The 72,089-nt window shown below is 37.1% G+C and overlaps 4 protein-coding genes and 1 non-coding gene across 5 annotated transcripts in view; 1 reads left to right on the plus strand and 4 right to left on the minus strand.

The window, feature by feature from the left end:
- The first annotated feature begins 13,275 nt into the window (after positions 1–13,275).
- On the plus strand, positions 13,276–14,115 carry LOC109558425 (olfactory receptor 6C2-like). Its single transcript, XM_070788717.1, has one exon. It carries the CDS (start codon positions 13,276–13,278, stop codon positions 14,113–14,115), a length of 840 nt encoding a protein of 279 aa, XP_070644818.1.
- A 6,401-nt stretch (positions 14,116–20,516) lies between these two features.
- On the minus strand, positions 20,517–20,623 carry LOC139183386 (U6 spliceosomal RNA). The gene has a single exon (XR_011566974.1). It is a non-coding gene; the product is annotated as a U6 spliceosomal RNA (small nuclear RNA).
- Positions 20,624–37,913: 17,290 nt separating this feature from the next.
- Positions 37,914–38,849, minus strand: LOC109558740 (olfactory receptor 6C2-like). The gene has a single exon (XM_019960071.2). The coding sequence runs from the start codon at positions 38,847–38,849 to the stop codon at positions 37,914–37,916; it is 936 nt and encodes a 311-aa protein (XP_019815630.1).
- Positions 38,850–57,488: 18,639 nt separating this feature from the next.
- On the minus strand, positions 57,489–58,666 carry LOC109558741 (olfactory receptor 6C2-like). Its single transcript, XM_019960072.2, has 2 exons — positions 57,747–58,666; positions 57,489–57,498 (listed from the first exon to the last, which is right to left on the minus strand). Exons 1-2 carry the CDS (start codon positions 58,664–58,666, stop codon positions 57,489–57,491), a joined length of 930 nt encoding a protein of 309 aa, XP_019815631.2.
- Positions 58,667–71,440: 12,774 nt separating this feature from the next.
- LOC109558426 (olfactory receptor 6C2-like) overlaps positions 71,441–72,089 on the minus strand; it is a 948-nt gene continuing 299 nt past the window's right edge. The window contains exon 1 of the mRNA XM_019959849.2: positions 71,441–72,089. This exon is cut by the window's right edge and continues 299 nt beyond it. Coding sequence (XP_019815408.1) covers positions 71,441–72,089 — 649 coding nt within the window.

Below are 72,089 nucleotides of genomic sequence, written 5' to 3' on the forward strand. Positions count from 1 at the left end.
TTTTTTCCTACATCCTTTTGAAGGCAATGGGCTGCTTTTCTGGGTGCCTGATGTCCTCTGCCAGCATTCAGAAGTTGTTTTGTGGAATTTACTCAGAGTTTAAATGTTCTTTTGATGTTGTGGGTGAGAAAGTGCTCTCCCCGTCCTATTCCTCTGCCATCTTAGGGCCGCCTCTGTCAACTACTTCTGATATGGTGTCTGAAGATACCACTCTACTGAAATGACACTTGGCAATTTTAGCTGTTGTTTCTGTAAGTTTCAATGAAATGCGGCCCATTTTACTTGCACTTTTTATTGTATCTGGCACTGTCAATCACTCCCTCTTCTTATGTTGTTCTATACACATTGTACATATCTACACTTCTGGTTTTTGTTCTGCCTTTCTTGTTTCTCCTTCATTAGAACCTCTTCTCCTATTCATCTGTGATAACACTGATATTTCTCACTTCACCTGTACATCATCTTCTCTGCTTATTTTGCATTTTCTTGGAAATTGATGAAACCATGATGTCAATTTATCATTTAAAATTTGATAATTACCCAAAATTGCATATTTGATATGATCTCTTTCAAATTTAAACATTTTCACCTGATAATTTCACACTCCCTGAAAGCACACACATTCACAATGGAATGCCTCCTCAACTGCATCTCTGTTCACTCCTTGCTTTACTTCCTGTTTGCTGTACTAAAACAAAAATCCAACATGGATTGCCCTATATTAGTAACTGGGATCAAGCTAGAGTTTTCTCAGAAAAACACTAACTTGAAACTCTTTGACTCTGCAGGTATTTTCACTTAATTATGCTGTTTCCCTGACTCAAACACAGGAAGTTCTGTTTGTTTGGCAGCTTTCAGTTATGGAGAGTGGCTCTAGAAACACACCATAGTGAGAGTCAGGTATTGTTGTCATCTTAGGTAGACTACCTGTTTGGAAAGTGGTTTTATCTAACCATTTATGATTTTCCCCTCCTCATGACTCCATCTGTTTGTTCCTTCTGACCTATATCTGGCATTTAGTGACTTGTTCCTCTGTTTTCTGTTCAGGTTCTTTCAAGAAATCTCCTAACTTCTCAAACCACAGTAAGACCTAGGTGTTTTGACACATGCTATGCTTACACTTTATTCAAAAGCTCATTGAATGTAATAACCACAGAACAGAAAGGGTCTGAGAAAGAGAATTAATTCTAGATAATATTTACCCTAGACCTAGGTACTCACACTATTTTGGATAGTCATGACATTCAAATCTTTCTAGACAAAGTGAGAATTTCTGACAGTATTAGACTGATATTTGTTTTTATGTGCCAAACAGGAAGCAAGTGAATAAACACAAGTCCTAGGTGAATTAGGTTTTAAAGTCACTTATGAATGTTTTGTGTATTCTTTTGGCAAAGATCCTGAAACAAACAGCAGTAGGGACAGTTTCATCAGAGAAGTGAAGAATCTACAATGACATTTAAGAAGAACTTTCACATAAAATAAAAATAAAATGATAAAGCTCAAGCCTATCTTTCCTTCATCTTGTTCAATAACATCTATAGTTGTTAAGTGCTGCTTTCAGAATACAATTATCCCTTGATCCTTCTAACTTAATTTTACCATTGTTGCTGTTGTTTAGTCAATAAGTCATGTACAACACTTTTGGGGCTTCATGTACTGTAGCCAATCAGGCTCTTCTGTCCATGGGATTACCCAGGCAAGAATATTGGAATGGGTTGCCATTTACTTCTCCAGGGAATCTTCCCAACCCAGGGACTGAACCCTGCATTGGCCGGTGGATTATTTACCACTGAGCCACCAGAGATGCCCTAATTTTATTTTAAGTAATTGTTACTTATTACAAACCAGATACAAGCTTATTTTATTTGTGGTTACTCTCAGCAAATATTTTTTGGTTTTGTTTATGCTTTTTCATTTTCCTTTTTATAATTTTGATAAAATACATATAACATAAAATTTACCAATTCAACTCAATTAAGGGTACATTTCAGCAACATTAAGAACATTTCCATTGTTCTGTATTACATTGATATATTGTGACTTCCATTCTGTCTGCCCTCGGATAGATAAGGATAAGAGGCTTGTGTAATCGAAATGGACTAAAGACCTAGATGGAAGGCCAGGCACTATAAAACTCTTAGAGGTAATCAGAGGCAGAACACTCTTTGGCATAAATCACAAAAGATCATTTTTGACCCATCTCCTCAAATAATAAAAATTACAATAAAACAAAAATAAATAAATGGAATCTGATGGAACTTAAAATCCTTTGGATAATAATGAAAATCATAAATAGAACGAATGCACAACAGTCAGAACTGGAGAAAATATTTGCAAACAAAGCAACTGAACAGGGATTGATCTCCAAAATATAGAAACAGTGCATGCAGCACCTTACGAATACAAACAAATATCCCATGCAAAAATGGCCAAAAGAGCTAAACAGACATTTCTCCAATGAAGAGATACAGAAGGCCAACAAACATATGAAGAATATGCTCATCATTGTGAAGTATTATAGAAATGCAAATCAAAATTACAGTGAGGTATCACCTCACACCAGTCAGAAAGTGAAAGTGAAAGTCGCTCAGTTGTGTCTGACTCTTTGTGACCCCCATGGACTGTATAGGCCATGGAATTCTCCAGGCCAGAATACTGGAGTGGGTAGCCTTTCCCTTTTCTAGGGGATCTTCCCAAGCCAGGGATCGAACCCAGGTCTCCTGCATTGCAGGTGGATTCTTTACCAGCTGAGCCACAAGGGAAGCCCAAGAATACTGGAGTGGGTAGCCTATCCCTCCTCCAGTGGATCTTCCCAACCCAGTAATCGAACCAGGGTCTCCTGCATTGCAGGCAGATTCTTTACCAACTGAGCTATCACATGAGTTATAATGCTCATAGTAAAAAATTCTACAAACCTTATATGCTGGAGAGAGTGTGGAGGAAACAGAATGCTCCTACACTATTGGTAGGAATGTAAATTGATACAGTCACTATGGAGAACAATATGGAGGGTTCCTCAAAAAACTAAAAATAAAAACTAACTTATGATCCAGCAATTCCACTCCTGTGCATGTACTTGGAGAAAACCATAACTAAAGAAGATATGCGCACCTGAATGTTCATTGCAGCACTATTTACAATAGCCAGGGCATGGAAGTAACCCAAATGTCCATCCAGAGAGGAATGGAAAAAGAAGATATGATATATATACACAATGGAACATTACTCAGCCCCAAAAAAGAATGAAACAGTGCCATTGCAAAGACATAGATGGACCTAGACACTGTCGTACAAAGTGAAGTATGACAGAAAGAGAAAAAGAAATGTTAATGTCACTTGTATGTGGAATCTAGAAAAATGTTACAGATGAAATTATTCACAAAGCAGAAATAGAGACATAGATGTAGAACACAAATGTATAGATATCATGGGAGGAAGGGGTGGTGGGAAGAATTAAGATATTGGGATCAACATATATACACATTATGAATAAAATATATAACAAATGAGTACCTAGTGTATAGCACAGGAAACTCTATTCAATAACAGGAGTAGGGTGTTAAAAAGATAAATAACTTATTCTTAAATCTGAACTAATGCTGATAATAAAAAGAAGGCATCAGCATTCAACATAAGACACGATCAATAGTATCCTTCAAATTAGTCCAAAACAAGAAAAAGACAAAAATCAGGCTAAGTTACAGTCTTGTTTGAAACTATGCTCTAGAAATCAGTTATTTGTGGACATTAAAAGAAAAACACAACATTGAATATGTGTGTTAACATATTAAGGGTAATACACAGCAATAAAAATGTACTTAATACTCCTTTAAACAAGCTGAGATAGGAAATTTTATTTTATATGCATTTAGTCAAAGTTATAAAAAATAATATGAGGAAAACAAATTTGTATTGAGTGTAATCACACATAATACAAACACAGGTAAATTATTTTCAGAAGATGTCAAAAGAATGAGCAATTTTGAAAGAAAACTATGAAAATGAAAATATTTAACTGTATTAATAAGCAAAAATAAATAGTAAAATATATCATCTTATTTAAAAGTATAGCATATAAATATAGACATGAAAAATGTCATGATCAGAAACATATGAATTTTTTCTGAAATGTAACATGAGATTCTATTTCAGGAAAATCCACAAACAAGTTGAAGACCAGTAAAAAGCTGGGGAAAATAGTTACAATCCACACAACAGACAATATGTCAATATACACAGAAGTAATAGCAATAATGCTGACTTTTAGGGAATATAGAAAACTGAAAGTTATTTGCACAAAATGATTTTTGCATCACAGTTGATAATTTATTTAGAAATAAATGAGATACATTTATTAAAAATTGTAGAATTATATAACAATATCAACTTGAGGTAGTCATTTTTGTAATAGCAAAATTTTTTTTTTAGAAATAACAAAGATTCAATTGTTAGAACTGATTTCAAATTATGATGGAATGCCCCAAGAGAAATATTACGTAGTTTCCCAAATGATGATGTAAATTCATAATTATTAAGGTAACAAGTAGTTTATTTAAAACTTTTTATTAAGTAGTTTGAAAAGCAACTTGTAAATAAAGTTTACATTTTGAAATAACCAATTAATAAAAATATATGTATATAGGAGATATCTGGAATGTTGTAATGTGAGATATTAAGATTGGTTTTCATATTGAAGTTTAACTTTTTTATTTTATTAATTTATTATATATTAAATATCAATTTTAGATAATAATTAGTGAAAACTTTATAATTTTTAATAAATAGTAATATATAACTATATATTATAAAAAATAAGCAGAGTTAGATATACGTGTTAAAATGTTAAGGATAATACATAATGGTAAAGTGAAAAGAGAAAGTGTTAGTTGTTCAGTCTTGTCTGACTCTTTGCAACCCCATGGACTTAGCCCATCAGCTCCTCTGTCCACTGAATTCTTCAGGCAAGGATACTGGAGTGGGTTTTCCATTCCCTTCTGCAATGATAGGAATGTACTTAATACTACTGAATTGTACCTTTTAGGTACAATTTTAGGTAGTTGAGATGGTAAATTTTATGTTATATGTAATTTACAAAATTAAGAAAAATAACATTAGAAAGTATAAAGAAAACCAAGAGAAATATACTGAGAATAGCAAGAAATAAAACAAAATCCATATCTAGTTTATAATAAATAACAATTAGGGTAATTTTAAGTTAAAAGGAGCAAGGGGGAGGTGTATTCTGTGAGCAGCTATTAGCAGCTGTAGATGTTATTATTGGACAAGAGGAAGAAAAGGTAAGCTTGCACTTTATCATTTTATTTTTATTTTATGTAAGAGTTCTGTGTTGAATGTCACTGTGAAATCTTCAGTTCTCTGAGGACACTGGCCCCAGGTTGCACATTTCAAAATTTTCCCCAGAAGATCACACTAGAGATTCATAATTAACTTTAAACCTAATTCACCTAGGACTCATGTGTGTTTACTTGGTTTCCTGTTTGGCACATAAAACAAATATGAATCTTGTTATGGTCAGAAATTCTAAGTTTGCCAGGAAGTTTGAATATCATATCTATCCAAACTGGAGAGTTTCTGATATTCCTCCCAACCCTGGAGTAGCAAATACCTTTCAAAGAAACACAAATGCTGTGGCAGGAAAGCCTTAGCAACATGTTAGAAATGATAGGATTGAATAAATTAGAGTCATCTCACTGCCTATGAGGTAAGTGTGGGTCCATGAGTAAGAGTGACCAGATGTCCAGGTACAAGTTTATAAAAAATGTTTTTCTTTATCCCAGGATGTCCAGGGATAAATAGCCAACTGACCACAACATTTCTGGTCTTTGAGAGACAGAAAATTATTATCTCTTATAAACAGTTTGATCAGATCAGATCAGATTAGATCAGTCTCTCAGTCGTGTCCGACTCTGCAACCCCATGAATCGCAGCACGCCAGGCCTCCCTGTCCATCACCAAATCCCAGAGTTCACTCAGACTCACGTCCATCGAGTCAGTGATGCCATCCAGCCATCTCAACCTCTGTCGTCCCCTTCTCCTCCTGCCCCCAATCCCTCCCAGCATCAGAGTCTTTTCCAATGAGTCAACTCTTCGCATGAGGTGGCCAAAGTACTGGAGTTTCAGCTTCAGCATCATTCCTTCCACAGAAATCCCAGGGCTGATCTCCTTCAGAATGGACTGGTTGGATCTCCTTGCACTCCAAGGGACTCTCAAGAGTCTTCTCCAACACCACAGTTCAAAAGCATCAATTCTTCGGTGCTCAGCCTTCTTCACAGTCCAACTCTCACATGCATACATGACCACAGGACAAACCATAGCCTTGACTAGAGGAACACTTGTTGGCAAAGTAATGTCTCTGCTTTTGAATATGCTATCTAGGTTGGTCATAGCTTTCCTTCCAAGGAGTAAGCGTCTTTTAATTTCATGGCTGCAGTCACCATCTGTAGTGATTTTGGAGCCCAGAAAAATAAAGTCGGACACTATTTCCATTGTTTCCCCATCTATTTCCCATGAAGTGGTGGGACCGGATGCCATGATCTTCGTTTTCTGAATGTTGAGCTTTAAGCCAACTTTTTCACTCTCCACTTTCACTTTCATCAAGAGGCTTTTGAGTTCCTCTTCACTTTCTGCCATAAGGGTGGTGTCGTCTGCGTATCTGAGGTTGTTGATATTTCTCCTGGCAATCTTGATTCTAGCTTGTGTTTCTTCCAGTCCAGCATTTCTCATGATGTACTCTGCATATAAGTTAAATAAACAGGGTGACAATATACAGCCTTGACGAACTCCTTTTCCTATTTGGAACCAGTCTGTTGTTCCATGTCCAGTTCTAACTGTTGATTCCTGACCTGCATACAAATTTCTCAAGAGGCAGATCAGGTGGTCTGGTACTCCCATCTCTTTCAGAATTTTCCACAGTTTATTCCGATCCACACAGTCAAAGGCTTTGGCATAGTTAATAAAGCAGAAATAGATGTTTTTCTGGAACTCTCTTGCTTTTTCTATGATCCAGCGGATGTTGGCCATTTGATCTCTGGTTCCTCTGCCTTTTCTAAAACTGGCTTGAACATCAGGAAGTTCACGGTTCACATATTGCTGAAGCCTGGCTTGGAGAATTTTGAGCATTACTTTACTAGCATGTGATATGAGTGCAATTGTGCAGTAGTTTGAGCATTCTTTGGCATTGCCTTTCTTTGGGATTGGAATGAAAACTGACCTTTTCCTGTCCTGTGGCCACTGCTGAATTTCCAAATTTGCTGGCATATTGAGTGTAGCACTTTCACAGCATCATCTTTCAGGATTTGGAATAGCTCAACTGGAATTCCATCTCCTCCACTAGCTTTGTTCATAGTGATGCTTTCTAAGGCCCACTTGACTTCACATTCCAGGATGTCTGGCTCTAGGTCAGTGATCACACCATCGTGATTATCTGGGTTGTGAAGATCTTTTTGTACAGTTCTTCTGTGTATTCTTGCCATCTCTTCTTAATATCTTCTGCTTCTGTTACGTCCATACCATTTCTGTCTTTTATCGAGCTCATCTTTGCATGAAATGTTCCTTTGGTATCTCTGATTTTCTTGAAGAGATCCCTAGTCTTTCCCATTGTTGGTGTTGTTTTCCTCTATTTCTTTGCATTGATCGCTGAAGAAGGCTTTCTTATCTCTTCTTGCAATTCTTTGGAACTCTGCATTCAGATGTTTATATCTTTCCTTTTCTCCTTTGCTTTTCATTTCTCTTCTTTTTGCAGCTATTTGTAAGGCCTCTCCAGATAGTCATTTTGCTTTTTTGCATTTCTTTTCTATGGGAATGGTCTTGATCCCTGTCCCCTGTACAATGTCATGAACCTCATTCCATAGTTCATCAGGCACTCTATCTATCAGATCTAGGCCCTTAAATCTGTTTCTTACTTCCACTGTATAATCATAAGGGATTTGATTTAGGTCATACCTGAATGGTCTAGTGGTTTTCCCTACTTTCTTCAATTTAAGTCTGAATTTGGCAATAAGGAGTTCATGGTCTGAGCCACAGTCAGCTCCTGGTCTTGTTTTTGCTGACTGTATAGAGCTTCTCCATCTTTGGCTGCAAAGAATATAATCAATCTGATTTCGGTGTTGACCATCTGATGATGTCCATGTATAGAGTCTTCTTTTGTGTCTCAGCAATTAGAGAGATTAAATAGTTAATAGGGGATCCCCTGGTGGCTCAGCTGGCAAAGAATCTACCAGTAATGCAAAAGACCTGGGTTCAATCCCAGGGTTTAGAAGACCCCCTGGGGAAGGGAATGGCAACCCACTCCAGTATTCTTGACTGGAGAATTCCACGGACAGAGGAGCCTGGTTCGTTGGGTCTCAAAGAGTCGGACACACCTGAGTGACTAACACACACACACCACACAAATAAATAATTAATTAAATTTTGATTAAAAGAAACCTGATTTCATAATTTTGAATTGATCGAGGATACTGATGAGACTGGGGTTTGAACTAACAAATATCAGGCAACTTAAAAATAGGTGCAATGAAGGATTTCTAGAAGCAGTCTTGAATTGGACATTATTTGCTGATATGATTAAGATCTTTGCACTCTTTAAAACATTCTGTTCTCCAAAAGGCAAGACAAGTAGAGGCATCCATCAAACAATAGTGATAATTTATTTTTCAAGATATTTATGAGCAAGGACAGAGCCTGAAATTTCCAGAGTTGTGAAAGTCACCAAATAAATGTCTCAAGACTGAAGAAAAAAGAGATAGGTGGGTTGTACCTGCAATCCTTTTTTTGTAATCTGAGTCTGTTATTCTCTTTAATTATCCTGATGATTTAATCTGTTGTTTATATTTGTTTAGTTTATTGTTATATATGTGATGCTCACATATTTGGAAGAGACCCCGGCTCATCCTAAAATATGTTTTTAGACAGTCTGCCCTCCCCCTCTTTAATGGAATCTATAAACTCTGGGAGGTTTACTAGGGGAAATGGGCACATAAGTAGCTCTCACTTTTGCAGGAAAGGAATATATTAAAGCAATCAAGTGATGCTGTCACAATCCAGGTAATTGGAACTTCTAGCAGAAATTATGTTTTTTTTTTTTTTTTAATTAAAAAAAATTTTACATGTGTTCCCCATCATGAACCCTCCTCCCTCCTCCCTCCCCATACCATCCCTCTGGGTCGTCCCAGTGTACCAGCCCCAAGCATCCAGCATCGTGCATTGAACCTGGACTGGCATCTCATGCATTTCATACATGACATTTCACATGTTTCAATGCCATTCTCCCAAATCTTCGCACCCTCTCCCTCTCCCACAGAGTCCATAAGCCTGTTCTATACATCAGTGTCTCTTTTGCTGTCTCGTATACAGGGTTATCGTTACCATCTTTCTAAATTCCATATATATGCGTTAGTATACTGTATTGGTGTTTGTATCTTTAAAAAATTTACTGATGGCCTTGGTCAAAATTTGGGGAGCAAAATCATTTCAGTAGATGTTAGTGTATTGAGTTGGTGTTGGCTGAGGAACAACCACAGAGCAGTTGTTGGTCCAAATCCACAACTGTATTCCTGAATCTCTGGTATTGTTATTTTAGTGTCAGGTGTTTTGAAGAAGCATGAATTGAAGGCATAAAAGGAAAGCTATTTCTTTGCCAAACAGTGTTTGCCTTTTGGCCTTGATGCAAGTGTTTTTTATGTGCTGAGTGGAGAGGTTATAGTGCTATTTAAGAGCCACCTAATGGACTTCCCTGGTGGTCCACTGGTTATGAGTTCTGGTGATGAAGGGACACATGTTCCATCCCTGGTCTGGGGAGATCCCACATGCCACCAGTCAACTAAGCCCATTCACCAAACTTCAGAGTCCATGATCTAGAGCCCACACTCTGCAATGAGAAGCCACCATGAAGAAAATCCCAAAATTGCAACTAGAGTATAGCTCTCATTCACTGCATATAGAAGTATACACAAAACAAGGAAGACAAATCACAGTCAAAAAAGAAAATAAAAATAATAAAGTATATAAACAGATAACAAAATAAATAAAATAAAACTCACCTAGAACATTTCATCAACAAATGTAAAAACCAACAAGAATCCTTGGAATTAGAGTCAGAGATATGTAAAAGGTTAGAAGTGTCAGAGTAGTTATTAAATTGATTCCATATATTATACAATATAAACTGATCTATGTCTAAGGGTAAATATTATCTTGAATTAATTCTATATCTCAGAATCTGTCTGTTCTGTGGTTATTACATAAAATGAGATTTTTGAATAGGATGTGATATAAGGTGTGACAAAACCCCTAGGTCTTAAACTGGCTTGAGAGTTTAGGAGACTGCTTAGAGGAGTCTAAACAGAACAAAGAGGAACAAGTCACTAAATGCCAGTTATAGATTGGGAGCAGCAAACAAGTAGAATCATGAAGAGTGGGAGGGAATAAATGGTTAGGGAAAGCTACTTTCTGAACAGTAGCCCACCTAAGATGACTACAATACCTGACTCTCAGGATGGTGTGCTTCTAGAGCCACTCTCCATTACTCCAAGACCAGCAAATTTCCCCAAGACCAGATAGAGCTTCCTCTGTATGAATCAGGGAAAAAACATAATTAAATGAAAATACTTGCAGTGTCGATAGACTTTCAAGATAGGGTTATACTAAGAAAATTCTAGCTTGATCTCAGTTGTTAATATAGGTCAGTCAACACTAAATTTTGGTTTTAGTACAGCAAACATGGATTAATAACCTCAGGTATGCATGTGACCACAATTATGGCAGAAGGTGAAAAAGAACTAAATAGCTGCTTTGAAAGTAAAAGAGGAGAGTGGAAAAAACTGATTTAAAACTCAACATTCAAAAAACTAAGATGAGGGCATCTGGTTCCATCACTTCATGGCAAATAGATGGGGAAACAGTGGAAACAGTGAGAGATTTTATTTTGGGGGGCTTCAAGATCACTGCAGGTGGTGACTGCAGCCATGAAATTAAAAGATGCTTGCTCCTTGGAAGAAAAGCTATGACCAACCTAGACAGCATATCAAAAGCAGAGACAATACTTTGCCAACAAAAGTCCATCTAGTCAAAGCTATGGTTTTTCCAGTAGTCATGTATGGATGTGAGAGTTGGACTATAAAGAAAGCTGGGCACTAAAGAATTGATGTGTTTGATCTGTCGTGTTGGAGAAGACTCTTGAGAGTCCCTTGCATGGAGATCAAACCAGTCAATCATAAAGGAAATCAGTCCTGAATATTCACTGAAGTACTGATGCTGAAGGTGAAACTACAATATTTTGGCCACCTGATGCAAAGAATTGACTCATTGGAAAAGACCCTGATGCTGGGCAATATTGAAAGCAGGAGGAGAAGGGGATGACAGAGGATGAGATGGTTGGATGGCATCACCGACTTGATGGACTTGAGTTTGAGCAAGCTCCAGAAGTTGGTGATAGGGAAGCCTGGCGTGCTGCAGTCTATGGGGTTGCAAAGAGTCAGGCATGACTGAGCAACTGAACTGAACTGAACACCAAACATGGAATAAGGCAGAGAGTGAACAGAGGTGCAGTGGAGATGGCATTCCATTTTAAACATGTGTGCTTTGAATGAGTGTGAAATTGCCAGGTGATGATGTTTAGCATTGAAAGTGTGTGTTAAAGTGTGTTAGTTGCTCAGTCGTGCCCAATTCTTTGTGACCCCATGGACTGCAGCCCACTAGGCTCCTCTGTCCGTGAGATTTTCCAGGCAAGGATACTGGAGTGGGTTGCCATTTCCTTCTCCAGGGGATCTTCCCAACCCAGGGATCGGTCCTGGGTCTCCTGCACTGCAGGCAGATTCTTTATCCACTGAGCTACAAGGGAAGCATTGAAACAGATCATATCAAATATGAAACATTTTTAAATTACCAAATTTTAAGTGATAAATTGAAGTCAAGATATTTCACAATTTCCACAAAAAGTCATAGATAAGCAGAAGATGATGTAGGGGTGAAGTGTGAGAAATATCAATGTTATAAAGATGAGTAGTGTTAAAGGTTGTTATAAAGGAGAAACCAAAAGGGCAGAATAAACACCAGGAGTATGGATATTGTGCAGACAATGCGTTTATAGCAATCTAAGTAGAAGAAGTGATTGACAGTGACACATTAAAACAAAACTTGCAAAGAATATGATCTACACTTCGTTGAAACATAACAGCTACAACTGCAAGAAATAATTGCTACAAATAACAGTTTCAGTGGAGTGCTGTGTTCAGAAACCATATTGGAAGCAGTTGAGGAATAGATTGGAAATTGGATGCAGTTATACTAAAGCTAATGATGAAAGTTCATTTGGAGAAATTCACGGTAAAGGTCTAGGAAAGAATTTTCATTACAGGAACTCTCCTCTGTAGATTAAGTATAGGTTTTGTCATGGCAGTGGAACAGAGTCCTCAAATGCTTTTGCAAATGGATAAAGAAACACTTAAATGTTTTTAATATATCAAAAAAGGGAGCTTCAACCAGATAATTAACCTGTGCAAAATTTCAATTAGTGATAAAAGAAAAATTCTTAGAAAACAGGATATTCTAAAGTTCATGATTTTATTGATCCTAGGGAACAAGTTTGTTATAAGAAAAATCAATTCCAAAATAGAAAGTAAAAGCATGACATACTTTTAAAGAGATATCATGGAAAATATGTTTTACTTAGACAATATGATTTAACAAGCCCCTAAAAAATGAAATGTGTTTTATAAGTACAGGTTATCACCATTTAGCATGCTATAAAATCAGTTTTGTGATATTGGTATTTTTTGTTTATTTTAAAGTTGATGTATATTTGATTTACACTATTATGTTAGTTTGACACACACAGCATAAAGATTCAATATTTTTAGAAATTTTATAGAAAACCTCAGAGATCAAGGCATGTTCAGATTGATATTGAAATTTTTGTTGTAGGTATATGTTTGTATATATATGTGTGCTTTGTTTGTGTGCCCATACACTGAACTACAATATAAAATGTACATTTTAGCATATTTTGAGGTCCAAAATATTTGGGAGCTAAGTTTCTAGCCTACCACAGATATACCAACAGAGCTTACACCATGAATTAATTAAAATACTCATTATTTAGAAAGAAGATACATATAAATGGCTTGACTTGACTTATCTAAACAAAATCTACATGTGAAATGTAAACCATTTTCTTACACTCTTCTCAGATTTTCCTTCCAACAGTTTAACAGACTGGACAGTTTAAGCAGACTGGACAGAAGTCCATACCCAGAAATGAGAAACCACACACCAGTAGTCAGTTTCATCCTCCTGGGATTAACAGATGACTTACAAATGCAGATTTTGATTTTCACATTTCTACTCATCACCTACATATTGAGTATAGCTGGAAACCTGATCATCATCATCCTCATATTAGTGGATTCTCATCTTAAATCTGCAATGTACTATTTCCTCCAAAATTTTTCCTTCTTAGAAATCTCATTCACTTCTGCCTGCATTCCTAGATTCTTGTATAGTATATCAACAGGTGACAGGTCCATTACCTATAATGCTTGTGTAGCCCAATTATTTTTTACCTATGTGTTTGGAATGACAGAATTTTTTCTCTTGGCCACCATGTCCTATGATCGCTATGTAGCCATCTGCAAACCCCTGCACTGCATGACCATCATGAACCACAGATTCTGCAAAATGCTTACCTTCTGCTGTTGGGTGACCACTTTCTTGATTATATGTCCACCATTTTGCTTGGGACTGAACCTGGAATTCTGTTACTCTGTCATTGATCACTTCTTCTGTGACGTTAATCCACTTCTGAAGATCTCATGCTCAGATCTATGGTTCATTGAGGAGATGACCCTTGTTGGCTCCGTGTTGATATATATCATGACTCTCATATGTGTGGTTTTGTCTTACATGTTTATCATCAGAACAGTTCTAAGATTCCCTTCTGCCCAGCAAAGGACAAAAGCTTTTTCCACCTGTTCTTCCCACTTTATTGTGGTTTATATCACTTATGGAAGCTGCATCTTTGTCTCTATCAAACCTTCATCAAAAGATGAATTGGCTATTAATAAGGAAGAAGTAATACTTCCATTTCCCCCATGTTAAACTTATTTATTTATACTCTGAGGAACAAACAAGTGAAATGTGCCTTTAATGATTTAGTCAAAAGAATTTTATTGGTTTCAAAGAGCTAGGAGAATGTTGATAGGATCCCTAAACAATTTTCTTTTGTGTGTATCCTATTTTATCTCTTCTTGAACTACATTTGGTCTTCCATTCTTCATTGACCCTGATGAAGTCAACTCTGTGTGTGTGTGCTGGTCTCTTCAGTTGTGTTTGACTCTTTGCAACCCTGTGGACTGTCCCCTCTAGGTCCCTCTGTCTATGGGATTCTCCAGGCAAGAATACTAGAGTGGGTTGACATGCCCTCCTCAGGGAACCTTCCCGACTAAGGGATCAAACCCATGTCTCTTTCATCTCCTGCATTGACAAGGGGGTTCTTTGCTACTCATGCCATTTTAGAAACCCTTAGAATTACAAACATAGAAAAAATGAAAATTGTTGTTTCAGGATGTTCACTTTGAACTTTTCTTTCCCAGCACTGAAAAGATTGCATATAATTTCTCTAAACAATTTCTACAAATTGAGAGAAATAATAATAAAAAGAAGAAAATACTATTTCTGAGTTTAACAGAGAAAAAATTCTCAAAACCTTAAAGTTTTTTTAAAGTAAAAAATAAGTATAAATATTTAGAATTTCAAAAAAACTTTTATCAATAAGGAAGTTTAAAGTCACAGGTTACATAGTCATACAATGGATATAATTCATTGTAAAAATCATTTAATGACTGCCATGAGGACATTGATTAAAATAAAGAGAGAAATGCATTGGTCATTGCTGCTAAGGATTAAATTTTGCGTTGTAATTCCATAAAGGAGATTGATACTGATGTACCAATTGAAATATGAAAGCACAAAGTCGTGGCAGCACGTCTAAGGAACCCCATAGGGCTAGTGTGTTAAGTTGCTTCAGTCATGTCCAACTCATTGTGACACTATGGACTGTAGACTGCCAGGTTCCTCTGTCCATAGGCTTTTCCAGGCAAGAATACTGGAGTGGGTTGCCATTTCCTCCCCCAGGAGATCTTCCTGATCAGGCAATGTACCCACATCTCCTGAGTCTCCTGCATTGACAGGCAGGTTCTTTACCATTAGTGCCACGTAGGGCTAGAAGAGTTACAAATAGGCCTAGAAGAGTGATAAATAAATAACAAGGAAGATGGAGAAAAGAGACGATAATTAAAAGTAATGTCAACTAAATTATTTGCCTTTTGAAAAGCTTATATGATATTATACATGTTTCAATACAATATTGTAAAGTAAATATATATATATATAATAATACAAAAATAAAAAAAATTTAAATGTGAAAAGAAAAGCTTTAGTCATTTCAAGAGTTCAAAATATGCATGTAGTGATACCTCATAAGAAAGATCAGCATTTAATTATTTGTTAAATTCTTCACCACTTGAAGTGCTATTGTTCGTCATATTTAAAGTTCCTTTGACTTTAGCTCGCTTTGAGGTTACTTATCTTATCATGGTCCCTGTAGGCAGGAAATTTCCACTCATGTCAACTTCCCAATGTTAGTGTTCAGTTCAGTTCAGTTGCCCAGTTGTGTCCGACTCTTTGTGACCCCATGAATCGAAGCACTCCAGGCCTCCCTGTCCAACAAAAACACTCGGATTTCACTCAAACTCACCTCCATCAAGTCGGTGATGCCATCCAGCCATTTCATTCTCTGTCATTTCCTTCTCTTCCTGCCCCCAATCCCTCCCAGAATGAGTCTTTTCCAATGAGTCAGCTCTTTGCAAGAGGTGGCCAAAGTACTGGAGTTTCAGCTTTAGCATCATTCCTTCCAAAGAACACCCAGGGCTGATCTTCGGAATGGACTGGTTGGATCTCCTTGCAGTCCAAGGGACTCTCAAGAGTCTCCTCCAACACCACAGTTCAAAAGCATCAATTCTTCAGCACTCAGCTTTCTTCACAGTCCAACTCTCACATCCATACATGACCACTGGAAAAACCATAGCCTTGACTAGACGGACCTTTGTTGGCAAAGTAATGTCTCTGCTTTTGAATATGCTATCTAGGTTGGTCAGAACTTTCTTCCAAGGAGTAAGTGTCTTTTAATTTCATGACTGCAGTCACCATCTGCAGTGATTTTGGAGCTCCCAAAAATAAAGTCTGACACTGTTTCCACTGTTTCCCCATCTATTTCCCATGAAGTGATGGGACCAGATGCCATGATCTTTGTTTTCTGAATGTTGAGTTTTAAGCCAACTTTTTCACTCTCCTCTTTTACCTTCATCAAGAGGTTTTGGAGTTCCTGTTCACTTTCTGCCATAAGTGTGGTGTCATCTGCATATCTGAGATTATTGATATTTCTCCCAGAAATCTTGATTCTAGCTTGTGTTTCTTCCAGCCCAGCATTTCTCATGATGTGCTCTGCATATAAGTTAAATAAGCAGAGTGACAGTATACAGCCTTGACATACTCCTTTTCCTATTTGGAACCAGTCTTGTTCCATGTCCAGTTCTAACTGTTGCTTCCTGACCTGCATATAGGTTTCTCAAGAGGCAGGTCAGGTGGTCTGGCATACCCATCTCTTTCAGAATTTTCCACAGTTTATTCTGATCCACACAGTCAAAGGCTTTGGCATAGTCAATAAAGCAGAAATAGATGCTTTTCTGGAACTCTCTTGCTTTTTCCATGATCCAGCAGATGTTGGCAATTTGATCTCTGGTTCCTCTGCTTTTACTAAAACCAGCTTGAACATCTGGAATTTCACAGTTCAGGTATTGCTGAAGCCTGGCTTGGAGAATTTTGAGCATTACTTAACTAGTGTGTGAGATGAGTGCAATTGTGCGGTAGTTTAAGCATTCTTTGGCATTGCCTTTTTTAGGGATTGGAATGGAAACTGACATTTTCCAGTCCTGTGGCCACTGCCAAGTTTTCTAAATTTGCTGGCATATTGAGTGCAGCACTTTCACAGCATCATCCTTCAGGATTTGAAATAGCTAAACTGGATTTCCATCACCTCCACTAGCTTTGTTTGTAGTGATGCTTTCTAAGGCCCCCTTGACTTCACATTCCAGGATGTCTGGCTCTAGGTCAGTGGTCACACCATCGTGATTATCAAGATCTTTTTTGTACAGTTCTTCTGTGTATTCTTGCCCCATCTTCTTAATATCTTATGCTTCTGTTAGGTCGAGAACATTTCTGTCCTTTACCGAGCCCATCTTTGCATGAAATATTCCCTTGGTATCTCTAATTTTCTTGAAGAAATCTCTCATCTTTCCCATTCTGTTGTTTTCCTCTATTCTTTGCATTGATCACTGAGGAAGTCTTTCTTATCTCTTCTTGTTATTCCTTGGAACTCTGCATTCAGATGTTTATATCTTTCCTTTTCTACTTCGCTTTTTGCTTCTCTTCTTTTCACAGCTAATTGTAAGGCCTCCCCACACAGCCATTTTCCTTTTTTTGCATTTCTTTTTCATGGGGATTGTCTTGATCCCTGTCTCCTATATAATGTCACGAACCTCATTCCATAGTTCTTTAGGCACTCTGTCTATCAGATCTAGTCCCTTAATCTATTTCTCACTTCCACTATATAATCATAAGGGATTTGATTTAGGTCATACCTGAATGATCTAGTGGTTTTCCCTACTTTCTTCAATTTAAGTCTGAATTTGGCAATAAGGAGCTCATGATCTGAGCCGCAGTCAGCTCCCAGTCTTGTTTTTGCTGACTGTATAGAATTCTCCATCTTTGGCTGCAAAGAATATAATCAATCTGATTTCAATGTTGACCATCTGGTGATGTCCATGTGTAGAGTCTTCTCTTGCATTTTTGGAAGAGCGTGTTTGCTATGACCAGTGCGTTCTTTTGGCAAAGCTGTATTAGCCTTTTCCCTGCTTCATTCTGTATTCCAAGGCCAAATTTGCCTATTACTCCAGGTGTTTCTTGACTTCCTAAAAGGTCTTGTAGGTCTTTTTTTTTTTTTTTAATTTTACTTTATTTTTAAACTTTACATAATTGTATTAGTTTTGCCAAATATCAAAATGAATCCACCACAGGTATACATGTGTTCCCTATCCTGAACCCTCCTCCCACTTCCCTCCCCATACCATCCCTCTGGGTCGTCCCAGTGCTCTAGCCCCAAGCATCCAGTATCGTGCATCGAACCTGGACTGGCAACTCGTTTCATACATGATATTTTACATGTTTCAATGCCATTCTCCCAAATCTTCCCACCCTCTCCCTCTCCCACAGAGTCCATAAGACTGTTCTATACATCAGTGTCTCTTCTGCTGTTTCGCACACAGGGTTATTGTTATCATCTTTCTAAATTCCATATATATGCGTTAGTATACTGTATTGGTGTTTTTCTTTCTGGCTTCCTTCACTCTGTATAATAGGCTCCAGTTTCATCCACCTCATTAGAACTGATTCAAATGTATTCTTTTTAATGGCTGAGTAATACTCCATTGTGTATATGTACCACCACTTTCTTATCCATTCATCTGCTGATGCACATCTAGGTTGCTTCCATGTCCTGGCTATTATAAACAGTGCTGTGATGAACATTGGGGTACACATGTCTCTTTCCCTTCTGGTTTCCTCGGTGTGTATGCCCAGCAGTGGGATTGCTGGATCATAAGGCAGTTCTATTTCCAGTTTTTTAAGGAATCTCCACACTGTTCTCCATAGTGGCTGTACTAGTTTGCATTCCCACCAACAGTGTAAGAGGGTTCCCTTTTCCCCACACCCTCTCCAGCATTTATTGCTTGTAGACTTTTGGATCGCAGCCATTCTGACTGGCATGAAATGGTACGTCATAGTGGTTTTGATTTGCATTTCTCTGATAATGAGTGATGTTGAGCATCTTTTCATATGTTTGTTAGCCATCTGTATGTCTTCTTTGGAGATATGTCTGTTTAGTTCTTTGGCCCATTTTTTGATTGGGTCATTTATTTTTCTGGAGTTGAGCTGTAGAAGTTGCTTGTATATTTTTGAGATTAGTTGTTTGTCAGTTGCTTCATTTGCTATTATTTTCTCCCATTCTGAAGGCTGTCTTTTCACCTTGCTAATAGTTTCCTTTGATGTGCAGAAGCTTTTAAGGTTAATTAGGTCCCATTTGTTTATTTTTGCTTTTATTTCCAATATTCTGGGAGGTGGGTCATAGAGGATCCTGCTGTGATGTATGTCAGAGAGTGTTTTGCCTATGTTCTCCTCTAGGAGTTTTATAGTTTCTGGTCTTACGTTTAGATCTTTAATCCATTTTGACTTTATTTTTGTGTATGGTGTTAGAAAGTGGTCTAGTCATTCTTTTACAAGTGGTTGACCAGATTTCCCAGCACCACTTGTTAAAGAGATTGTCTTTAATCCATTGTATATTCTTGCCTCCTTTGTCAAAGATAAGGTGTCCATATGTGTGTGGATTTATGTCTGGGCTTTCTATTTTGTTCCATTGATCTATATTTCTGTCTTTGTGCCAGTACCATACTGTCTTGATAACTGTGGCTTTGTAGTAGAGCCTGAAGTCAGGTAGGTTGATTCCTCCAGTTCCATTCTTCTTTCTCAAGATCGCTTTGGCTATTCGAGGTTTTTTGTATTTCCATACAAATTGTGAAACTATTTGTTCTAGCTCTGTGAAGAATACTGTTGGTAGCTTGATAGGGATTGCATTGAATCTATAAATTGCTTTGGGTAGTATACTCATTTTCACTATATTGATTCTTCCAATCCATGAACATGGTATATTTCTCCATCTATTAGTGTCCTCTTTGATTTCTTTCACCAGTGTTTTATAGTTTTCTATATGTAGGTCTTTAGTTTCTTTAGGTAGATATATTCCCAAGTATTTTATTCTTTCCATTGCAATGGTGAATGGAATTGTTTCCTTAATTTCTCTTTCTATTTTCTCATTATTAGTGTATAGGAATGCAAGGGATTTCTGTGTGTTGATTTTTTATCCAGCAACTTTACTTTATTCATTGATTAGTTCTAGTAATTTTCTGGTGGAGTCTTTAGGGTTTTCTATGTAGAGGATCATGTCATCTGCAAATAGTGAGAGTTTTACTTCTTCTTTTCCAATTTGGATTCCTTTTATTTCTTTTTCTGCTCTGATTGCTGTGGCCAAAACTTCCAAAACTATGTTGAATTGTAATGGTGAAAGTGGGCACCCTTGTCTTGTTCCTGACTTTAGAGGAAATGCTTTCAGTTTTTCACCATTGAGGATAATGTTTGCTGTGGGTTTGTCATATATAGCTTTTATTATGTTGAGGTATGTTCCTTCAATTCCTGCTTTCTGGAGAGTTTTTTTTTTAATCATAAATGGATGTTGAATTTTGTCAAAGGCTTTCTCTGCATCTATTGAGATAATCATATGTTGTTTATTTTTCAGTTAGTTAATGTCGTGTATTACATTGATTGATTTGCGGAAAAATATGGAACGCTTCATGAATTTGCGTGTCATCCTTGTGCAGGGGCCATGCTAATCTTCTCTGTATCGTTCCAATTTTAGTATATGTGCTGCCGAAGTGAGCACGGTCTTGTAGGTCTTCATAGGACCATTTAACTTCAGCTTCTTCAGTGTTACTAGTTGGGGCATAGACTTGGATTACTGTGATATTGAGTGGTGTGCCTTGGAAATGAACAGAGATCATTCTGTCGTTTTTGAAATTGCATCCAAGTACTGCATTTCAGACTCTTTTGTTGACCATGATGGCTACTGCATTTCTTCTAATGGATTCCTGCCCACAGTAGTAGATATAATGGTCATTTGAGTTAAATTCACCCTTTCCAGCCCAGTTCAGTTCGCTGATTCCCAGAATGTTGATGTTCACTCCTGCCACCTCCTGTTTGACCACTTCCAATTTGCCTTGATTCATGGACCTAACATTCCAGGTTCTTATGTAATATTGCTCTTTACAGCATCAGACCTTACTTCTATCACCAGTCACATCCACAACTGGGTATTGTTTTTGCTTTGGCTCCATCCCTTCATTCTTTCTGGAGTTATTTCTCCACTGATCTCCAGTAGCATATTGGGCACCCACTGACCTGGGGAGTTCCTCTTTCAGTATCCTATCATTTTGCCTTTTCATACTGTTCATGGGGTTCTCAAGGCAAGAATACTGACGTGGTTTGCCATTCCCTTCTCCAGTGGACAACATTCTACAATAGATCATGTTCCAACATGATGATTTGAACTTCTGATAATGCTCATGAGAATTTTTATATGAAGATGAAAAATACAAAAGTAACATTTAGGATCAATCTGTGAACATGAAAGAAGAAAAGTATGGTGAAAGTATAATCCTGTTAAAAATGTTTTTTTTTTTAAATTTTGGGATGAGAGAATAGAAATCAAAACTTATTAAAAATTTATGATACTGATAAATATCTGCATCTGATAATCAGTAACTGAAAATTACCCTACAATTATTATGGTCAAAAATTAAACTGGAAACATATGGAGAAATAAAAGTTAAAATAAATAAACTATTGCTAGCAAGTGGCATAAATAGGATCCAAAACTGTATTTATTGGTTTCAAATGGAATTCTTTATTTAAGTAACTGTATCTGCCTCTGCAGAGACACCAAGAGTGTCTCAAGGAACAGACCAAGGAATATCTACCAGCATTAAAATTTAGCAAGATATATGTCATAGATAAAATACAGAGATAAAAGTAAAATATAATGTATCATACACATACACTATTCATTGTATGGTAATAATAAATGATATTAATTGTAATTGGATAAAATACCAAACGTTTTAGATTAAATTAAAAAATCAGCATACTGATACATGGAATTAAAGAGGAAGAGAAAATGAAAAAACAATAAAAGCAATAGAAGAGTGCCGGGGTCCAGCCCTGGCTGATCCAGGGAATTCGAAGGGGAGACAGCTTCAGCGATTACACTGGCTTTAATTAAATATAATCAAATATATAAAGAGTAATAGAATGAGAATAGCTCAGTAGGAAAATTCAGCGGAGAAAAGAGGCTGAGTAGCTTGGTTTATGCGGAAAATCAATATAACCTGTGACATCAGGCTAGCTCTGACCACGGAGGCTGCAGGCACCCTCTCGAACAGTGGAAGGTGCCCCACTGTAGGCACCTTCTCGAGTGGGTCTTAGAAGCCCAGGCAAATAAGTGGTCGCAGAGGACCCCTGCGCTCCAGATGGAAACCCAGCCAGAGGTTGAGAGAAAGAATGACATGGGGAGACCAAGCTTCGGTGAGCAAGGCCCGTAGCTTTATTTTCAACAGGGGCTTTTATACCATAAGTTGCACATAGAGGATAATAGGGGGTGTGAAATCATGCAAAGTCAGCAGTCTTTGATCCTTATCGAAACCAGGGTTTCTTTTCTTCAAATTTATCATATACAAATGGTTTAGGTGATTTACATCATCTTCTGGCTAGAAGGCCTATTAACATTTTATGACTCTGACAAAGGTTTGTCAACTGTAAGACTTATTTTCTCTAAGAGTAATTATTTTAAAGTTTGGCGCCATCCTCCAAAGGTGTTAGATAAAGTTGCATTCCTATAGGGCAGAGGTGCAGTGGGTTTACAACAAAGGAAAGAATTTATTACCTTAAGGGTCTAAAGTTGCTAACACCAAGGCCGCTACTTATTTTTTCTACATACCAACTATATTAATCAATACACATTCAAGGATACAAAACAGGGGATGTGGAAACTTGGCAGCAAGCATTGGCTCATCAATGAAATCTTCTACTAGTTTTATTCTGACAGTTTCTAACTCTCCGAGAGGCTCTAAGCTACTTGAATATCTTAGGCTTCCCATGCCTCTCGCGGCTGGGAGACTGTAAACAATCATATGTATAGCTGTAGGAGTCCAGGTAAACTTGTCAGGCAAGTTAGAGAGCTATCTGAGGGGTTTGGATTTAAACACTCCTATTATGCCCAGGCGGAGAAAGCAATGGCACCCCACTTCAGTACTCTTGCCTGGAAAATCCCATGGACGAAGGAGCCTGGTAGGCTGCAGTCCATGGGGTCGCTAAGAGTCGGACACGACTGAGCGACTTCACTTTCTCTTTTCACTTTCATGCATTGGAGAAAGAAATGGCAACCCACTCCAGTGTTCTTGCCTGGAGAATCCCAGGGATAGGGGAGCCTGGTGGGCTGCCATATATGGGGTTGCACAGAGTCGGACGCGACTGAAGTGACTTAGCATAGCATTATGCCCAGGAACTTTATTAACTGGAGCTGTAAGTTAACTCCTTTTCAGAGAGAGCGAGATGGTCATGGGGGACAGCCCCCCATAAAGTCAGAGGTGAGAGCACAAAGCAGTAAAGTACACAGACTCTGGTTTTGGGGGTAGATACTCGAGAATATCCAGGGGGACTCCTGAGGCTCAATCCCGCCTTTGTGTATGCTGAGCCTCCTTCCTCATGACCTTTGCCATGGGCAGAATTCCTCACGCTGGCTCCCGGCAGAAAAGGAAAAGAAAAAATGGCCTTGTACTTTGGATCTTCAACCTCACTGAGAAAAGCCTGCCTCCAGACACTCTCCTTGATGCTAATCATCTGTTCTCCTAAGGCAGACTTCAAATGTAGAGCTAGAAGAAATTCCTGCAGGAATTTCTCAAAATCTTAGAGTGCTTGAGGGACAGGTTGTCCAAGTTCAGTCCTCTTTAGGGATCAAAAATGTTTCATGTCCTTGCAAATTTCAACCCAGAAAAAGCATCTGGGTCTAGAAACCCTAACCCTACAGCTATAGTTTAATTTCAGATTTCTGAAATATTTAGCTTCTCTGATATTTTGATTCTGCCTATGCTATCAAGTTAAATATAGGATACATACATATGCATGTATATATGTGTGTGTATTTATTTAGGATTTCAGTTCAGTTCAGTCGCTCAGTCGTGTCCGACTCTTTGCGACCCCATGAATTGCAGCATGCCAGGCCTCCCTGTCCATCACCAACTCCCGGAGTTCATTCAAACTCATGTCCATTGAGTCGGTGATGCTATCCAGTCATCTCATCCTCTGTCGTCCCCTTCTCCTCCTGCCCCCGATCCCTCCCAGCCTCAGTGTCTTTTCCAATGAGTCAACTCTTCGCATGAGGTGGCCAAAGTACTGGAGTTTCAGCCTCAGCATTAGTCCTTCCAATGAACACCCAGGACTGATCTTTAGAATGGACTGGTTGGATCTCCTTTCAGTCCAAGGGACTCTCAAGAGTCTTCTCCAACACCACAGTTCAAAAGCATCAATTCTTTGGCGCTCAGCTTTCTTCACAGTCCAACTCTCACATCCATACATGACCACTGGAAAAACCATGGCCTTGACTAGATGGACTTTCGTTGGCAAAGTAGTGTTTACTATTTTTCTCCATGTGAGAGTTGCTTAGTCTATCTATACAGTTAAGATGAAGGGTGCAGTGTTTGCCTTCTGAATAGTCTTCACTGATATCAATTTATATAACTGAGGTTACAGTACTGATTCCTGCCTTCTTTAACCCCAAAAGTGCAAAATCATTTTCTACACAAGCCTGGTTTATCCTCTGGGTTCACAGCTTGGTCACACACATGAAGGGTATCCATATTAGTTTTCTAATGATAACTGGCTGCTAACTGATATTATTAAATCACACATTTCTTCAATATGCATTCCAAACAAATTGAAAAAAGGCACTGGAGTCAAGTAAGTGTAAATAATTGTTTCACTCACGATGAATGCAAACTGAAGGATATGTCTAAGATAATAGAACTTCCTTTACTGGCCTAATTTATTATACCTGTGGCATTAGAAGTAGAGAACCCACTGCCAATTTAGGAGATGTAGTAGACATTGGTTTGATCCCTGGGTCAGGAAGATCCCCCTGGAGAAGGAAATGGCAACCTACTCCAGTATTCTTAACTGGAGAATCCCGTGGACAGAGGAGCTGGACTGTAATCTGTAAGGATCATGAAGTTGGACACGACTGAAATGACTTTGAAACCACACACTTCTGATGTCATAGGTGAGGACACTGGGCCCTAGGGAGCTAATTCAGAGGCAGATGAAGGGAAGAGGGCAGCTTGCTTGTCTTTCAGGTCACCAGTCATGGGTGGTGATGATACCTTCAACTCAGTAAGCAGATATATTTTGTAGAAAGTCATTCAGTCATCTAGGTTTGATTTTATTAGTTTTAATTTTGTATTTTATACTGAAGTATAGGCAATTAAGAATGTTGTTATAGTTTTAGGTGTATAGTAATGCCACTCAGCCATACATATACATGTATCCATTCTGAGCAGAGTTTCATGTGCTATCCAATATTTTGTTGGTTATCTGTTTTAGACATAATAGTGTGTACATATAGGTTTTAAACCATTCTCAAATGGTATTTTTAAACACTTATAAAGGGAGAAAAGACATAATAGTTAATGGAAAAGTACCCATTTCTCAGATGTCATAATTAGCAACATACTAAAATTATTTTCCTCTGTCACCTTCTAATCATTTATTTTTTGACTGTCATTTCACCTTATAGCATTTTACCCATACATACATTTTATTTTATTCACAAGTTTATCAGTAGGTGGAGGGAAGGGAAAATCACTCAGTTGTGTCCAACTATTTGTGACCCAATGGACTGTATAGTCCATGAAATTCTCCAGGCCAGAATACTGGAGTGGGTAGCTGTTTCCTTTTCAAGGGGACCTTCCCAACCCAGGCCTCCCACATTGGAGGTGAATTCTTTACGTGCCGAGTCACCAGGGAAGCCCAAGGATCCTGGAGTGGGTAGCCTATCCCTTCTCCAGCAGATCTTCCTGACCCAGGAATTGAACCAGGGTCTTCTGCATTGCAGGTGTATTCTTTCCTAGCTGAGCTACCAGGGAAACCCTGGTATCAGTAGGTGTAGCTAACTGATAAGAAAATGTTCTTTTACTTCCACCATGCTGTTGTCCCATATATCAGTAAGTCAAAATAGATTCTCATATTCAGAGTGTATTCATACTTTCCTGGTTCACATAAAGGTGTTTTTTATTTTTTATTTTTATTTTTACTATTAGGTGTGTGAATCAAAATCCAAAGGAAATTCTTTATCTTGTTCAGTTGTTAGGTTACTTACCACTTTCTGTCTATTTTTTTCCCCCGGCATTTTATTTATTTTTTTAAAATTTATTTTAATTGGAGGCTAATTACTTTACAATATTGTGGTGGTTTTGGCTAAGATCAAGTGTAGTATCTGTCTATTCTTATAATGATGTAATTTTTTTTTAACTTTAATTGATGGTGAAATGAAGTCATTTTAGTATAGAATGTCCTTGTTTATTTAACTGATTGCTTACTTGCAGGATCACTGGAATTATTTCTCTAGTGCCTAGTTTCTTCTCATGTATTAATTAGATTTAATTTTGATTAAATTTAGATTCATATTTTTATCATATATGGATGAATCTAAGCAATTTATTCTTATGTACAAAGAACCATTTGACAGGGACAGTTCTAATCAACACATCAGGCAGTACTGAAAGGAGGTCCAGCTGACTTTATAAGGCTCATGAAGTCTTGCAGTATGAGTCACACAACCTCATTTATCAACTATCTTTTGTAAAAATATGAATCCAAATTTTCATTGCTGCTAGGTTAAATGATAGTCAAAAATAAAAGATTAAAGCATTACAGAGAAAATAATTTTAAAATGTTGATTGTTTAAATCAACCTTTTAAAATCTGCAAGAAGACTGAACATTTTTGGTCCCAGATGGGCACAGAAGTTGGAAAACCTCTCATTCAAGCACTCAAAGATTTTGAGAAATTCCCGAAGGATTTTTTTTTGTTGAAATCTATTATTATCTAAGGCTACATACCTAATTATTGTATTATTGTTGTTTGTTCAGTCGCCAAGTTGTGTCTAATTCTTTGATACCCCATGAACTGTAGCATGCCACACTTCCTTGTCCTTATCTATCTCCTGGAGTTTGCTCAAACTTATATCCATTGAGTCAGTGATGCCATCCAACCATCTCATCCTCTGTCACTCCCTTCTATCCTGCCCTCAATCTTTCCTAGCATCAGGGTCTTTTCCAAGGAGTTGGCTCTTCGCATCAGGTGCCCAAAGTATTGGAGCTTCAACTTTAGCATCAGTCTTTCCAGAGAATATTCAGGGTTGATTTCCTTTGGGACTGACTGGTTTGATATTCTTGCTGTCCAAAGGGACTCTCAAGAGTGTTGTCCAGCATCAAGTCTTCGGTGCTCAGCCTTTTTTACAGTATGACTTTCACATCTACATGACTACTGGAACAACCATAGCTTTGACTATACAGACCTTTGTTGGCAAAGTGATGTCTTTGCTTGTCAATACACTGTCCTTGTCATAGCTTTTATGTTACTAACCTTGTTACCATAGCAACAGCCATGTATCATTGAACACTTGCTCTTATCAGATGCTACACTGGGTTCTACACACAATCTAATTAATCCTAATGGCAAGGTAGGTAAGCCACTTGATAGGTCAAAAGTCCCAGAGAATTTCAGAGAATTAAGTGGCTTCTTCATATCAGGTAGCAAATAAATTATGTAATAAGAATTTGAATATGGATCTGCTTGGTTCCAAGTCAGTCTACTGAAGGATCTCTCTGACCAAAGTACAATTCTGATTTACAGGGTATATAGAGTCAGACTATAGAGTAACAGTAATTTAGATATGGGGTTAGATAGGTAGGTATGGAAAAGTTTGTCTAATGTGCCAGGCAGTGCTGTGCCAACTACTTAGTGTTGTTGTCTCATTGAATCCTGATATGTGTTCAAATTCCAATTTGGTAATATTTGGATAATATGAACTTCACATGATTGATTTTAGGATTAAGAGAGAGGAAGTATTTAAGCACCTGACACCATGCACATAGCATGTGCTTAAGAAATGGGAGAGAGCATCATGATCACCACCATCATCCTTCCTCTGAGGTCACACAACTGGTAAGTGGCTCAGATAGGGCTGGAGCCAGGACCTGTGCCCCTCTGAAGTCTGCTTTCACCCCAGCACACTTCTCTGGCTTCAACTTAGTTTCTTTTCATCTACCAGTTGGCCATGGTGCATTAACTTTTCTAAAATATATGTGAATTCAATTTATTAAAGTTTTGTTAAGAATTTTTTCAACTATGTTCAAGAGGATATGGGTCTGTAGTTTTCTTTCTTTCTTTCTTTTTTTAATAAAATATTTGTTCTCATATCAGAGAGATACTGGACTCACAAGATGAGTTGTAAACTATTCCCTCATCCTTAAGTTTTCTAGAAGAGTCAGTGCAGACTTGGACATTTTATAACCAAGCAGGACCCATCTGGGCCTCCCTGGAACAGACCTCCCCTTTCCCCGCCCACCGTCATGCCTACCACATCCTCTGCCTGCCTCTTGATTTTAAAAAAACCTTTAGCCTCCTAGGCCTTCCTTGAGTGACAAAGAGTGAATTTAACCAGGGAACCTGTGGGGTCTAGACAGATTGACATTTGAAGTCTGTGCCTTAGGAGGACAGATGATCAGCACCAAGAAATGTTTCTGGAGGCAGGTTTTTCTCAATGACATTGAAGATACAAATTACAAAGCCACTTTTTTTTCTTTTTTCCTTTTCTCTTGCTTGTACTACTTTTTTCATTTTCTCTTGCTCTTTAATTCTATATATTGGCACTCTCAATTCAGTTCAGTCACTCTGTTGTGTCTCTTTGCAGCCCCATGGAGTGCAGCACGCCAGGCTTCCCTGTCCATCACCAACTCCTAGAGCTTGCTCAAACTCATGTCCATCGAGTCAGTGATGCCATCCCACCATCTCATCCTCTGTCATCTCTAAGGGCTCCCCATGCCTTCAACCTTTCCCACCATCAGGGCCTTTTCCAATGAGTCAGTTCTTTGCATCAGGTGGCCAAAGTATTGGAGTTTCACCTTCACCATCAGTCCTTCCAGTGAATATTCAGGACTAATTTCCTTTGGGATTAACTGGTTTGATCTCCTTGCAGTCCAAGGGACTCTCAAGAGTCTTCTCCAACACCACAGTACAAAAGCATCAATCCTTTGGCACCCAGCCTTCTTTATGGTCCAACTGTCACATCCATACATGACTACTGGCAAAACCATAGCTTTGACTAGGTGGACCTTTGTTGGCAAAGTAATGTCTCTGTTTTTTCATATGCTGTCTAGGTTGGTCATAGCTTTTCTTCCAAGGAGCAAGCGTCTTTTAATTTCATGTCTGCAGTCACCATCCACAGTGATTTTGGAGCCCAAGAAAATAAAGACTGCCACTGTTTCCCCATCTATTTACCATGAAGTGATGGGACCGGATGGCTTGATCTTCATTTTTTGAATGCTGAGTTTTAAGCCAGCTTTCCCCACTCTTCTCTTTCACTTTCATCAAGAAGCTCTTTAGTTCCTCTTTGCTTTCTGCCATAATGGTCATGTCATCTGCATATCTGAGGTTATTGATATGTCTCCAGCAATCTTGATTCCAGTTTGTGCTTCATCCAGTCTGACATTTCACATGATGTACTCGGCATACAAATTAAATAATCAGGGTGATGGTACTCTGATTTTTATTTAATCTTGCAGTTTTTATTGTATTTATCCTATTACAATAATATCATTTAAGTTCTCACAAGATGACAGAGTAGAAGGACCTGCCCTCATCATCTCCTGTGAGACCCCCAGAATTACAACTCACTGCTGAACAACCATCAATAGGAGAATGTTGGATCCCACCAACAAAAGATAACCCACATCCAAGGACAAAGGAGAAGCCCCAGCAAGATGGTAGGAGGGGTGAAATCTCATTTAGAATCAAACCCCATACGCTCCAGAGATGCTCAGTGGGCTCAAACAAAACTGTGTGCACTCCAGGAAGAGGGTGTTTGCTATGACCAGTGTGTTCATCACTGAGGAAGGCTTTTTGTCTCTCCTTTCAATTCTTTGGAACTTCTTCAGTGATCAGTAAAAGATATGAAACTGAAAGATGAACTCCCTAGGTTGGTAGGTGCCCAATATACTACTAGAGAAGAGTGGAGAAATAACTCCAGAAAGAATTCAGAGACGGAGCCAAAGGAAAAACAATGCCCATTTGTGGATGTGACTGGTGATGGAAGTAAAGCCTGATAATGTAAAGAGCAATATTGCATAGGATCCTGGAATATTAGGTCCATGAATCAAGGTAAACTGGAAGTGGTCAAACAGGAGATGGAAAGAGTGTACATTGACATTTTAGGAAACTAAAATGGATTGCGATGGGTAAATTTAACTCAGATGACCATTATATATACTACTGTGGGCAAGAATCCTTTAGAAGAAATGAAGTAGACCTCACAGTCAACAAAAGAGTCCAAAAAGCAGTACCTGGGTACAATCTCAAAAAACGACAGAATGATCTCTGTTCATTTCCAAGACATACCATTCAATATCACAGTAATCCAAGTCTATGCTCCAACCAGCAATGCTGAAGAAGCTGAAGTTGAATGGTTCTATGAAGACCTACAAGACCTTCTAGAACTAACACCCCTCAAAAATGTCCTTTCCATCATGGGGGACTGGAATTCAAAAGTAGGAAGTGAAGAGATACCTGGAGTAACAGGCAAATTTGGCCTTGGAGTACAAAATGAAGCAGGGCAAAGGCTAACAGGGTTTTGCAAAGAGAAAGCACTGGTCTTAGCAAACACCCTCTTCCAACAACACAAGAAAAAACTCTACACATGAACATCACCAGAAGTGTCAATACCCAAATCAGATTGATTATATATTTTTGCAGCCAATGATGGAGAAGCTTTATACAGTCAGCAAACAACACTGGGAGCTGACTGTGGCTCAGATCATGAACTTCTTATTGCCAAATTCAGACTTAAGTTGAAATAAGTAGGGAAAACCACTAGACCATTCAGGTATGACCTAAGTCAAATCCCTTCCGATTATACAGTGGAAGTGACAAATAGATTTAAGGGACTAGATCTGATAGACAGAGTGCCTGAAGAACTATGGATGGAGTTTTGTGACATCGTACAGGAGGCCATGATCAAGACCATCCCCAAGAAAAAGAAATGCAAAAAGGCAAAGGTTGCCTGGGAAGACCTTACAAATAGCTGAGAAAAGTGAAAGTTAAAGGAGAAAAGAAAGGATATACCCATTTGAATGCAGAGTTCCAAAGAATAGCAAGGAGAGATAAGAAAGCTTTTCTCAGTGATCAATGCAAAGAAATAGAGGAAAATTATAGAATGGGAAAAACTAGAGATCTCTTCAAGAGAATTAGAGATACCAAGGGAGCATTTCATGCAAAGATGGGCTGAATAAAGGACAGAAATGTTATGGACCTAACAGAAGCAGAAGATATTAAGAAGAGGTGGCAAGAATACACAGAAGAACTGTGCAAAAAAGATTTTCATGACCCAATCATAATCGTGTGATCACTCACCTAGAGCCAGACATCCTGGTGTGCGAGGGCAAGTGGGCCTTAGGAAGCATCACTATGAACAAAGCTAGTGGAGGTGATGGAATTCCAGTTGAGGTCTTTCAAATCCTACAAGATGATGTTGTGAAAGTGCTGCTTTTTTCACTCAATATGTCAGCAAATTTTAAAAACTCAGCAGTGGCCAAAGGACTGGAAAAGGTTAGTTTTCATTCCAATCCCAAAGGAGGGCAATGCCAAAGAATGTTCAAACTATCCCACAATTGCGCTCATCTCATATGCTAGCAAAGTAATGCTCAAAATTTTCCAAGCTGGGATTCAACAGTACATGAACTATGAGCTTCCAGATGTTCCAGCTGGATTTAGAAAGTAAGAGGAACCGGAGATCAAATTGCCAACTTTCGCTGGATCATTGAAAAAGCAAGAGAATTTAGACAATTATCTACTTCTGCTTTATTGACTATGCCAAATCCTTTGACTGTTGTAGATTACAGCAAACTGTGGAAAATCCTTTAAGAGATGGGAATACCAAACCACCTAACCTACCTCCTGAGAAATCTGTATGCAAGTCAAGAAGCAATAGTTAGAACTGGACATGGAACAACAGACTGGTTCCCAATCACGAAAGGAGTGCATCAAGGCTGTATGCTGTTACCCTGCTTACTTATCTTACATGCAGAGTACATCAAGCAATATGCAAGGCTGGTTGAAGCACAAGCTGGAATCAATATTACTGGGAGAAATATCAATAATCTCAGATATGCCGATCATATCACCCTTGTGGTAGAAAGCGAAGAGGAGCTAAAGAGCCTCTTGATGAAAGTGAGAGAATGAAAAGGCAGGCTTAAAGCTCAACATTCAAAAAACTAAGATCATGGCATCTGGTCCCATCACTTCATAGCAAGTAGATGGGGAAACAATCGAAACAGTGACAGACTTTATTTTTTTTGCGCTCTAAAATCACTGCAGATGGTGACTGCAGCCATGAAATTAAAAGACACTTACTCCTTGGAGGAGAAGGCAATGGCACCCTACTCCAGTACTCTTGCCTGGAAAATTCCATGGACGGAGGAGCCTGGAAGGCTGCAGTCCATGGAGTTGCTGAGGGTCGGACACGACTGAGCGACTTCACTTTCACTTTTCACTTTCATGCATTGGAGAAGGAAATGGCAACCTACTCCAGTGTTCTTGCCTGGAGAATCCCCGGGACGGGGGAGCCTGGTGGGCTGCTGTCTATGGAGTCGCACAGAGTCGGACATGACTGAAGTGACTTAGCAGCAGTAGCAGCAGTACTCCTTGGAAGAAAAGCTATGACCAACCTAGACAGCAAATTTAAAAGCAGAGACATTACTTTGCCAACAAAGGTCCATCTAGTCAGAGCTATGGTTTTTCCAGTAGTCATGTATGGATGTGAGAGTTGGACTATAAAGAAAGCTGAGCACCAAAGAACTGATGCTTTTGAATTGTGGTGCTGGGGAAGATTCTTGGGAGTCCCTTGGCCTGCAAGGAGATCCAACCAGTCAATCCTAAGGAATCCTGAATATTCATTGGAAGGACTAATACTGAAGCTGAAACTCCAATACTTTGGCCACCTGATGCGAAGAACTGACTCATTGGAAAAGACCCTGATGCTGGGAAGGATTGAAAGCAGGAGGTGAAGGGGATGACTGAGGATGAGATGGTTGTATGGAATTACTGATTCGATGGACGTGAGTTTGAGCAAGCTCTGGGAGTTGGAGATGGATAGGGAAGCCTAGCATGCTGCAGTCCATGGGGTCACCAAGAGTTGGACACAACTGAGCTACTGAACTGAACTGACTAAATATCATTTATTATTACCAAATAATTATTAATATATAATTAATGTATAAATACTTTGTGCTCAGTTGCTCAGTCATGTGCACCCTACGACCCCATGGGCTCTAGCCTTCCAGGCTTCTCTGTCCATGGGATTCTCCAGAAAAGAATAGTGGAGCAGGTTGCCATTTTCTTCTCCAGGGGATCTTCCTGACCCTGGGATCAATCCCGTGTCTACTGAGTCTCCTGGGTCTCCTGCATTGGCAGGCAGACACTTTACTACTGAGCCATGTTGGAAAACCCAACATTTTATGTTTGTATTTTGTTTATGACACATCTCGCTCAATTTTAGTACTAGTAATTATTCTTTGGGCTCTTCCTTGAAACTCTCTCGATGCCTCTGCTGAGGCAGGTACAGTTACTTGATAAAATAGCTCCATTCATCACTAATAGATGAATGGAGCTATTATACAGAGTGAAGTAAGCCAGAAGGAAAAACACCAATACAGTATACTAACGCATATATATGGAATTTAGAAAGATGGTAACGATAACCCTGTATACAAGACAGCAGAAGAGACACTGATGTATAGAACAGTCTTATGGACTCTGTGGGAGAGGGAGAGGGTGTGAAGATTTGGGAGAATGGCATTGAAACATGTGAAATGTCATGTATGAAACGAGATGCCAGTCCAGGTTCAATGCACGATGCTGGATGCTTGGGGCTGGTGCACTGGGACGACCCAGAGGGATGGTATGGGGAGGGAGGAGGGAGGAGGGTTCAGGATGGGGAACACATGTATACCTGTGGTGGATTCATTTTGATATTTGGCAAAACTAATACAATTATGTAAGGTTTAAAAATAAAATAAAATTAATTAAAAAAAAAGCAAAACAAACAAACAAAAAAAATAGCTCCATTCAAAATCAATAAAAATAGTTTTGGATCCTAGTTATGTCACTTGCTAATGATAGTTTACTTATTTTAACTTTTATTTCTCCATATGTTTCCAGTGAAAATTATGACTAAAGTGTGTGGGGTAATTTTCAGATTTATCAGTATTATGAATTTTTACTATCAATTTTTAATAAATTTTGGCTTATATACTATTTCATTACAAAGCTTAAAGATCCCTAACGTTACTTTTGTATTTTTCATGTTCCTATAAAATTTCTCATTTTGCATTATCAGAAGCACTCAAATCACCATGTCAAAAGATGATTTATTGCATAACCAATATTTGTCTAGGTGCCAGGAATAAGAGAGTCTAGAATTTGACACATGGGTTAAACTTCTCCAAGGCATTTACCACTTAGAATAGAGTAAGAACTTGGAATAAAGAACAAGCAAACATGAAAGTGTAGTTTGATAAGAGATATGAGAGCAGCAGATAAGTGATGACAGGTGTGGATGAGTAAGACTAATCTAGTCTTGATGGTCATGTTGGTGGAGGAAGAATAAGACAATATCAGCAAAAGATTTCTTGTGGAAATGTCATTTAAAATGGAGGACCCTGGAATTGTGTAGCTGAAATGAGTGGAAAATTCCTGCCTGCAGGTGCCATAATAAATAAAGTCAGGTAAGAGAGCAAACGTCAAAGGACATTAAAGTAGGCTGATTCTGAAAGTTCAAGATGGTGAAGAATTTAACAAGTAATTAAATGCTGTTCTTTTCTTGAGAGCTGTAATTGGGTGCATATTTTGAACTCTTGGAATGACTAAGTTTTCATTTTCAAAAATAAATAAATCATTTTACTGAAATTAGTATGCACATTTTTCCCATCTCCTGCATATTTGGGTTGCTGCTTATTTATTTATCTAGCCCTGTGGGGTTCCTTAGACTTTCTGCTTTGTCTTTATGATTTAACATTTCAGTAGTTACAATAGTGTCAATCTCTTTTATGAAACTTCAACACAGGATTTAATCCTTAGCAGACATTACAAAGGCATTTCTATCTTTAATCTATGTTTTATTGGTAAGTTTTTTGTCTTTAAAAAATTTTTAACTTTACAATATTGTATTGGTTATTGGTAATTTAAAAATAGCTTTCATATTGTTTAGATGCATTTAATAAATACAATAAATATGTAAATTTTGACTTAAGGCTTTCTTATTGGTAAAGGCTTTTTTGAAAAATTTTTTTAAATTTTATTTTATTTTTTAACTTTACAATATTGTATTGGTTTTGCCATATATCAACGTGAACCTGCCACAGGTATACACGTGTTCCCTATCCTGAACCCTTCTCCCTCCTCCCTCCCCGTACCATCCCTCTGGGTCATATTTCTTTCTTTTTTTAAAATTTTTTAATCTTATTATTATTATTTTTACTTTACAATATTGTATTGGTTTTGCCATACATCAACACGTATCCACCACGGGTGTACACGTGTTCCCCATCCTGAACCCCACTCCAACCTACCTCCCCATACAAAATATTGCTTTATAATTTTGAGAATTTTTTCCTTGTTACCAGTGAAAATAGTATTCTTTCTTTTTAATATTATTTCTTTCCTCATTTGAGTACTTTTTTTTGAAAAATTATATGTAATATTTTCAGCACTGTGAAAGAATGTTTGAGAGGGAGGACTTCCTTAGATTTTCTTTATTTTTTTGGTAAAGTTTGTAATTCTCAAAGATTTGATTTATAAGGGGGCTATTGTTGTTCAGTCACCAAGTCATGTCTGACACTTTGTGATGCCATGGACTGCAGCAACCTAGGCTTCCCTGTCCCTCACCATTTCCCAGAGTTTGCCTAAGTTCATGTCCATTGAATTAGTGATCCCATTATACCATCTCATCCTCTGTGGCCCTCTTCTCCTTCTGCCTTCAATCTGTCCCAGCATCAGGGTCTTTTTCGATGAGTCAGCTGTACGCATCAGGTAGTAGAAGTGTTGGAGCTTCAGCTTCAGCATCAGTCCTTCCAAAGAGTATTGAGGGTTTATTTCCTTTAAGATTGACTGGTTTGATCTCCTTGCAGTCCAAGGGACTCTCAAGAGTCTTCTCCAGCACCACAATTAGAAACCATCAATACTTCGGTGCTCTGCCTTCTTTATTGTCCAGCTCTCACATCTGTCATTGACAACTGGAAAGACCATTGCCTTGACTATATGGGACTTTGTAAGCAAAGTGATGTCTTTGCTTTTTAACACACTGTCTAGGTTTGTCATGATCTTAGCTTTTTTTTTTTTTTTCCAATTGAATTTTAAGCTGGCTTTTTCACTCTCCTTCACCTTCATCAAGAGGCTCTTTAGGTCCTCTTTGCTTTCTGCCATTAGAGTGGTGTCATCTGCATATCTGAGGTTGTTGACATTTCTCCCAGCAGTCTTGATTCCAGCTTCTAACTCATCCAGCCTGGTATTTCACACGATGTGCTCTATGTATAAGTTAAATAAACAGGATGACAATAAACAGCCTTGTTGTACTCTTTCCTCAATCCTGAACCGGTCGGTTGTTCCATACATGATTCTGACTGTTGCTTCTTGACCTGCATACAGGTTTTTCAGGAGACACGTAAGCTGCTCTGGAATTCCCACCTCTTTAAGAATTTTCCATAGTTTGTTATGATCCACACAAAGACTTTAGTGTAGTCAATGAAATAAAGATAGATGCTTTTCTGGAATTCCCTTGCTTTCTTTACGATTCAGCAAATGTTGGCAATTTGATCTCCAGTTCCCGTCCCTTTTCTAAACCCAGCTCAAACATCTGGAATTTCTATACAGAAGGGAACTATAGAAATGACTTAATCAGAAAGGAAGACCAGATTTCACTTAGGAAGAGACAATAGAGGATACAAGATCAGATCAGATCAGTCGATCAGTCGTGTTCGACTCTTTGCGACCCCATGAATCACAGCACGCCAGGCCTCCCTGTCCATCACCAACTCCCGGAGTTCACTCAGACTCACATCCATCGAGTCAGTGATGCCATCCAGCCATCTCATCCTCTGTCGTCCCCTTCTCCTCTTGCCCCCAATCCCTCCCAGCATCAGATTATTTTCCAATGAGTCAACTCTTTGCATGAGGTGGCCAAAGTACTGGAGTTTCAGCTTTAGCATCATTCCTTCCAAAGAAATCCCAGGGCTGATCTCCTTCAGAATGGACTGCTTGGATCTCCTTGCAGTCCAAGGGACTCTCAAGAGTCTTCTCCAACACCACACTTCAAAAGCATCAATTCTTCAGCGCTCAGCCTTCTTCACAGTTCAACTCTCACATCCATACATGACCACAGGAAAAACCATAGCCTTGACTAGATGAAGCTTTGCTGGCAAAGTAATGTCTCTGCTTTTGAATATGCTATCTAGGTTGGTCATAACTTTCCTTCCAAGGAGTAAGCGTCTTTTAATTTCATGGCTGCAGTCACCATCTGCAGTGATTTTGGAGCCCAGAAAAATAAAGTCTGACACTGTTTCCACTGTTTCCCCATCTATTTCCCATGAAGTGGTGGGATCGGATGCCATGATCTTAGTTTTCTGAATGTTGAGCTTTAAGCCAACTTTTCCACTCTCCACTTTCACTTTCATCAAGAGGCTTTTTAGTTTCTCTTCACTTTCTGCCATAAGGGTAGTGTCATCTGCGTATCTGAGGTTATTGATATTTCTCCCGGCAATCTGAAAATTGTTTAGGGAACCTGACTTCAACATTCTCTTAGTTCTTTGAGACCAGTAGAATTCTTTTGAGTAAATCTTTAAATGCTTGTTTCACTTGTTTGTTCCTCAGAGTATAAATAAATGGGTTTAACATGGGGGAAATGGAAGTTGTAAGTATTACTACTTGCTTATTAATAGTCACTTCATCTTTTGATGAAGGTTTGATATAGACAAAGATGCAGCTGCCATAGGTGATAGAAACCACAATAAAGTGGGAAGAACAGGTGGAAAAAGCTTTTGTCCTTTGCTTAGCAGAGGGGAATCTTAGAACTGTTCTGATGATACATATGTAGGACAGAACAACACATGTAAGAGTCATGATAAATATCAACACACAGCAAACAAGAGTTATCTCTTCCATGAACCATGGATCTGAGCATGAGATCTTCAGGAGTGGATAAAAGTCACAAAAAAAGTGATCAATGACAGAGTCACAGAATTCCAGGTTCAGTCCCAAGCAAAATGGTGGAAAAACAATTAAGAAAGTGGTTATCCAACAGCAGAAGGTAAGCATTTTGCAGAATCTGTGGTTCATGATGGTCATGTAATGCAGGGGTTTGCAGATGGCTACATAGCGATCATAGGACATGGTGGCCAAGAGAAAGAATTCTGTTACACCAAACATATATGTAAAAAATAGTTGGGACAGGCAAGCATTATAAGTAATGGTCCTGTCTCCTGTTAATATACTATATAAGAATCTAGGAATGCAGGCAGAAGTGAATGAGATTTCTAAGAAGGAAAAATTTTGGAGAAAAAAGTACATCGCAGTTTTAAGGTGAGAATCCACTAATATGAGGGTTATGATGACCAGGTTTCCAATTATATTCAACATGTATGTGATGAGTAGAAATATAAAAGTCAAAATCTGCATTTGTAGGTTATCTGTTAATCCCTGGAGGATGAAACTGAATACTGGTGTGTGGTTTCTCATTTCTGGGCCCTGACTTCTGTACAGTCTTCCTGTAAAACTGAGGGAGGTATAATCTGACAAGAAAGTGAGAAAATGTTTTACAGTAGCTTTTGTTTAGAAAAGCTAAACAATATATCTTACATGTATTATCTGTTACCCAATAAGTGAGTATTTTTAACTAATTCATGCTGTAAGCTCTGTTGATATATCCCTTGATAGGTTAGAAACTTGGCATTCAAACATTTTTGACCACAAAATATGGTGAGATATGCATTTTATATTGTAATTTACTGTACATGCAAACACACACAAATATATATACTTACACAGCTTTGCAAAAAGAATTTAAGTAAAATGCTAACCCTCAGATGCCCTGTTTTCTGATATTATACATGTAATCTATAAAGATTACATATCAACCACTATGCTGTGTATCTGAAACTTAATATCAACTATACTACAATTTTTTAAATAAATAAATTCAAATATGATCACATTGATTTTACAGTCTGCTGAATGGTTGTAACCTGTGTTTGAATAAAAAGACATTTCATTTTTAATGGTTTCCTTAAATAATATTCTCCAAGTAATATCTAATTTTTCTATGATATTTTTAAAATGAACACTATCATTTTAGCATATACTTCAGAATAGATCTTTTATAGCACATTTTTCCCCTAGGAAAAATGAAATAATTAATTTTAGGATATTTTGTTTTCTAAGAACATGTCACATATCACTAACTGAAATTTTGCACAGTTTAATTATCTGGTTGAAGGATTTCTTTACCCCTGGATAAACTGAAAACAAATGACAGTTCTGTATCAATTTGCCAAAGCAGTTGAGGATTTTGTTCCACTGCTATGACAAGCCTATACTTAATATACAAAGTATGGTTCATATATTGAAAATTCCTTTCTGAGGTCTTTCTTATGACTTTCTACAATTGTTTATACCTTTAAGTGATTGTCACTTATTTCCCACTTTGGTGCACAACACAGAGAGTATTTGACACATACTGAATTCACTAAGCGAAAATATGTTTTGTATACAGCTGAAGAATATTATTCTTAATGTGTATCATTCAGTCTGATGTGTATCTGCCTGAAACACTCAGACTCCTTTTGATCAATTCACTGACATTATAATCATCTGTAAGTATTAAATATATTCTCCAGTCTGACTACCATCCTTAGATTATAATAAATTTCTGTAACTCCATTCAGACTTTCAACCTTCTCAGTTGCTTCTGATAAGGCTTCTGAACATACCACTCCACTGAAACGCCATGTGGCAATTTTAGCTGTTATTTCCTTAAGTTTCAATGAAGTGTAGACCTTTTTATTTGCACGTTTTGTTGCAATTGACCAAATTGGTCCATCACTCCTGCTGCTTATGTTGTTCTAGATGCATTGTTTGCACAATATCCACACTCCTGGTTTTTGTTCTGCCCTTCTGGTTTCTCCTTTATAAGAACCTCTTCCTCTATTCATCTTTATAACACAGATATTTCTCACACTTTGCAAGTACACCATCTTCTCTGCTTATCTAGGAATTTTTTTCTTGACATTGTTGAAATCCTGTGACATCAATTTATCATTTAAAGAAAAAGGAGCCTATTATACAGAGTGAAGTAAGTCAGAAAGACAAATACTGTATGTTAATGCATATATATGGAATTTAGAAAGATGGTAACAATGATCCTACATGCAGAGCAGGAAAGGAGACACAGATGTAAAGAACAGACTTTCGGACTCAGTGGGAGAAGGTGAGGGTGGAATGATTTGAGAGAATAGCACTGAAACATGTACATTACCATATGTAAAAGATATGACCAGTGCAAATTGGATGCATGAAGCAGGGCATTCAAAGCCAGGGCTCTGGGACAACCCACAGAGGTAGGGTGGGGAGGGAGGTGGGGAGGTTCAGGATGGGGGGACACATGTACATATTTTTGATGTATGGCAAAAAACCACCACAACATTGTAGTTACCCTCCAATTAAAATACATTAATTGAAATTTTATTATTATAAAACATTGAATATTTAATATTACATCTTTCAATGTTAATCATCTTCATCTGACTATTTCCCACTCTCTTTAAGCACACATGTTCACAGTGGAATGCCTTCTCCACTGCATCTCTGTTCCCTTCTTGCCTTACTCCTTGTTCTCTGTTCTAAAACCAAAAGCTAATTTGGATTGATCTATATTAACAACTGAGATGAAGCTAGAATTTTATTAGCCTAACCCTATCTTGAAACTCTGTTGACACTGCAGGTATATTTTCACTTAATTCCACTGTTTCTCTGACCCAGACAAAGGGAAATTCTATTTCTTTGTTTGTTTGATGGTCTTGGAGTTATGGAGAGTGGCTCTAGAAACACATCATGTGAGAGTCAGGTATTGTAGTCATCATAGGTGGATTAGCTCTCTGGAAAACCATTTGTGCTTTTCTCTCCTGGTGAATCCATCTGTTTGCTGTTTCTGACTTATATCTGGCATTTATTGACTTGTCCCTCCATTTCCTGTTTAGACTTTTGGAGGAGTCTCCTAACCTCCAAAACCACAGTAAGAACTATGTGTTTTGCCACACACTATGTTCACACTGTATTCAAAATCCCATTGAATGTAATAACCACAGAACTGAAGGATTCTGCCATATATAAATAAATGTAGATAATACTTACCTTTAAGGACTTCCCTGGTGACTCAGTGGTAAAGAATCCACCTGCAATGCAGGAAATGCTGGTTCAATCCCTTGGTGGGGAAGATTCCTTGAAGAAGGGAATGGCAACCCACTCTAGTACTCTTACCTGGGAAATCCCATGGACAGAGAAGCCTGGTGGGTTGCAGTCCCTGGGGCTGCAAAAGAATCAGACACAACTTTACAACTAAACTACAGTTACCCTTAGACCTAGACCAATTTATATTCCATAATAAATGGAATCAATTTTAAAAGTAAGCTGACATCTCTTACTTTTGCCGTATCCCTGCTTTCAATTTCAGGGATTCTTGTTGGCTTTTGTATTTGGTGGAGGAGATGTTCTAGGTGACTTTCATTTAAGAAAAAATAAATTTATTTATTTTAATTGGAGGCTAATTACTTTACAATATTGTATTGGTTTTGAGCCTATTATACAGAGTGAAGTAAGTTTAGGTGACTTTCAAATCACACTATAACCTCTTCACTCAGCATGTACACAACACCTGCATTAAGGTCAAAAGTACTACATGACTTATCACTTTGCCTGGCAGAGAATATTTTCATTTATGCCTTCTCTTCATGCTTCATTGATACACTGGAGAGAAATGTATTAACACCAGAAATTAAGGACTACAGTTCTGGATTTGGACCAATAGCTGCTCTGTGGTGGTTCTTCAGCCAACACCAAGTGAGCATGACACTAACACTGGCTGAGACAATTTCTCTCTCCAAATTTTGTTCAAGGCAATCAATAATTTTTTTTTTTGAGAAAATGTAATTTCCCTTAGAAATACCAGTTATCTGGCTATGCTTTGGTGTCAGTTTATTGCTGTAACATATTCCCTTACTGCAGAACTGGGAGCTGCTCATGGCCCATTTCCTGTATTAAACCTCCCAGAGTTTATAGGCTCCATTAAAGAGAAAGGAGACTGTGAACACATGTTTTAGGATGAGCTGGGGATTGTTCCAAATATGTGAGCATCACATATGTAACAATAAACTAAACAAATATTAACAACAAGTTGGGCTTCCCTGGTGGCTCAACTGGTAAAGAATCTGCCTGGAATGCAGGAGACCTGGGTTCAGTCTTTGAGTTGGGAAGATCCCCTGGAGAAGGGAATGGCAACTTACTCCAGTATTCTTGCCTGGAAAACTCCATGGATGTGGAGCCTGGCAGGCTGCAGTCCATGGGGTTACAAAGAGTCAGACATGACTGAGCAACTAACCCAAGTATCAACAATAAGTTAAATCATTGGGATAATTAAATAGAAATACCAGACTAAAGATACAGAAAAGAACTGCAATTGCAGCCCACCTACTTCTCTTTTCTTCAGTCTTCAGCCTTCTAGTTGGTGCCTTACACAACTCTGGAAACTTCAGGCGCTGTCCTTGCCCCTAAATATCTTGAAAAATGAATTGACATTGCTTGTCTGACTGCTACCTGTGTACTTCTCTTGCCTTTTAGAAAACTAAACATTTTAAACAGTGCAAGGATCTTAATATCAGCGGATAATACACAACTGAAGGCTGCTTCTAAAAGTCCTTCATTTCATGTATTTTAAACTCACCTGCTATTTATGAGTGCAAAATCCAGCATCATCAGTACCCTGGATCAGTTCAAATTTATAAACTCTTGCTTCTTTTAATAAAAATTCAACTAACTGTTCACATCTCTGTAACTATGCCAAGATATATTAAACTATTTATAAGAGATATTTTTAGTCTCTTAAATATCACAGATGTGGCAGATTCAGTTGGTTTTTAATCCCTGGACATCTTGAGAGATGAAGGTAAAGGAGACTATGTTTGCACAAGCTTGTACGTGGACTTCTGGTCACTATTACTCATGGACCTATGCTCCCCTTACAGGCAGTTCTGAGATGACACTGATTTATCTGATCTTTTCATTTCTAACATGTTGCCAAGACTTTCCTACCAAGGCATTTGTGCTCCTTTGAAAGGTATTTGCTACTCCAAGGTCTGGGGAAATATAAGGAACTCTCTCTAGTTTGGATAGTCATGCTATTCAAACCTTCCCAGACTATTGAAAATTTCTTTCAGTTACAAATTCAGTGTTTGTTTTATGTGCCAAACAAGAAACCAAGTGAACAAGCATGAGTCCTAAGTGAATTAAGGTTTAAATTCACTTATGAATCTTTTATGTAATCTTCTGGCAAAAGTCCTGAAATATGCAGCCATGGGGACAGTGTCCTCAGAGAGCTAAAGATTCCACAATGACATTCAACAGAGAACTTTTACATGAAATAAAAATAGAATGATAAAAGGCAAACCTATCTTTCTTCCTCTGTTCAATAACATCTATATCTGCTACTAGCTGCTCACAGAATAAAATTATGCCTTACTCCTTCCAACTTAAGTTTACTTTTAGTAATTACTGCTTATTATTAATATAAACAGGCTTCCCAGTTTTCTCATTGGTTTAAGAATCTGACTGCCAATGCAGAAGGCACAGGAGATGCCGGTTTGACCCCTGGGTCCGAACAATCAATTCCCTGAAGGAGTAAATGGCAACCTACTCCAATATTTTTGCCTGGAGAATCCCGTGGACAGAGGAGCCTGGGGGACTACAGTCCATAGAGTCACAAAGAATTGAACAGGACTGAGCGACTGAGCACAGACACACAGATAAAAGTTTAAGAGTTTAAAAGTTCCCAGGTAGTGCTAGTGTTAAAGAATCTGCTTGCCAATGCATGAGAGTAAGGTTCGAGGGGTTTGATCCCTGGATCTGGAATAGTCACTGGACTAGGAAATGACAACCCACTCCCATATTCTTGCCTGGAAAATTTCACGGACAGAGGAGTCTGGTGAGCTACAGTCCATGGGAGTGCAAAGAGCCAGACATGATTGAACAAGCATAGGCACAAGGTTTTTAATGTGATTACCCTCAGTAATTTTGGAGGATTTTGTTTATACTTTCTCAAGCTATTTTAAAACATTTTTGGTAAGTTACAGATAACATAAAATAATCGTTCTCAACTCTTTAAAAGGTACAACTCATTATTAAGTACATTCTTATTGGTGTATATTTCTCTTAATACTTTAATACATACATCTAATTCTGTTTTTTTCTTATAATATCTAGTGCTTACTATTTATTATAAGTTATAAAGTAATTTCTAGTTATCATCCACAATTTCTATTTATTATAAAATTAAATTAACCAAAATAGAAAAGTTAAAACTTAAATATAACAACCAATATCAATAGCTCAGATTACAATTTTCCCAAAATTTCTTATGCAAATAAGAATAGTCACATTAATTGTTATATTTCAAAACATGCAACTTTCTTTCCATTTTGTTTTTCAAACTATTTTATAATAAAAACTTTTAAATAAACTAACTTTCAACTCAATAATTATAAATTTACATAATCAGTTGGGGAACTATGTAGTAGTCCCTTTAGAGCATTCCATCATAATCTGAAATCAATTCTAACAATTGAAACTTTGTGGTTCCTAAAAATATTGTAAAGTAATTAGCCTCCAATTAAAATAAGTAAATTTATATTAAAAAATTACTGCCTCGGCTGGTATGATGTTATATAATTCTACAGATTTTTAATAAATTTATGTAGTTTCTTTCTAAGTAAACTGTAAGATGCAATGCAAAATACATTTTTGTATAAATGTCTTTGTCTATTTACAACATTCCCTAGAAGTGAGCATTATTGCTATTTCTTCTGTGTGTAATCACAGCTTTACTATTAATGTGTGTTACAAATATTTTCCCAGTTTTTACTGTTCTTTATCTGTGTTTACAGTTTTTACTTAAATAGAATATCATGTTACATTTCTGAAAAAGTTTATATTTTTCTGATTAAGACATATATTTTTTCAAATCTTCATCCTTTATATTTTTAAAATGAGATGGTGTCATATTTTTCAACTTTTAAAGACTTAATAATAAAGTTAAATATTTTAATTTTGACTTTCCTACTTTTCTTTTAAAATTGCTCATTATGTTTGAAATCTTCTGAAGAATATTTACCTGTGGTCTTGTATTATGTCTGCTTACCTTCAATATTTGTTTTCTTTATACTTTTCCATTTTACTTTTTTATAACTTTGATAATATATATACAACATAAAATTTACCATCTCAACTACATGAAAGGTACAGTTTATTAGTATTAAGTACATTTCTGTTGCTGCATATTCCCTTTAATGCTCTAAGACACAAATCAATGCTGTTCTTTTCTTGTAATCTCTGTGAATACTTGATGTGAAGATCCTAGTTCCTAACAAGGCAAGTCGCTCAACCTGATGCTTGTCATTCTTCCTTTTGTTGGACCACTTTACAGCATACTCTTGGCTAGTGTATTGTGCTGAATGGTAATACTTTCTTTTAATTAACCATATTATTTCAGATTTAATAAAAAAGTATTATTCATCTTTGTAATATCTTACTCCTGTTGGTTCACAGGTATTTTCCTTTCTTGGATTGCTGCATTTTTCCTTCTTGCTAGAGTATACCATTTAAGAATTCTATTGATTATTATAAAAGTTACACCCTTTGAGTCCTATCATTTCTTAAATTGTATTAACTGAAGTCTCATTCTTAGGTGGTTCTTATCCCATGTGTATAATTTTCTATTGGACACAATTTTCTGGAGAAATTTCTTCTTCTTTACTAAAACTTTCAGTGATGAACATATTTTGTATATTGATACATTAATACAATACAGTAGATTGATATTCATTCTTAGGTGTTTAGGATTTTTATTTATACTATTCTTTTATAAATTAAATTTTATTGGACTGTAGTTGTTTTACATTGCTGTGTTAGTTTCTACCATACAGCAAAATGAATCAGCTGTATATATCCTCCTTTTGGACTTTTTTTTCCCATTCAGCTCACCACAGTGCATTAAGTAGAGTTCCTTGTGATATACAGTAGATTCTCATTTCACACATAGTGTGTACATATGTCAATATCAATCTTTTTATTTATCCTACCACCTTCTTCCTTCTTTAGTATCCATATGCTTGTTTTCTACATCTGAGTCTTTATTTCTGTTTTGCAAATAAGTTCATCTGTACCATATTTATAGATTCCACATATAAGTAACATTATACAATATTTGTTTTTCTCTTTCTGACTTACTTCACTTTTGTTCCTTTATATGGCTGAGTAATTTTCCATTGTATAAATGTACCACATCTTTTTAAAAATCCATTCTTCTATTGATGGAATCCATCAATCGATTTTTAAAAATCCATTATTCTATTTAGGTTGCTTCCATGTATTGGCTATTGTAAACAGTGCTGCAATAAATGTTTAGATACATATATCTTTTTGAATTATGTTTTCTCCCCCTCAGGTATATGCCCAGTAGTGAGATTGCTGGGTCATATGGTAGATAATGTTTAGATTTTTAGGTACCTCCATACTTTTCTCTGGGGTGACTATATCAGTTCATATCCCCTCTAAAGTCAGGAACAAGACAAGGGTGCCCACTTTCACCATTACTATTCAACATAGTTTTGGAAGTTTTGGCCACAGCAATCAGAGCAGAAAAAGAAATAAAAGGAATCCAAATTGGAAAAGAAGAAGTAAAACTCTCACTATTTGCAGATGACATGATCCTCTACATAGAAAACCCTAAAGACTCCACCAGAAAATTACTAGAACTAATCAATGACTATAGTAAAGTTGCAGGATAAAAAATCAACACACAGAAATCCCTTGCATTCCTATAAACTAACAATGAGAAAACAGAGAAATTAAGGAAACAATTCCATTCACCATTGCAACGGAAAGAATAAAATACTTGGGAATATATCTACCTAAAGAAACTAAAGACCTATATATAGAAAACTATAAAACACTGGTGAAAGAAATCAAAGAGGACACTAATAGATGGAGAAATATACCATGTTCATGGATTGGAAGAATCAATATAGTGAAAATGAGTATACTACCCAAAGCAATTTATAGATTCAATGCAATCCCTATCAAGCTACCAACAGTATTCTTTACAGAGCTAGAACAAATAATTTCACAATTTGTATGGAAATACAAAAAACCTTGAATAGCCAAAGCGATCTTGAGAAAGAAGAATGGAACTGGAGGAATCAACCTACCTGACTTCAGGCTCTACTACAAAGCCACAGTTATCAAGACAGTATGGTACTGGCACAAAGACAGAAATATAGATCAATGGAACAAAATAGAAAGCCCAGACATAAATCCACACACATATGGACACCTTATCTTTGACAAAGGAGGCAAGAATATACAATGGATTAAAGACAATCTCTTTAACAAGTGGTGCTGGGAAATCTGGTCAACCACTTGTAAAAGAATGAAACTAGAACACTTTCTAACACCATACACAAAAATAAAACTCAAAATGGATTAAAGATCTCAACGTAAGACCAGAAACTATAAAACTCCTAGAGGAGAACATAGGCAAAACACTCTCTGACATATATCACAGCAGGATCCTCTATGACCCACCTCCCAGAATATTGGAAATAAAAACAAAAATAAACAAATGGGGCCTAATTAACCTTAAAAGCTTCTGCACATCAAAGGAAACTTTTAGCAAGGTGAAAAGGCAGCCTTCAGAATGGGAGAAAATAATAGCAAATGAAGCAACTGACAAACAACTAATCTCAAAAATATACAAGCAATTCCTACAGCTCAACTCCAGAAAAATAAATGACCCAATCAAAAAATGGGCCAAAGAACTAAATAGACATTTCTCCAAAGAAGACATACAGATGGCTAACAAACATATGAAAAGATGCTCAACATCACTCATTATCAGAGAAATGCAAATCAAAACCACTATGAGATACCATTTCATGCCAGTCAGAATGGCTGCGATCCAAAAGTCTACAAGCAGTAAATGCTGGAGAGGGTGTGGAGAAAAGGGAAGCCTCTTACACTGTTGGTGGCAATGCAAACTAGTACAGCCACTATGGAGAACAGTGTGGAGATTCCTTAAAAAACTGGAAATAGAACTGCCTTATGATCCAGCAATCCCACTGCTAGGCATACACACTGAGGAAACCAGAATTGAAAGAGACACGTGTACCCCAATGTTCATTGCAGCACTGTTTATAATAGCCAGGACGTGGAAGCAACCTAGATGTCCATCAGCAGATGAATGGATAAGAAAGTGGTGGTACATATACACAATGGAGTATTACTCAGCCATTAAAAAGAATACATTTGAATCAGTTCTAATGAGGTGGATGAAACTGGAGCCTATTATACAGAGTGAAGTAAGCCAGAAAGAAAACACATATATATGGAATTTAGAAAGATGGTAACGATAACCCTGTATGCGAGACAGCAAAAGAGACACCAATGTATAGAACAGTCCTTTGGACTCTGTGGGAGAGGGAGAGGATGGGATGATTTGGGGGAATGTCATAGAAACATGTATAATATCAAATAAGAAATGAACTGCCAGCCCAGGTTCAATACAGGATCCTTGGGGCTGGTGCACTGGGATGACCCAGAGGGATGGAACAGGGAGGGAGGAGGGAGGGGGGTTCAGGATGGGGAAGACGAGTACACCCTTGGTGGATTCATGTTGATGTGTGGCAGAACCAATACAATATTGTAAGGTAATTAGCTTCCAGTAAAATGAATAAATTTAAATTTAAACATGTTATTAAATACATAGGAATATATCTACCAAAATACCCCATGAAATGTCTATCAATATTGTGCAAGGCCTCTACACACTTAAAACTGTGAAATTTTTTGAAAGTAATGAAGATACCAATGGGTTGGCTCTATACCATGTTTTAATATATTGGAACTCTCAGTGTTGTTAAGACATTAAATTCCTCCAAATTGGCCTATATATTCAGTGCAATCTTAAAATCACTAATGATAATTTTTGTTTGCAGAAATCCCCAGCATTTTAAAGCTTTATGAAAAACAAATGGCTGAAAAGAACCTAAGTCACATTTAGGAAGCAGAAGAAAGTTGTTTGAATAACAATGAGTGTATCCATGCTCAGTCTTTTAGTTGTGTCCAGCTGTTTGCAACCCCATGGATTGTAGCCTGCCAGGCTCTTCTGTCCAGGATTTTCCAGGCAAGAATATTGGAGTAGGTTGCCATTTCCTACTCCAGGGAATCTTCCCAAACTGGGGGTTGAACCCGTATCTTTTGCATCTTCTGCATTGGCAGGTGGATTTTATACCACTGTGCCACCTGGGAAGACCTTGAGTAACAATACTTAATATGAAAACTAATAATAAAGCTAATATAAATAAAACAGTTCAGTATTGATTCAGAGACAATATCAATTGGCAAATAGATGGGGAAACAATGGAAACAGTGACAGACTTTATTTTCTTGGTCTCCAAAATCACTGCAGATGGTGACTGCAGCTGTGAAATTAAAAGACACTTGCTCCTTTGAAGAATAGCTATGACAAACCTAGACAGCATATTAAAAAGCAGAGACATTACTTTGCCAGCAAATGCTGGCAAATTATATTGTCCATATAGTCAAAGCTATGACTTCCTGGTAGCTCAAGTGGTAGAAGAATCTGCCTGTGATGCAAGAGACAAGGGTTCCATCCCTGGGTTGGGAAGATCCTCTGGAGAAGGGAATGACAATCCACTCCAATATTCTTGCCTGGAAAATCCCATGGTCAGAGAAGTCTGCAGTCCATGGGGTGGCAAAGAGTTGAACATGACTGAGCGACTAACACACTTGATTTTTCCAGTATTCAGGTATGGATATGAGAGTTGGACCATAAAGAAGGCTGAGCGCCAAAGAATTGATGCTTTTGAACTGTGGTGTTGGAGAAGACTCCTGAGAGTCCCTTGGACTGCAAGGAGATCCAACCAGTCAATCCTATAAGAAATTAGTCCTGAATATAAATTGGAAGGACTGATGCTGAAGCTGAAGCTCCAATACTTTGGCCATCTGATGTAAAGAGCTGTTTCATTAGAAAAGACCCTGATGCTGGGAAAGATTGAACACAGGAGGAGAAGGGGACAACAGAGGATGAGATGGATGGATGGCATCACCAACTCAATAGACATGAGTTGAGCAAGCTCTGGGAGATGGTGAAGGACAGGGAAGCCTGGTGTGCTGCAGTCCATGGGGTCACAAAGAGTCAGACAGGACTGAGCGACTGAACAACAACAGCAACAACAATCAATGGAATTAAATGAAGAAACTTGTGAAACAATTGATTATGATAGGGTTGCCACTGAATGCAAGGAGAAAAGGTTAATCTTTTCCATAAATAATGCTGGTTAACTTAGATATTCACAAGAAAAAATATTGTTCCTTATCTCAAACCATAGATATAAGTTAATATCAGATGGGCAATTATCCTTAATTTGGGAGATATTTGAGAGAATTTATAGATTACAACACTGTTACCTACTTTCATGTATTACGTTATGCAAAAATTTCTGAAATAAAAAACAAAGAGCCCTATCAACAACAGAAATAAAATCATAAATAGGAGTTCATAAAATTAAGAACTTCTGCCTTTTCAATTACACATTAAAAAACATAAAAATCAAGACATAATAGAGGGTAAAAGAACTTTAATACATATTTTTGACAAAGGACTGATGCACAGAATATTCATAAAACTTCTAAAATAAATTAAAAAAACAAATCTAATAAAAAGGCAAATTATTTTAGTAGGCACTTTACACAAAGGATGGAGAAGGCAATGGCACCCCGCTCCAGTACTCTTGCCTAGAAAATCCCATGGATGGAGGAGCCTGGAAGGATGTAGTCCATGGGGTCGCTGAGGGTCGGACACGACTGAGCGACTTCACTTTCACTTTTTACTTTCATGCGTTGGAGAAGGAAATGGCAACCCACTCCAGTGTTCTTGCCTGGAGAATCCCAGGGACTGCGGAGCCTGGTGGGCTGCCGTCTATGGGGTCGCACAGAGTCGGACACGACTGAAGTGACTTAGCAGTAGCAGTAGCAGTTACACAAAGGATGTCTGATATCCAAAACATATGATAAGGTGTTCAACATCACTGAAAAGTGAAAGTGAAGTCGCTCAGTCATGCCCAACTCTTTGCGACCACGTGGACTATAGTCTACTAGGCTCCTCTGTCCATGGGATTCTCCAGGCAAGGATACTGGAGTGGATTGCCATTTCCTTCTCCAGGGGATCTTCCCAACCCAGGGATCAAACCTGGGTCTCCCACATTGCAGGCAGACCGTCTACCCTCTGAGCCACCAGGGAAGCCCAGTTATGACTAAAATAAGTAGGTTTGACAAAGTTACACATTGGCAAAAATGTGGAGCAATTACAGCTTTTATCCATTGCTAATAGGAAAGTAAATAGGTACAATATTTTCAATAATTATTTGACAGTTGAACACACAGCTACCATATAGCCTATCAATTCCATTTCTTGTTCTGTATGCTAAAGATATAAGTGCATATGCCTGCCAAAAAGAAGTATAAGAAAATTCTTAGCAGCTTTATTTATAAGCCATATATGTGAAAAGCCTGAATTTCTATTAAGAGAAAATGACTAATGATTAATGAATTGTGCTATGTTTCCATTACTGACTACACATAAATTAAAAGAATAAATTATTGCTGGCATAACAACTTGGACAACTGTACAGGCATAATGTTGAGCGAATGAAATCAGACTCAAACCAGTTCATTCTGTGCACTTCTATTCGTATGATAATAATGAATATACAACACTAATAATGTTCAGCATTGTACGGCAGTATAGCAGATTCATTTGGGAGTATATTTCTCTGGAGAGGCATGAAAGAGATTTCTATGATTCTGAAAGTATGCTATATTTGCATCTGTGTAATGTTTAGATCAAACCAGTCAATCCTAAAGGAAATCAATCCTGAATACTCATTGGAAGGACTGATGCTGAAGCTGAAGCTTTAACACTTTGACCACCTGATGTGAAGAGCTCACTCATTGGAAAAGATCCTGATGCTGGGAAAGATTGAAGTCAGGAGAAGGGGACGACAGAGGACAAGATGGTTGGAAGGCATCACCAACTCAATGAGTTTGAGCAAGCTCTGGGAGATGGTGAAGGACAGAGAGGCCTAGTGTGCTGCAGTCCATGGGGGCGCAAAGAGTAGAACATGACTGAGTGACTAAACAACAGCAACAAAGATTTACATAGGTATCTATACTTAAAGAATTCATCAAACTGTACACAGTGAATTTTTTTCTTTATATTACACCTGAATGTTTAAAAAATATTTGTGGTTTTAGAGACACATACTGAAATATTATAGATGAATTAATATGTATATCTCTTTCAAATAATCAATTAGGGGCTGAGAGGAATGGACCAGTTTGTAGATGAGACAATATTGGCTATAAATTGATGCTTGACACTGTGATGCATACAGCAGTGAACATTATGAAATTTTCTGTATTTATGTCAGTTTAAAATTAAGAGAAATAAAGTATATAACATATGGCTTGGTACAGAATAAGCACCTCAAAATATATGTTTTTTTTTGTTTTTTAATATTTATTTATTTTTTTTTTTACTTTACAATATTGTATTGGTTTTGCCATACATCAACATGCATCCACCACGGGTGTACACGTGTTCCCCATCCTGAACCACCCTCCCACCTTCCTCCCCATACCATCCCTCTGGGTCATCCCAGTGCACCAGCCCCAAGCTTCCTGTATCCTGTGTTTTTGAAGTTAGAGTTTAAAAAAAAAAAAAACAACACTTTTGGACATTTCAAAGAACTTAGGAGACTAGTTCCGATTAGGGCTGAAAAAGGTTGGCATTTTGAACAAGAACTGTAGGGGTAGTACTTTTCAGTCTGGGCCCCTGTTAAACTTTTAGTGAGCCTGAGAAGCAAGGCACTGTTTTTTCTGCAATGCAATACAGGCCTTCTCCAAGACACCTGTCTCAAGATAGGTGAGGGGTATTATTGCAATCTAAATTTCTAGAAACTGCAAGTTTCTAATAACTTCTTGTGTTGTTCAATTGGTAAGTCATGTCTGATTCTTTGTGACCCCATGGACTGCATCATGCCAGGCTTCCTTCATTATCTCCCAGAGTTTGCTCAAACTCATGTCCATTGAATTGTTAATGCCATCCAACCATCTCATCCTCTGTTGCTCCCTTCTCCTCCTGCCTTCAATCTTTCCCAACATCAAGGTCTTTTCCAATGAGTCGTCTCTTTATGATAACATTGTCAAACTGAGGGTGAAGGAATGGACGAGGCCAATTAAGGAAATGTGAGATTATTGGGCAAATGTGCAAAAATGCTGTGGAAAAAAAATAAGTCACCAGAGAATCAGAAATTTTGTAGCAGAACGAACTGGAGTAAATGCTGTGGAAAAATTGAAATAATGAGTTGCCAAAAACGTTTTGCCTGTGTTAGAAAGAGCTTCCCAAGTTCCCTGAACTCATTTCAACCTGCTGTTTTACTAACCCCTCAAATACTTACGAGTGTTGCTCTAAGAAGCCAAATGGTTTAAATATTCAGATTCCCATTATTTATGTTAATTTATTTATATTAACAGCTCAACTCTTTTTAAAGGAAAACTAGAGTTATGCTAGTAGACCCAACATTTATATTTTCATTCAATAGCTCTTTTAATTTTTATTTCACACATTGGTTTCATTTATTCATTGTCAGTCTTTTTTATTTTATTTAATTTATTTATTTATTACTTTACAATATTGTATTGGTTTTGCCATACATCAACATGAATCCACCACGGGTGTACACATGTTCCCCATCCTGAACCCCCCTCCCACCTCCCTCCCCATACCATCCCTCTGGGTCATCCCAGTGCACCAGCCCCAAGCTACCTGTATCCTGCATCGAACCTGGACTGGTGATTCGTTTAGGGAGTGGGGGGATGATTTGGGATAATGGCATTAAAACATTGTCAGCCTTATAGTAAAAAAATGTATTTTGTAGTTTAAGCTTGCTGTGAGCATTTTTATTATGTATTACTTATACTGATTTTAATACATGTGGGGTTTGTTTGAGGAGTTACTTGAAAATATCTTACTGAAAATTTTTCTCTGGTGAGGCTTCCTTAAGTTAAAAACAAAATTTTTGGTCAAACACACAGAATTTGAATTCTGGATCTGCTACTAATCAGTTTGGTTAATCTGAAGCCTTTTAATATAAATATAGCATGAGACATATGTGCAATTTAGAATTTTCTAATAGCCATATTATAAAATAAAAATGAAATTATTAATAAATCCAGATGTACTCAGCTGTGTCTGACTCTTTGTGACCCCACAGACTGTAGCCCACCAGGCTCCTGTGTCCATGAGATCTTCCAGGCAAGAATACTGCAGTGGGTTGCCATTTCCTCCTCCAGTGGATCTTCCTAACCCAGGGATCAAATGTGCGTCTCCTGCATCTACTCATTGGCAGGTGGATTCATTACCAATGAACCACTTGGGAGTCTTAAATCCAGTGCATCAAAATATTATTTCAACCTGATATCAATATAAAATTATTTTCGAGATATGTCACAATCAAGTTCCTTGAAATGTGATTGATGTCTTATTTGACCTGCTTGTTTCTCAAGGTGCAAATTGTGAAAGTTAATAAATGCAATTTCAACTAATACAGGGTTAAGAGGCCTGAATAGGGTCTCTTATGTCCTAGGACAGCAGCAGAGCCCAACAGGAAGAAGAAAGACTTCCTCTTTTTCCGTGGCAAGAGTTCAGCCTATGAGAGACTGTCACAACTCAGCCAATGCAAAGTCTTATACTCTTTGTTTACTACAGCCCTCCCAACTTCTTTTCCCCTCTTTAAGAGTCCCCATTCTTGTGTGAGAACTTCTATATTGCTCACCATAGTTGCAGAACACAAATCACACTTCTTTTTGATCTTGAATAAACAATTTTTTTTTTTCCCTGGAGAAGTAATTGGCAATCTTTTTAAGTAAGCAAAATGAAGAGATTCAGCATAGGAGGCAGTGAGCACTGTCATAACTTTTTAATAGCCATTGATTCTTTTACTGATGATTTAACAAAGATGAAAATACAGGGAAACCCCTCTTCTAATCATTTTCTTACCAGCTAATGCATACTGTTACAGGTTGATGTGTAGAAACAAATACTGATGTATTGGATTGACCCAAAAGTTCATTCAGAGTTTTCAGTAAGATGTTATGGAAAAACCTGAATGAACTTTTGGCCCACCTAATACATAAATAATTGTTTTCCTCAAAAATTCACATGGAAAAATTGTTAGCACTTTAATTTCACATGTTTTCTGTTTAAATTGATCTGTAAGTCTGGAATTTTTAGAGTGTTCAATATTGTAAGAGACTATTTTTTTTAAATTTTATTTTATTTTTAAACTTTACATAATTGTATTAGTTTTGCCAAATATCAAAATGAATCCATCACAGGTATACATGTGCTCCCCATCCTGAACCCTCCTCCCTCCTCCCTCCCCATACCATCCCTCTGGGTCGTCCCAGTGCACTAGCCCCAAGCATCCAGTATCGTGCATCGAACCTGGACTGGCATCTCGTTTCCTACATGATATTTTACATGTTTCAATGCCATTCTCCCAAATCTTCCCACCCTCTCCCTCTCCCACAGAGTCCATAAGACTGTTCTATGTATCAGTGTCTCTTTTGCTGTCTCGTACACCGGGTTATTGTTATCATCTTTCTAAATTCCATATATATGCATTAGTATACTGTATTGGTGTTTTTCTTTCTGGCTTACTTCACTCTGTATAATAGGCTCCAGTTTCATCCACCTCATTAGAACTGATTCAAATGTATTCTTTTTAATGGCTGAGTAATACTACATTGTGTATATGTACCACAGCTTTCTTATCCATTCATCTGCTGATGGACATCTAGGTTGCTTCCATGTCCTGGCTATTATAAACAGTGCTGTGATGAACATTGGGGTACACGTGTCTCTTTCCCTTCTGGTTTCCTCAGTGTGTATGCCCAGCAGTGGGATTGCTGGATCATAAGGCAGTTCTATTTCCAGTTTTTTAAGGAATCTCCACACTGTTCTCCATAGTGGCTGTACTAGTTTGCATTCCCACCAACAGTGTAAGAGGGTTCCCTTTCCTCCACACCCTCTCCAACATTTATTATTTGTAGACTTTTGGATCGCAGCCATTCTGACTGGTGTGAAATGGTACCTCATAGTGGTCTTGATTTGCATTTCTCTGATAATGAGTGATGTTGAGCATCTTTTCATGTGTTTGTTAGCCATCTGTATGTCTTCTTTGGAGAAATGTCTATTTAGTTCTTTGGCCCATTTTTTGATTGGGTCATTTATTTTTCTGGAGTTGAGCTGGAGGAGTTGCTTGTATATTTTTGAGATTAGTTGTTTGTCAGTTGCTTCATTTGCTATTATTTTCTCCCATTCTGAAGGCTGTCTTTTCACCTTGCTGATAGTTTCCTTTGATGTACAGAAGCTTTTAAGGTTAATTAGGTCCCATTTGTTTATTTTTGCTTTTATTTCCGATATTCTGGGAGGTGGGTCATAGAGGATCCTGCTGTGATGTATGTCAGAGAGTGTTTTGCCTATGTTCTCCTCTTGGAGTTTTATAGTTTCTGGTCTTATGTTTAGATCTTTAATCCATTTTGAGTTTATTTTTGTGTATGGTGTTAGAAAGTGTTCTAGTTTCATTCTTTTACAAGTGGTTGACCAGTTTTCCCAGCACCACTTGTTAAAGAGAGATACAATCATTTGTAATAGTTTCTTTCCTTAACTTAAAAATATTATTTTTATTGTTGCTCCTTGTGATGGTTATGTTTTTTCAAATGTCGTGGTCATATATCTCTTCTTAATGATAAGAAATGTAAAGGCAATACATTTTTAGGTTTTCTATTCTGTTTCTAATACTTGAAATGGTGCCTGACATCAAAAAACACTCTTGAAATCTAAAAAAGGAAAAGGCAATCACACAATTACCCTGTTCAAAATGTACAGTGAACTTGTAGGTTTTCCTTCTTTCATTTCATTGTTAGCCCTTTGGTAAACTCTTGTTAGTGTGTAATGTGATTCTTCTTACTGTCTTTTTTTAAAATATAAATTTATTTATTTTAATTGGAGGTTAATTCTTACTGTCTTTTTAAGAGAGCTGCCTGAAACAGTTTCCATACCAGGAAAGAAATGACTGAAAGCTTAAAGATACATACTTAGGAACAAATGATCTTTTCATGAAAAATTGATTCCTTTACATTAGCAAATTCCATTAGATCTTTGAGAATAATGCAATTCTTTTGATTGCATCACCAAAGGCTTGTTTAACTTGCTTGTTTCTCAAGGTGTAAATGAAGGGGTTCAGCATAGGAGCAATTGAAGTACTGAGCATTGCCACACCCTTATTAATACCTGCTGATTCCTTTGCTGAAGGCTTAACATAGATGAAAATACAGCTTCCATAGGTGATGGAGACCACAATCGAATGGGAAGAACATGTGGAAAATGCCTTTTTCCTTTGCTGGGCAGAAGGGAATTGTAAAATGGTCTTGATGATGTATACATACGACAGAATAACACACAGGAGGGTCATGATAAAGGTCAACACTGCACAGACTATGATCATTTGCTCTATAAGCCACGTTTCTGAGCATGAGATTTTTAGAAGGGGGACTGCATCACAGAAAAAATGGTCAATAACATTGGAGTCACAGAATTCTAGATGCAGGCCCAGGCTAAGTGGAGGGATTATGATTAACAAGCCAGCCATCCAGCAACAAAGGATGAGTCTTCTACAGACCATGTTGTTCATGATAGTCATATAATGCAGGGGTTTGCAGATGGCCACGTATCGATCATAGGACATGGTAGCCAGGAGAAAAAACTCAGTTACACCAAAAAGATCAGCAAAAAATATTTGACTGATACAGTTATTATATGCTATTGTTTTGTCACCTGTTGATATATTATACAAATATCTGGGAATACAAGCAGATGTAAATGAGATTTCTAAGAAGGAGAAATTTTGTAGGAAAAAGTACATGGCAGTTTTCAGGTGAGAGTCTATGAAGGTGAGGGAGATGATTGTCAGGTTCCCAGTTACACTCAACATGTAGGTGAGAAATAAAAAGATGAAAATCACAATCTTCAGTTGTGGATCATCAGTCAGTCCCAGCAGGGTAAAAGTTGTTACTGTGTGGTTTCTCATCACTGAATCCTGACTTTTATTCAATCTGCATTTACGATTCATAAATATTTGATATGCATAGAGTGGTTATTAATGGAGGCAAAACAATGCAAACAAACTCACAGGCATTAAAAAATTTTGTTCAGAAATATTTTCAGTACACTGGTATCCTAGGCTCCACAATTGTGTATTATTGATCATTTCAGGGGAGATTAAAAAATTAGAATTGCTTTATCTATATCATGCTATGAAATATTATTGGTGCTTCTTCCTCATTACATTTTATGTTTTGTTTCCACTTCACATTTTATCTATATCTTGGATTTGATTTTCCCTTATATTGGATTTAGCTGCTAATGTTTTGTCAGAGTAAGAGTTCTTTCTTACTCCCAGACTCATTCCTAAAACTGAATTCCAAACTTTCATTTTTACCTTCTTGTGTTTCCTTAAAATTTTGTTATTGACACAGTTGATCACAAATAGTTTGTCTCACTAAATGCATTCCATGTCCAATACTGAAGATGCTGAGCGCTAGGATTGCAACATAAACATCTATGTTGCCTTTAAACAACTTCTGTCTTACTCACCTATGCCCCTGAATCTATCTTATAATTTTCTGTTTAAAAACACTAATTTCCTACTGTGGTACAGAAGACAAGGAATATTTTGATGACAAATACATGATGTAGAATAACAATATATGTTGGGTATAAATATATAGGGGAGTAAAAGATCATTACAATTTTTCTTAGTTTTCAATCCATTTAGTTAAGGTTGAGACACATTTCAAAATATTATTATTAGTATTAATAACTACAAAAAATTCAGGTTAAATTATTAGGCATATTTTTCAAGATTAGCTTGCTTTCACTGTGACTCAGTTATGCCATTTACAAAGTGGAAATAATATTATTATCCTTCATATATATATATATAATGTTGAAAAATTAAATAAGTTAATATTTAGAGTACTTATAAAAAGTGCCTGGCTGATAATGAGTAATAAACAAATTTTAACTATTTCAATGACCTGGTCCACAATGATTTTCATTTTAGAGACAGACCATACATTCAATCATCAATACATTGTAATCACATTTTCTAATGAAACATAAATCTAATGAAAAAATTTATGCCAAAGTTCATCAAACACCTTCTTTTGACTAATAGAGTTCAGGAAAATTCATAGGAAAGTCTAGTTTTAACCATACAATAGTCATAGAATTCTCTCATAACTTACTTTAATATCACGTTTTCCTGTCATCATTTGGCTTTCTAATATCTAGACACTTCTTTTTTCCCCCTGAATTCTATGTTGATAGTTCTTAGCATTTCTTTACCATTTTCCTGAATTTTTTAAATTTAATAAACTTGACATATAACATTATATAAATTTAAAGTATATAAGGTATTACTTTGATACATTTATAATTGCAACATGATTGCTCATGTAGTGGATAATTATCACCTTACATAATTATAATATAATATTACTATCTACAATTACTGTAATATATACATTAGATCTCTTTGATTTACTTACTACTCATTGCAAGTTTTTACCTAAAGCTTTACTTAACATATGTACTCTTTTGGGGTATTTTCTTGAACTTCTAATCTCCAAAATGATTGATCTTCAGTTATATACCCAAATTCACTGCAAATATAAAACATCCAAAATGAAACTCTTGATTTTTCACACTCTCTTCCTATTTTTTAATAACCAAACCAATATTTCCCACTTCCATCTCTGTCCCCAGTCTTGAATTTTGTGGGACAAGCACATACTCAGCCACTTGTTTTCAGTTTTTAGTTTCCACGTGTATTAATTTGTCACATATAAATTATGTTATTTTTAGATGATCTCTTATTTTTTTGTAGCTCAAAATAATCTTATCAATAACTATATACTGTCTAAGATTAAAGTGCTCTGAAAATGATGTTTAATGGATACCCACGTTAGAATTTCCACTGATAAATTTTGTACAATCAGGAAAGATTAACTTACTAGAGGCAAATATTACCCAAGTATCAAAAAATGTAACTGAAATGCAGAATTTATAATACTTACATTCTTGCAGTTAATCATTCTTATAGCTACCACTTGAAAATGACTATAATGCAAATAGTATTAGAAGCATGAGAATTTCTGGTTACTAATGATTGAATGGGCGATAGAGGGTGAGATGGTTGGATGGCTTCCCCAATTCAATGGACATAAACTTGGGCAGACTCTGGGAGATGGTGAGGAACAAGGAAGGCTGGCATGCTGCAGTCTGTGGGGTCAAGAAGAGTCAGACACCACTTGGTGACTGAACAACAACAACAACAACACTGATTGAATCTGGTCACTCCTAGAGTAACAGCAGCTTGGGAATGCATAATTTCCTTAAAACTTTTTGTCTTCAAATATGTCAACTTCCTCACAATAGATTTGGTGCTAAGACAAATCTAGGAAATAGCTTTAAAAGAAAAAAGAAAAAGTTTCAATAATTGAGAGGAAAAGCAGGCTCAAAGGAACACCTACTAGTTTTGGACAAGCTGATGTTCTGAACTATTATGCTTAGAGAGAGAGGATTTTCTCTTAATATTATATTTATTTCATTTGCTGAATCTGCAACAAAATTAATAAATAAGAGAGCCCTTGGTGACTCAGGATCAAAAAACTACTAATTTAGCATCTGTGTAATCATCTTGTATCAATTAACCTTTGGGTAATTGAAACAAGACAAACTAATATAATAACAGAGGGAAAATGACCTTTAGAGACAGGGAAAGCAACAGAATCACTCTAGGGACTGGGAGGACAACTGACTTTAATTAAAAACAAAACATAGTCCAGTTTCTTTTAACTAACTATTGTGTAAGGTAAAGATGATATATCTCTCTCTCTACTTGTTCTATTTGTTACAAAATGAATATATTATATATTAAGACATTTGATGAGACATATGACAATAAGAAATTAAAGTGAAAAAGAATAAAGGAAGACTTAAAATAGAGATAATAGGTAATTTTGGAGCATGTCCTTCCATACTTTTCCTCCTGCAGATCTATCCATGTGTATCACATGTAATAATTAGAAATGCATAAACATTACTGAAAAATACTTCCATACTGTGGTACTCAGATTGTCACAGTTATTTTACACTTGGGCTTCCCAGGTGGCTCAGTGGTAAAGAATGAACCTGCAATGCCGGAGTCATAGGTTCAATCCCTGGTTTGGAGAAATCCCCTGGAGAAGGAAATGGCAACCTACTCCAGTACTACTGCCTGGGAAATCCCATGGACTGAGGAACCTGGTGAGCTACAGTCCATGGGTTGCAAAGAGTTGGCCACAACAGAGTGACTAAACAACAACAATTTTACACTTAGATGTGTGTGAGCCTATTATGTGTGAGCCTAAATAATTTATCAATAATTATTTGCATGCATTATTTTAAATCTATTTAATTTCAGTCCACTGTATTACTGTAACAACAGCATTTAAATTCAAATTTATCACTGTTGTAAATAAATGCTGTTTCAAGTTTTACCGTTGTAAAATATCACTCTGTAGATAATTATGCTGTTTCTAATTACCTTTAATCATTTTAGCATTTTTATATTTTCTATAATATAAAAAAATTACAAGAAATTTTTTGAAAGTATTTCTGCACATTGTCCAGAAAAATGGATCAAAGTAAAAATTTCTTTGAGGTACTGAGATTCGTACTTAGAACTATAATGTACTAATACTAATAATTAGTATGTTCCTTCAAGTCACGTGTATAAGAGTATCTTTCTGCATACACTCAAGAATGCAATTCTGCTTTTCCTTTAAATAATTATTCAATTCAGTTCAGTCGTTCAGTCGTGTCTGACTCTTTGCAACCCCATGAACCGCAGCATGCCAGGCCTCCCTGTCCATCACCAACTCCTGGAGTCCACCCAAACCCATGTACATTGAGTTGGTGATGCCATCCAACCATCTCGTCCTCTGTTGTCCCCTTTTCCTCCTGCCCTCAATCTTTCTTAGCATCAGGGTCTTTCCAAATGAGTCAGCTCTTCACATCAGGTGGCCAAAGTATTCATTTGTGGACTAATATAGGTCAAGGCTGGATTGCAGATTGAAGCAATATTTGCATACAATAAGTGGAACCTTTAAAATATTTTAGTGAATTTTTAAAATATATACTTCCCTAATCATTGCTTTCACTGTAAAGACAATAAGCATTTCCATATTCCCACAAATTTCCTTTGTGTCCTTTCCTAGTAAACTTTTTATCCTGGGCAACTAGTGATCTTTCTGTCATTTTAAATCAGATTTCATTTTTGTTTTTCTTGTGTTTCATTTGAATGGAATAATCATGGCATTATTCCCTTATAATTTTTTAATATTCAATTTTATTATTGCATATACAAGTAGTTCACTTACATTACTGAGAAATATCCATGATTTAGACATATTGCCACTTTTTTAATAGTTTTTTTACTTGCTTTGTAATTCCTTTTTTCCTTTCTTTTTCTTTTGCCCTCTTCTTTTGTCCTTTGATGACTTTCTATAGTGGAATGTTTCTTTTTCCCTCTTTTTGTTTTGTTTTCACTGTGTACAGTATGTTTATTTTTATGTTGGAAATGTATATGTTTATAAATGCACCCAAGCTGAACAAGACCTGACACCAAAACAAGACAGAACTTACAAGAGTGGAAAATCAGAGTTCACTCTTTCTCACGAGCATAGATGTAAAAATGAAACAAAATATTGAATCCAGAACTGTATAAAAGGAATAATACATCATTACAAAGCAGAGTTTGGACCAGAAATGCAAGTTTAGTTTTAACATTAGTCAGTCAATGTAACAAACCACATTAACAAAATAAAGGAGAGAAAAATAATCTCAATACATGTGGAAAAAACATCTGTCAAAATTCAGCACACATACATGATATCCTCAGAAACTAGAACTAGAAGGGAAATTTTCCAATCTGATGAAAAGCATGCAAGAGAAACCTACAGCTAACATCATTTTTAAACAGTGAAAAAATTGGATGCTGTCCTCTAATGTTAAGAACAAGACAGGATATTCACTCACATAACTTCAGTTCAACAGTAGTTTAAGTTTCCAACTATTCCAATAAACGAAGAAGAAGAATAAATACATAAAAAGATCTGGAATAAGGAGATAGAAGTGCCTTTTTTCATCAGATCAGATCAGATCTGTTGCTCAGCCGTGTCCGACTCTTTGCGACGCCATGAATCGCAGCACGGCCAGGCCTCCCTGTCCATCACCAGCCCCCAGAGTTCATCAGACACATGTCCATCGAGTCAGTGATGCCATCCAGCCATCTCATCCTCTGTCATCCCCTTCTCCTCCTGCCCCCAATCTCTCCCAGCATCAGAGTCTTTTCCAATGAGTCAACTCTTCGCATGAGGTGGCCAAATTACTGGAGTTTCAGCTTCAGCATCATTCCTTCCAAAGAAATCCCAGGGCTGATTTCCTTCAGAATGGACTGGTTGGATCTCCTTGCAGTCCAAGGGACTCTCAAGATGTATAACTTTTTTTAAATTAAAAAAACAAACAAACAAACAAACAAACAAAAAAGAAAACTAAGACCATAGCATCCAGTCCCATCACTTCATGGCAAATAGATGGGGAAACAATGGAAACAGTGACAGACTTTATTTCCTTGGGCTTCAAAATAAGAAAAAAAAAAAAAAACAAAAACAAATGGGTAGAAGATCTAAATATACATTTCTCCAAATAAGACATACAGATAGCCAAAAAGCACATAAAAAAAGATGTTCAACATCACTAATTATTGTGTGTGTGCATGCATTATTAGAGAAATGCAAATCAAAACTACAAAAAAAAAAAAAGCTACAATGAGGTATTATCTCAAACTAGTCAGAATGACCACCATCAAAAAAATTTACAAACAGTAAGTGCTGGAGAGGGTGTGGAGAAAAGGAGAAAAACCTCCTACACAGTCAGTGTGAATGTAAATTGGTACAGCTACTATGAACAACAATATGGAGATGCCTTAAAAAACTAAAAATAGAACTATCATACAACCCCAAAATCCCACTCCTGGGCATATACCCAGAGAAAACCATAATTCAAAATGATACATACACCTCAGTGTTCATTGCAGTACTATTTATAATAGCCAGGACATGGAAAACAGTCTAACTGTCCATCAACAGAGGAATGGATAAAGAAAATGTGGTACCTATATACAATGGAATATTACTCAGCCCTAAAACGGATTGAAATTGTGTCATTTGCAGAGATTGTAGATGGACCTAGAGACTGTCATACTGAATGAAGTAAATCAGACAGAGGAAGACAAATATCATATGATACCACTTTTTGTGGAATATAAAAATGATAATACAAGTGAACCTATTTAAAAACAGAAATAGAGTCACAGATGTAGGAAGCAAACTTCTGGTTTCTAGGGGGGAAAAGCAGTGGGGGGCGAGGAACTGGGAGACTGGGATTGACATATAAACACTGCTATATATAAAATAAATAACTAATCTGTATAGCACAGGGAACTCTTCTCAGTACTCTGTAACTACCTATATGGGAAAAGAATCTAAAAAAGAGTTGATATATGTATATGTATAACTTATTCACTTTGTTATAAAAGCAGACACTAACAAATCAACTACATTCCAATAAAAATTTTTGAGAGATACACAATACAGAAAATAAGTCAAAAAAAAAAAAAAAAAAAAAAAGAGTCTTCTCCAACACCACAGTTCAAAAGCATCAATTCTTTGGCGCTCAACCTTCTTCACAGTCCCACTCTCACATCCATACATGACCACTGGGAAAACCATAGCCTTGATTAGACGAACCTTTGTTGGCCAAGTAATGTCTCTGCTTTTGAATATGCTGTCTAGGTTGGTCGTAACTTTCCTTCCAAAGAGTAAGTGTCTTTTAATTTCATGGCTGCAGTCACCATCTGCAGTGATTTTGGAGCCCCCCAAAATAAAGTCTGACACTGTTTCCACTGTTTCCCCATCTATTTCCCATCAAGTGATGGTACTGGATGCCATGATCCTCGTTTTCTGAATGTTGAGCTTTAAGCCAACTTTTTCACTCTCCACTTTCACTTTTATTAAGAGGCTTTTTAGTTCCTCTTCACTTTCTGCCATAAGGGTGGTGTCATCTGCATATCTGAGGTGATTGATATTTCTCCCGGCAATCTTGATTCCAGCTTGTGTTTCTTCCAGCCCAGCGTTTCTCATGATGTACTCTGCATATAAGTTAAATAAGCAGGATGACAATATACAGCCTTGACGTACTCCTTTTCCTATTTGGAACCAGTCTGTTGTTCCATGTCCAGTTCTAACTGTTGCTTCCTGACCTGCATACAAATTTCTCAAGAGGCAGATCATGTGGTCTGGTATTCCCATCTCTTTCAGAATTTTCCACAGTTTATTGTGATCCACACAGTTAAAGGCTTTGGCATAGTCAATAAAGCAGAAGTAGATGTTTTTTCTGGAACTCTCTTGCTTTTTCTATGATCCAGCGGATGTTGGCAATTTGATCTCTGGTTCCTCTTCCTTTTCTAAAACCAGCTTGAACATCAGGAAATTCATGGTTCGCATATTGCTGAAGCCTGGCTTGGAGAATTTTGAGCATTACTTTACTAGTGTGTGAGATGAGTGCAACTGTGCAGTAGTTTGAGCATTCTTTGGCATTGCCTTTCTTTGGGATTGGAATGAAAACTGACCTTTTCCAGTCGTGTGGCCACTGCTGAGTTTTCCAAATTTGCTGGCATATTGAGTATAGCACTTTCACAGCATCATCTTTCAGGATTTGGAATAGCTCAACTGGAATTCCATCACCTCCACTAGCTTTGTTTGTAGTGATGCTTTCTAAGGCCCACTTGACTTCACATTCCAGGATGTCTGGCTCTAGGTCAGTGATCACACCATCATGATTATCTGGATTGTGAAGATCTTTTTTGTACAGTTCTTCTGTGATTTCTTGCCATCTCTTCTTGATTTCTTCTGCTTCTGTTGGGTCCATACCATTTCTGTCCTTTATCGAGCCCATCTTTGCGTGAAATATTCCTTTGGTATTTCTGATTTTCTTGAAGAGATATCTAGTCTTTCCATGATTGTGTACACAGGAAATTTTAAGGCATTTACAAAAAATTAAAAAAAAATTAAAATAAATACTAAACTAATATGTGAATTTGATAAGATTTCAGATGCAAAATCAATGTATAAAAATAAGTTGCATTTCTATACACTAGAAACAAACTTGAAAATGAAATTTAAAATACCATTTATAATAGCATAAAAATCAGAAAATATTTAGAAATATATTTGAAAAAATATGTGTAAAACTTCTTCACTAAAAAAATTACTGAGATACATTTTAAAAGGCTGAAATAAATATGGAAATATGTCATGTCTATGGGTTGGCAGATTCAGTGTTGTTTGTCAGTTCTTCCCAAATTGACTTCTAAATTCAAATGCAATTTAATCACTATCCCAACAGGCTTTTTTAAAAGAAAAACTGAAAAGCTATATGTAAAATTTATATGGGAAAGGGAAGCAACTGATATCAAGTCAAACCTATCTGGAAAATGCTACAGAATTTACAGTATGTAGTTTCCAGACACTTTAAAGCCACAGTGATAAAAACAGTGAGGTACTGATGTAAAGATCAACACACAGATAAATAACATAAAATGGATCATCCAGATTCAGAAATACATGGCCAACTGATTTTGACAAAGGCACTGGAGTAATTCAGCATGTAGGCAAAGATTTCTTGGGACACACAATCAAGTACAAACCATAAAAGGAATAATTGATACACTGGATTTCAAAAAAATTAAAACTGCTCTTCAAAAGACATCATTAAGAAAATAAAAAAGCAAATCCCAGACAGGGAGAAAATAGTCACTATATATATATTTGAAAAAGGATTTGTATGAGAAAGCACTGATGTAGAAATTGTTAGACAGTCAGTGTAGAAGTCAGAGTCTTTGTTCTTTTTCTAATTTCAATTTTAATTCTCACACACAAGTGTTTTGCCTCCATTAGCCTAAAGCTGTATTTGTTCCAGTTTCTAGGCATTCAGAGGAATTCCTCCCTGATCTGGAGTGTCATAAAACATTCAGACCCAGGACAAGACAATCATTGACTGCTGTCCAGTTTATCAAGGAGAAAAATTCCAGGTAGACAATTAGCTCTTAAACATACATCTGTACTGCACTGTGCTTACTCAGTCATGTCCGACTCTTTGTGGTCCCAGGACTGTAGCCCCACAGGCTCCTCTGTCCGTGGGGTGAGAACCTCCAGGTGAGAACACTGGAGTGGGTTGCCCTCTGGCTCCTAAATAACGGTCTGGAGGTTTCGAGAAATGGTCGAGGGATGGCATCGATATGTCTAGAAAAACTGAGAAACTGGGAGATCCAAGAAAGCCATAAAAATGACAAACAGGACATTGCACAATTTAAACTGATTGGTCAAAAATTACACATATCTGGGCCCAAGCCAACCAAAACTGAACAGATTAATTCTAATAAAGATATAAAAACGGCTGTTATTCCCATCTTTTGGGGCTCTTTACCCCTTCTCAGTGTCTATGCTGAGGGCTTTGTGTCTCTATCCTTTTAAACATAAACTTTGCCTGCGTGAGCGTTTGCTGGTTTGTGAAATTCATTCTTTGGCTCCATGAACAGAATCCTGTTTCCTGTTTCAGCCCCACCAGATGTTCACCAGCCCATAAGCTCTCTGAAACTCATCTTTTTGGGGTTTTATGGAGGCTTTATTATGTAGTGATTATTGGTTAAATCATTGGTCTCTGTACATTGAACTGATTCTCCAGCGAGGGCCCTCTCTCTCACTGAGGTGAGGGATTTCAGTTCAGTTCAGTACAGTTGCTCAGTTGTGTCCGACTCTTTGCGACCCCATGGACTGCAGCACGCCAGGCTTCCCTGTCCATCACCAGCTCCCAGAGTTTGCTCAAACTCATGTCCATTGAGTTGGTGACGTCATCCAACCATCTCATCCTCTGTCATCCCCTTCTCCTCCTGCTTTCAATGTTTCCCAGCATCAGGGTCTTTTCCAATTTGGGTACTGTAAATTCCAATCCTCTAATCAGGTGATTGATTTCCCTGGCAACCAGGCTTCATCTTTAGGTGACCTAAGGGCTTCCCACATCTTCTCATTAACACAACAAAAGATACCTTTATTGCTCTCATCCCTTAAGAATCTCCAAGGGTTGTAGGAGCATCCTGTCAGGAACTGGATGATGACAAATAGATTTTTTTTTTTTACTATGAATCACAAAATCACACAGCCCAGAGATCTTTATTGTTCATGATAAGATAATAGTATCAGTGCTATGATTACTGTGTTGTTTTCTGAGCCCATTTTGTTTTTTTGGCAAATATACAATAGATATTCTGATGATCCTTTCATAAAATTTCAAAGGTGAAGCATAGACATGTTGTAAAAATGTGAAATCTGAAAGGAATAGCCCTTTTAGTAACAGTAGGTATGGCTGAATGATGGGTTGGTTATCATGTACAGGAATATTAACTAGCATCAAGGTTTAGCTCTAGGTGTTCACTGAAATCATATTTATAATGGCTTGTCTCTTATCTGAAAAATGTATATGTGTGTATATTTTCTGAGATTTTATTGTGGTAAGAACACTTTGTGAGAACTACCCTTTTAACAGATTTTTAGTGTAGAATACATTATTGTTGATTATAGGTACAATGTTGTAAAGCAGGTCTTTAGAGTTTATTAATGTTACTTAACTAAAATTTTATGCCTTTTCATTAATAAGTCTCCATTGCCCTGTCCCTTTCAGCCCTGTTCCCTGGTAATCACTATTCCAGACTTTAATTTTATTAATTTGACTATTTTAGAAATTTCATGTAAATACAATCATGAAGTTTTTGTCTTTCTGTATCTGGTTTATTTCACTTAGGATACTGTCTTCAAGGTCCATCCACAGTGTCACATGTTGCTGAATTTTCTTCTTTTTGAAGGCCAAGTAGTATTCCACTGTGTGTATATACCACATTTAACTTATCCATTAATTGGTAGGTAGACATTTAGGTTGTTTCTATATATTAGTTATTGTGAATACTGCTACAATGAACATGAGTGTGCACACATCTCTTTGAGATCCTTTTTAGTTCTTTTGGATATACACCCGGAAATGAGATGGCTAGATCATAGGGTAGTATGTTATATTTAATTTTTTAAGGAACCTGAGTGACTTTTAAATAAGAAAACTGAAGGGAAAAAAGTGTGCTCCAATAAAGAATGAGAATATATATAAAATACAGGGAAACAGCAGTCAGAAAAGACTAAATGTGAACCTCTTGAACACAGGTTCAAGAGCCTATAGCATGAATTGTAGAGAATGGAGGAAATAGTTTCAGACGATGATCTGTGTAAATTTCTTTTTCTAGGAAATGTGGTAAATAGTGTGTGTTCTTCCAATGTATAACCATTTATATCATTAAAAAATGGAATACCTTTATGTACCACTCTTTGTATTTCTTTTGAAAACATTTATAAGTTTCTAAGATTCCATACATCTGGCTGTTTTTACTTTATTTCTTTTACTTAATTTTTGATGTGTGCTTGCCTATTTTAGAGACATTGTGTGTTGGCATTTCAATATATGTGTCTGCATCTGGCAGGCTTTTGTAATACCAAAATATTTAAATTCTTCAAAATAGTTGTTATCCATTCTCACAATTTTCCCTTTCATTTCTTTTTTTTTTTTGAGAAAATCTTAGAACATTTAAGAGGCTTCCCAGGTGGTGCAGTGGTAAAGACTCTGCCTGTCAATGCAGAAGGCATAAGAGACACCAGTTTGATCCTGGGTTGGGAAGATACCCTGGAGTAGGAAATGGCAACCCATTCCAGTATTCTTGCCTGGAAAATCCCATGGACAGAGGAGCCAGATGGGCTACAGTCCATGGGGTCACAAAGAGTTGGACATGACTGGGCATGTATGCATTACTACTACTACCATAACATTTAAAAGTCTTATTATTAAAAATTTAATGTGCAATTTGTATAATTTTTGTTTTAATATTTAGTATGTAGTTTTGCTATAGATTAATTGAAAATAAGTGCCTGAGTTTATTTCTGGGTTCTCTACTCTCTTCCCTTGATCAGTATGTCTATTTTTGTTCCTGTACCAAACTGTTTTGTTTAGTTTTTAGTATTTAGTATTAAGCAAAATACTGTTTATTTATTATTTCCATAATTGTAAAGGTTTATAATTCTCCTTCATAAAAAAATGTTTATTACTGAAAGTTAACTTTTGCTTTCTTTAACATAGTGTTTCTTCTGTTCACTCCTGAAGGTACGTGGGAATAAAATTCTGCTGGTTGTCTCTATTTCTAGTGCCTAAAGCAGTACCTACCCCAAAGGAATTACCCAATACATATTTGTTTTGTGAATCAATGAATAAGTAATTTGAAAGTTTTGGATTTGCAAAACTAGTGGCAACCATTACTTATTCTTTCTCTGGAAAATGTAAGAATTTATCAACTTACTGTTCTCTTTTGGTAGGTCTAATTTGGAGATATGCTTCTGTTTTACCTGTTGTGCTTCATTTTTTGATATTTTTAATTTGGAGGTGAAGCCAGGATTTAAATTTTAAAAAATTATTAGCATGCTGGGTTATGGAAGGTTCTTAAATGATGTTTCTGAAGAAGTTGTCACTAGATCAAGATGAATGAGAGTGTTTTGAGTAAATTAACCTGATGGCAAAACTTGGTAGTTCAGTATGTGTTTATTTGGCTTTACATTCTCTTATTTTTTTGGGAAAGTATTGTGATTCTTTTGATTGAATTATTGAAGGCTTGTTTGACTTGCTTGTTTCTCAGTGTGTAAATGAAAGGGTTCAGCACTGGAGCGATGGAAGTAGTGAGCATGGTCACACCTTTGTTAATGGCCACTGAGTCCTTTGCTGAAGGTTTGATGTAGATGAAGATGCAGCTACCATAGGTGATTGAAACCACAATTATGTGGGAAGAGCAAGTAGAAAAGGCCTTTTTCTTTTGCTGGGCAGAAGGGAATTCTAAAATTGTCTTGATGATATAAATGTAAGACAGAACTACACACATCAGTGTCATAAGGAGGGTCAGCACAGCACAGATGATAACAGTCTGTTCCATGTACCAAGTATTTGAACATGAAATTTTCAGGAGGGGAGATGCATCACAGATAAAATGATCAATGGTATTAGAATCACAAAATTCCAATTCTAGGCCTAGGCTAAGTGGGGGGATTATAATAAACAGACCAGCTACCCAACAACAAAAGATAAGTCTTCTGCAGACCATGCTACTCATGATGGTCACATAATGCAGGGGTTTGCAGATGGCCACATAGCGATCATAGGACATAGCAGCTAGGAGAAAAAATTCGGTTACACCAAAGAGGTCAGTA

The sequence above is a fragment of the Bos indicus genome, chromosome 5, assembly GCF_029378745.1.
Source record: "Bos indicus isolate NIAB-ARS_2022 breed Sahiwal x Tharparkar chromosome 5, NIAB-ARS_B.indTharparkar_mat_pri_1.0, whole genome shotgun sequence".
In the NCBI taxonomy this organism is placed as follows: Eukaryota; Metazoa; Chordata; class Mammalia; order Artiodactyla; family Bovidae; genus Bos; species Bos indicus.

What these genes read in the sequence shown, in the direction of transcription:
- LOC109558741 (XM_019960072.2), bottom strand. Translation starts at nt 58,666, where the DNA reads ATGAGAAACCACACAGTAACAACTTTTACCCTGCTGGGACTGACTGAT.
- LOC109558740 (XM_019960071.2), bottom strand. Translation starts at nt 38,849, where the DNA reads ATGAGAAACCACACACCAGTATTCAGTTTCATCCTCCAGGGATTAACA.
- LOC109558425 (XM_070788717.1), top strand. Translation starts at nt 13,276, where the DNA reads ATGAGAAACCACACACCAGTAGTCAGTTTCATCCTCCTGGGATTAACA.